A 71,817-nucleotide genomic window follows, 5' to 3' on the forward strand; every position below is an offset into this window, starting at 1 on the left:
AGACTATAGATATTTGTGTATTTATAGAAAATGTAAGCAAAGGATCGAAGATGCACCGAAAGAATTTTTCAATTAGTTCACGATAGAAATATCACGTTAGAAGTCGAAAAGACCGAGAAAGTATTTTCATCGGTTCGATAATAAGAGAGCTTGAAAAGATTTGCAGAAACGTTAAAAATCCAATATTCTTCAAATTGCACGGCATAAGTTCCGAGAATATAGCATACTGTACACGCTCTCCTCTCTATAAAACCAGAATTTATAAAACCATAACCTTCAACAAGCAAAGGCGGTATTAATTATTACGACGTGTATAACGGCCGTTTCGAGGAGTACTGTACAGATCCAAAAATACGGTCTTTGAAAGCGCGCGAGACCACACGACACGCGTCGTTCTAGGCGCAGAAATAAACTTTACGACTACTCGCAAAATCTGTTTCTCCGCGACGTAGGGATATAAAAGAAAAAGAACAAAAGGAACGACGTCTTAGACGAATGACAGAAGTGAAAGAAACTTTTATTATCCGAAAGATTTACGTTTGCTGTATGTTCGTTTCGATCCCATCACTACCTGCACGATGCCCATTATTCCGGCAGCTATTAACCGCTGCACACGGTTCGCTTGTAAATTGGATGATAGTAGCAAACCCACTACGGGACATCGTTTCTCTCTCGCAATCCTCCGTGCGAGTGCACTTTCGGCCACAAGCACAGCGTGGAATGCAGTCGACAAAAAACGAAATAAACATTGTTCGATCTTGATCTTATTAGTCGATGAATATCATCTGTCTTTGAGTAAATAATACGTAAGTAAATAATAAATGTGAGCAACAATTCCCTCAATGATCGATAGAGGATTAGTAAGAATCATCAGGTACATCAGAATCTATCACTCGATAGTTTTATTTTCGTTTGTCAATTCTCGTTAAATAGAAAGACGCGTATAATTTTAATTTCCAATTAAAAAATCCACTTCCCTTCTTTAAAGAATAAAAAAAGAGATGGTCCAAACCGCGACTGTAATTTTTATCGTTCCGTGTCAACAAGACTGTATTACAGTTGTATTACATCGCTTGTATTACATCGCTAAGTTTTGTTCTGCTACAAACGCTTGTTACGCTGTATGTTGTTAATTTTTTTCATGAAATTCATTCGTAGCCGCGACCTGATCGAAGAGTGAATTTCTGACGCCTATCCTAAGAAAATTTTAAAAGTAACACAAACATTCTGTTCTTTGTGAAACGCCAGCACGATATCTGACTGAACGGAAGGGAAACAAAATGATTTCTGCGTGATACTTACGAAAGAACGGTAAGATTGTTCCTGGCATCGGCGCTATTTACTTAAACGTCAAACTACAAACGCGTGTAGTTTAGACAAGGAGGTAGCCATTCAAGACATCTCAACTGAGCCAGAGAGCAGAGAAAACACCTCGGATCCCCTGATATCGAGTTTCGGGAAAGCTGCACATTGTATCCATCTTTTGATCTTTGCCCTCGATCCTCGTTGAAATGTCGCACTACGAAACGTCAGAATGTGGCCTGCTAACATGCGAAAGTGGCCTCAGGACGTGCGAACCTGTTCTCCGAACGTTGCCCGCCAATGCGACCTCCGAACGCGCGTATCTAGTGTGCGAACATGATCTGTGAACATGGCCTACGAACCGGGTCCGCCGACGTGGCCTGCGAGCGTGCGAATGTGACTTGCGAACGTGCCAACATGCATACCTAATCTGCGAACATGGCCTGCGAACATGGCCTGCGAACCTGATCCGCGAACGTGGTCTACCTGCGTGCGAGTACGACCTGCGAACGTTGCCAGTGAATTTTTATCTTTGTTCTCGATCGTCATTGGAATGTCGCGTTCTGCTAAGTATCTGCGAATGGAGTGCATACATGGCGAATCTCGAAACGCGCCCGATCGTTTAATTTTTCATCCAGAATCTCTTGCTTTCATAAAGAATTCGTCCTCGGATCATTTCATTGATTAATTCGAACGTACAGATTTTTGGTCGCGAAATTGACAAGTCAAATTTTGTATTAGCCTCGTACACACGCATTGTACATACATGGGCGATGATGTATTAATTTTGTTTAAATGTAATGATTATTTGTAAGTCGTAAGTGGTGTTCTATTATTCGAATGGAGATAAGGAGAGTATGAATCAATGCTAGAGTGTCTCAACCCTTGAGATTAATGGGATATGTCTGAAGGCAATTTTCGTAAGGAACGCTGAGAGCGAAATTTGTCGTTCAATTTTATTATCCGTGTAAATGATTAGCGTGCAACTGCCCGAAAGAGCTTGGATTGTCACTAAACTGTGGATTTGTGTGCAAATGAATATTTTTATGAACGTAGTTTCCAAAATGGAAAAAATAGAAAATTGAAAATCACGACTTAACAAATGGTTCTCACAAGTTCGATTATAAACTCCCAAATATCGCAGAGTAATTTTCTTTACAAATTCACCAGTGTGTTTGCAAAGGTTAATTGCATTCTTTTTAAATGCAATTCAACGTTTATTCGATATTTATTTGTAAATATGGAGCGTGTATTTATTAAATGCAAATGAAACCTGCCTTTTAGCGAAAAGTGATAACTATTCGTATTTATATTTCGATGTCGTAATACCGTAATGCGTCTCGAGGTAAAATTATGTTATGTCTTAAAAAGTTTGAGTATTTTGCTTACTTCAGCAAGAGAATAAGTACGTAGGATGATCCGCATTGTTGCGATATTCCAGTTGCGTTTTTACGACAAAATATTTCAAACAAGAGCTCAATTTATAATGTAAACGTGAAAGCGTTACGATGCAAATAAATGAAATATGTTTTCGAAATTTCAACTATGGTAATTCATTTTTCATTCGAAATTAATAAATTTTGTCTCAGAAGTTTCGTTATTGAACTATCAAAAACAGCCTAAACATTGTGGCGATCTACAAATAAATTACTGTAAATTGTATAAATAAATTTTTGCTTCCAGTTAATTAGTCGAGGAATCTAAAAGCTTCTAAAGTATTAACATTTGTGAATAATAAACGAAAATGAATAATACGATGGATAAATGAATAATAAACGATAATATAAAGAGAATGTATGTTGATAATAATTCAATAATAATATACGAATAATAAATACTGATAACAATAAATAATAATGGATGATAATAAATCAATAATGAACGCTCTTATCCGTAGGAACGCGTTACTTCAATTGCAATCATCCAAAACTCGAATGGCGTCATAATTAATACGTAATAATAATTCCATCTACCCATTCTTGACCTCAATAACATTTTTAGTGACGATAAAATGATAAACCGAACGCAAAATCCAACTATCCAATTAAAACAAACCCGATTGCAAAGTCGGTCTGGCGACACGTTCAAGCTGATAACTTTCTCGTTAAAAGTACGAAGGATCGTGGTTAATATATGGAGTAACCGAAAGACCGGCGAATCGACGATCTCGCGTTCTCGATCCGAGGAAACAGCTGTTTTGCTATTTGTTGGAATTTAGTCGAAACGGTATCATTGGTAGACATGTGTCAGATTCGAGTGGCGTTATTCACGACGATGTTGCTGGCAATAGTCGAGATCTCGATAGCCAACACGATAAGCCGACAGTCCTTACAGTGTAAAAACGTCGCCAGGGATGCGATTATGAATAGCTGCAAGGGAGAAAGGATAAAACGATCCATGGAGAATGTCCAGCTAATACTTCGTTATCTACGTAATGGTAATGTTCCACGCGGTTGTTTATATTTATATCGGTAGGAATTTTTTAATTTTCTATCAATACAAATCTTTGAATGTTCAATTTTAAATATCGAAATTTGAGTATTTAAAGCGAGTTGAAAATTATTTCTTTTCTCATGCAACAATGTATAGTGTATATGTATTTTCTTCGTAATACTTTACCAGATCAGGAATGTAAAAGATTAATGAAGCGAAAATCGATTTCCTTTACAGAGAATGTGGAAGTTTCACGGCGTCCAGAAGATCTGCTCGGCTTCAGCTTAAGCTCCGACGAATTGGAAGAACTTCTGGACGAAATCGGCTACAGAATGCCCAGAAGTTCGAAGGATCGGAGCAGGCAGATCTTCCAAAGCGTTGCCATGAAATGCTGCCCGAATCCGAAATTATGCTACGATAATCCAGGAATAATTCCTTGCATGGGATATTAATGACAACCTTGCAGTTCATTATTTAACTTTTTTAGAGTTTAGTAATGAATCGCGAGATTATCATTGATATGCCATGCGAGAAACTTTAGTAATTTTAATAATTTTAGTACGAAAGAAAGTTTAGTCATTTTTGAACAGAAAATCTGAATGACGACTGTTATACGATCGATCGTACTTAAATTTTCAGCTGTGCGTTGAGAATCTTTGAGAAAATAAAGTACTTATTCGCTAAGAATAGTTGTGCTTTGTCTAAAGATTTTGCTCACTTTGTTCGAGTCAATATAAATTGTATTTAATTGGAATTTTATATTCGCATAACAGAGCAAGGTAGAATTTTGAAGAACGAATGGTTAACCGAGATAATTGCCGGCTTAATACAATTTCTTATCATTACGTCATTAAAAAACGTAAGAAATTCGAACATATATGTATATAAGTAATCGTACACTTCTTGATCACGTATTACAGTGTTTAACTCTGTAGGAATTTGGACAAATTGATCGACCTTTATCGTCGATTTATCTTTTCACAAATTTCTCAATCTCGCTGTCAGCGTCGAACTTCTTAAAAGGTAAACCGATTTATTTCCACAAGTTTATTCATTGCGAGAAAATGGTGTAAATACGGCGAAACTGCATCTATCTGAAGGTAAACCGTAAAATCGTAGCCAATAGGAAGAATCGATTATTATTATAGAAACTATCATCTGAACTACTAGTCTTTCTATAGATGCAATCAAATAAAATTGCAAGAAAAGCTGGACGAAAGTAACGTTTACGACATTCCCTCTCCTCTACATTTCAATTTACAGAGTTAATTGAAATTGCTTCAGGGGCATTAAATTATATGCATAGACCGTAAAACGACGAACGAAATACCAATTACCAGAGGAAACTGAATCGCTCGAAACGGGACAATAGCTCGTTCAACTATAGAAAATGATTCGGGCGATCGAAACAACAAAGGAGACGCCGACAGCGTGACGAACGCGAAGCTCTTTGTGGCAATAATGAGTGATATTCCCGACGATCGGGCTGAAACTCCGTGAAACTACGCCAATAAGAGATAAAAAAGGACGGTGCCGATTATGGCGGAGAGATGGTCAGAACGAGTTAAACGCGTGTCTGACCCCCTTCGTGCGTGCAACGCCCGGTGCAATAGAAGTTAATCGAAAAAAGTAGGTAAGACAGAGACGAGAAGCAATTGAGGATCGGCTCCGGCGTCACGTCGAGACGCTTGCAATTAGCCGGCGCGCGCGCGATCTAGCCGCCAATTTCGTCTGACGCCATAAAACCGCTTCATCGAGCTGGAATCTCGAAAAATTAACAGCGACCACCAATGGGAATTTCTCTAATCGTGTCTAACGAGATCGATTGCTTTTCGCTGATTAATGGTTTATATTAGATTGTTCCAAAACATTCTTTCGTTTTATAAGCAAATAATAGATGCATTTTTGCATGCGTTTTATCCATTTTTTGTTATGCACCTATTATTTCCTTATAAAACGAAAGAAACTTTTGAGACAACCTAATATCTACGCTGACTCGCAGAAATATTATGTAAATTGTCAACATTTGCCATAGAAAATTTGTATGGCTACATGTAAATGTATTATATAAGATATTTTATTGGTACCTGAAACGATGTGTGACATATGATACAGAATAACGTAACAATATAATATAAAATTATGTAATATTTAGAGTATTATGAAGTTTCATTAATGTAATGATTTCATTGAATATTGATGTTTATTGATGTAATGAATAATTGAAAAAAGTTTGCTTCATATTACACAATTTGCTGTTACGGATGTGTACTTTTAATCCGTATTGAAGATATTAGCCTGTTTCTATATAGATCATAATCCGATTACGATTGGAATTCGCCCGAGTATTTGTTTTTATTCTTTCGATAACGAAACCAGGTACTCTTATTACAATAAGGTTTGATTGATTTTTCTAAACCTATTAGAAGCTTTTGTACTTATAATTCTTTCAATTTGATGCTTTTTCTTAATCTCTTCAACATCACAAAAATAATATTCGCAGCAAAATGCAAAGAAAACATAAAACGAAACTGGTTTCACATATGTTAAATGGAAAATTTTTAAAGATATATGTCATCCTCAATAAAATTCTACATGGATGTTTATTATTCAAAGAGAAAAATACGCCTGTCAATCATAGAGATCTGATCACGTATACATATATGGTAATGTGTCATATGGTCATCTTGTTTATCAATGAAAAATGCTGTAATTATTCGAAACGCAACATAATTATTTTTTAATATTCTATATAAGTGATAACGCGATTATGCAATAGCCCCGAGCGATTCTATTTGCAACAAAATGACTCGAATACCATGAAGCAACATAATATCCATTTTTCTTACAAGAATTAGATCGCTAAATTATTGTTTCATTTTTATTCTCTTTAATAGTGGAATTGTTTAAAGTATTTTTATCGCGTGTAATACTTCGTTGGTGAAGTTCGCGAACGGGTTATTCGCTTATTTGAACGCAGTTGCAATCTATTTAGTTCAGTTTGTTTTCTAGGTCAGTAGTGCTCCACTTGAGGCAGTTCGCTAATCGAGATGGTTTATCTTTGAAGGAAATAAATTAATAATATTTAGTAACAATGTATCTCGTTCGATTAATAGGTTAAACGCTTTATTTAGTAAGTATACGCTTTACTTCTTATTTTTTTCTTCTGTACTTTCATTTCGGAATTATTTGTGGGAACAATTTTAATTGTACATTTTTTTTACGAATCTTTGCGTGAAGAGTAAACAAAAACAAGATGCAAGTGAATACCTGCTTATTAACAGAATTGTAATTTAATCAGGTAGTTCGATTAATTATGCAAGTTAAGAAATTTTCAAAAAACATTTAAATGTTTGTAATTTGTAATACATTTATTATTGGATATTTAAATTTATTATTAGATCTTTAGCAAAATTTCGACTCGTACGAATTTAAAACACACATTTTTAAATGTGCCTTGACAATATTAATAATTAAATTAACATACACTTTACTTTCATATTCATCTAAAACAATCGTCTCATTAAAATTAATTACAATTGAGAAAATGACGTGTTTAAATATTTTCTGTGATCAGTGACATTTAATAATTTTTTAAGAAGTACTAACAATTCAATATTACGTAAGTATAAACATTCTTTACCGTGTGATTTACATACAGATTTTATAGAAACATTTCTTCGTACATTTGCGTTAAAGCATGATCGTTCGTTGTTTTAAACTCGAAGTATTATAGAATTAAAGAAGAAAGAATGACAGTAAATCTTATATTTGCACAAAAACAAGATATAAAGAATATTTTAGGAAAGAAATAAAATGACGAATTCAAAAATATGTGATCTACGTGGAAAGCGTAGACCGTGGCGCTATCTATTCCTAATCCGAATAGTCCCCTTGTGCAGGGGTTTGACACGTATGCTGTTTTCGTTGTTTCGAGATTCGTATAAATGTCAGTTGACCAATTGAAAGATATTGTTGCTTTTTGTTACCGCACGATTTTCTTTTGATCAGGTATGTCAAGCTCAATAAACGCAATCTATAGTATCGTCTTCAATATGGCAAAGTAGAGGTATAGTGGAGGGCAACCTAACCTCACTTTCAACGTATTTTTCGAATAATATATCACACGATCATTTTGATTATTCAGTCGCAAATTATACACAGATTTCTTAATTTGCAGGTCGTAGAAGAAAAAGTTTTCCGACATAGTGTAAAGTAACCGCAAAAATGAGTACTATTGTCGAACAACCTTGCTATACTTTGATAAACGTTCCAACCGATACCGAACCATTAAACGAACTGCAGTTAAAACAAGATTTGGAGAAAGGCGATGTTCAGACAAAGATCGATGCTCTTAAGAAAACCATTCACATGATTTTGAATGGAGAACGCTTGCCTGGACTTTTGATGACTATCATTAGATTTGTATTACCATTACAGGATCATACCATAAAGAAACTGCTTTTGATATTCTGGGAAATTGTACCCAAAACTTCTCCCGATGGAAAATTGCTTCAGGAGATGATTTTAGTTTGCGATGCTTATAGAAAGGATTTGCAGCATCCTAATGAGTTTGTTAGAGGATCGACTTTAAGGTATAAATATATCGATCGCTTTACTTTAGTTGTTGAAATGCTAGACTAATTTAAAAATATGCTTGTATATTTCAGATTCTTGTGCAAATTGAAGGAACCAGAACTTTTGGAGCCTCTGATGCCTGCGATAATTGCGTGTTTAGAGCATAGACACTCTTACGTTAGACGTAATGCAGTCCTGGCTATTTTTACTATTTACAGAAACTTTGAATTTCTTATACCAGATGCTCCAGAATTAATAGCAAAATATTTAGAGGGAGAACAGGATATGTCTTGTAGGAGAAATGCATTCCTAATGTTGTTACATGCTGATCAGAGCAGAGCATTGGCTTATTTAGCAGCTTGTTTGGATCAAGTGCCCAGCTTTGGCGACATATTGCAGTTAGTTATTGTAGAATTAATTTACAAGGTGCATATATTTTAAACAAGCTCCTACTGGTAGTAAAGAATCGAATACCAAATATTAATAAACGTATATTTTTATAGGTTTGTCTTGCAAATCCGTCAGAGAGAGCTCGTTTTATCAGATGCATCTATAGTTTGTTGAATTCACCCAGTGCTGCTGTACGTTATGAAGCAGCTGGTACTTTGGTTACACTCTCCAGTGCTCCTACAGCGATCAAAGCTGCAGCTTCGTGCTACATCGAATTAGTTGTTAAAGAAAGCGATAATAATGTTAAATTGATTGTCTTGGATCGTTTGATTGCAATGAAGGATAGTCCTGTTTACGAGAGGGTCCTTCAAGATTTGGTGATGGATGTACTCAGGGTTCTAGGTAAATTTCTGAAGACGAATAAAACTAGTAACTCAAAATATAAAAAATTGCTTAAGGCTTTAATTCATATTTTAGGTTCTCCAGCATTGGAAGTTAGAACAAAAACATTAGCTCTAGCGATGGATTTGGTAACAACCCGCACAGTCGAGGAAATGGTACAATTACTGAAGAAAGAAGTGCTTAGAACAGCTGGCGGAGAACACGAAGACGCTGGTCGATATCGACAATTACTCGTTAGAACACTACATGCTTGCTCTATCAAATTTTCGGACGTGGCGGCTACAGTAATTCCAGTATTAACGGATTTCTTGTCTGAGAATAACGAGGCTGCTGCTACTGACGTGCTTGTGTTTGTTCGCGAAGCTATTCAGCGATTTGAAAATCTCAGACCACTTATTGTAGAGAAACTGCTTGAGGTATGTATTAAAGAAGTAAAAATTAACAAATTTGTATTCGTTTTCATATCTCAACAAATCAATTTTTAATCTTGCATTTTATGTATAGGTATTTCCACATATACGATCGGTAAGGGTACACAGAGCAGCGTTGTGGATTCTTGGTGAATATGCAACGTCGAAAGAAGACATAGAAGCTGTACTGAGTCGTATACGGGCTGCTTTAGGAGAATTACCATTATTGGAAGCGGAGAATAAACGTCAGTCTGGTGAGAAATCAACAGAAGATGGAAGCGCACAAGTTACACCAGCACAATTGGTCACGTCAGATGGCACATATGCTAGTCAGAGTGCATTTAGTGCGGCGTCCTCACGTAATTATTTATTACCTTTTACCTAACTACTTTAATATGTCGTTGTTTTTTTTACTAGAAAATGATTAAAATATTGATTTTCTTCAACAAAAAAGAAAACATAGTATTTATAACATTTATTTTTCTAATATTACAGGAAAGAAAGAAGAAAAACGCCCAGCATTAGTTCAATACATGATGGAAGGCGACTTCTTCATAGGCGCGTCTTTAGCTACTACCTTAGCTAAATTAGCGCTTCGTTATAAGAGTCTTGAAATAGATGTGCAAAAGAGCAATCGTATACAGGCTGAAGCGATGTTCGTGATGTCCAGCGTAATGCAGTTGGGTCGTTCGGGTCTCCCTGCTAAGGCAATAACGCACGATGATGCAGAACGTTTGTCCTTATGCTTGAGATCATTGGCTTCCCCGACGGCACTTGTGCAGAAAGTTTTCACAGAGGGATGTCGTGAAGCTCTTGGTAGAATGCTGACAGCGAAAGCTGAAGAAGATTCACAGAATCAAAAGGTTTTTTTTCAAATCTATCTAATATATTCTTCCTTAATTCTTATATAGTCTTGGTCTCAGTACTTGTGCAAATAGTACATTCTTTTGTTCACACAGGCAAAGGAGAAGCCAAGTAGCGTTGTTCAAGTAGACGACGCGATACAATTCTTACAGTTGAGCCGTGGTTCGGACTTGGCAGGTGGAGCTGGTGATGTATTCGAACAAAGTTTGAGTGCTGCTGTCGCTGGAAGACCCGGTGCTAGTGGAGATGCGCCAACTCCCAGTGCTTTGAGCAAGGTTACCCAATTAACTGGCTTCTCAGACCCTGTTTATGCAGAAGCTCTTGTTCATGTTAATCAATACGACATTGTACTCGATGTATTAATCGTTAATCAGACAGAAGATACTCTGCAGAATTGTACGTTAGAGCTTGCTACGATGGGTGACTTGAAACTCGTAGAGAGACCACAGCCTATTGTGCTTGCTCCTCGAGACTTTGCAAGCATTAAGGCAAATGTGAAAGTGGCATCCACAGAAAATGGAATAATATTTGGAAATATAGGTAATTAATAAAGATTCGTGCTGCTACTTTGTTTATCAAAGACATATAAGAACGCGAATTCATCGATTTTCAGTCTACGACGTGTCTGGCGCGGGATCTGATAGGAGCGTAGTGGTGTTGAATGACATACATATCGATATCATGGATTATATAGTGCCAGCAACGTGTACCGACTTGGAATTCAGACAAATGTGGGCAGAATTCGAATGGGAGAACAAGGTGTCTGTAAATACGACGTTATCAGACTTGAGGGAGTATCTCGCTCACTTACTAAAATCTACAAATATGCGCTGTCTCACTCCAGAAAAGGTACTGTACTTTAAATTTAATTTTTTTTTTTTTATAAATATGTATATATACATTTTTTTCGTGAAACTTTAATCAACTTTAAAAATAGTGAAAAAAATTGTAGCAAGATTCTTAAAAAAAGGAAACATTTGCATTGTCATTAACGGTGGCAAGCAAAACCTTAAATGTCAAATTTCTAAAAATAGGGGAACAAATATATTTTCAGGCCCTTTCTGGACAGTGTGGTTTCATGGCAGCGAACATGTACGCGAAATCGATATTCGGTGAGGATGCACTGGCGAATATGTCCATCGAGAAGCCACTGAATAAACCAGATGCCCCAGTGGTCGGTCATATCCGTATTAGAGCGAAAAGTCAAGGCATGGCGCTGTCGTTAGGCGACAAAATTAGCTCTACGCAGAAAGGTCCACAAAGCAAAGTGGTGCAAGCCGCTTAGAGAGTATAGTTACTTGACCTATGGTGTATCCTCAGTATTTAAGTTATTTCTAAGGTGAAAAAAAAACGCGTAGCCAATCGAGTTTATTCAAATGAAAGAACACGTAAAATGCCGTCAAAATGGCAGTAGCCATTTGCCTTCGTCAATTCCATGATTCAAAGTTTCTTCGAACGTCACGATGTTGAGGTATATTTTATACGATTAGTGCATTAACTTACGCGTTGTTTTAGTTTTGTTTCCTCGTGTCCAGCGCCATTGAACCACAACACCGATTGTACCCGTAAGCGAAGAAATATATACATATACGATACTTCAGCTGTACAAGCTTGTATTTTATTCCGTTAAATTGACATTTCTAATACATACACATATTTTTTAAGAAATAAAAAATGAATACTTTACACCGTCCTTTCGATGCTGATTTATTATCTCCTCTACGTATGTCGTAAAAATGTATAGTATACAATTTGTCTTTTTAAAATATTGGATTTAACAGTTTACTTTAAAGAATATAAAATGAAATTCAGTTCATATGCCTAAATGAAATTTCATAAGCTATGTTTCTTTTATATTATTTATTCAGTGTTTCACAGCCAGCCACCTCTTCGAGGCGACCTATTATTCGATACTCGTGGTGATCGAGACGTTATGTCCACTAACTTTTCTTTATCTTCTGGCATGTTTAAATTCTTTTTCGGACTCAGCGTAGGTTTCAATCGTGACTTTATCGTTTTGCCATCCGTATGGGCAGATAACGTCGATTCTGTGTCAGTGTTAGGTTTCTTCATGGCCCTCGCTGGTGAACCGTATGAAGACTGGGGATTGTTCATTGCGTGGATGGGGAGTGCTGATGATGTTTCTGTAAACACACGTATTATTAAAAGAAGAAGTTCATTTCTTCAAACGGGATCGTAACTACTAAATTAAAAAAAAATAGAGAAATTAATTTCACAAGTCGCAATAGAAATAGCTTACAGAATTTTTATAAAATTTTCTACTCAAGTACGCACAAAGTTTAATGGAAAAGAAACATGGAGACATAGAATAAAAATATATCCATTTTTTATTTTCATTTACGAACATTATAGATATTTGACTGAATTTCTTTTTATACAGAGGATCAACGAAAATATTTATTTATATTGATTTATTATTATTATTTATTTGAATGAGAAAACAGTTCCCTTGTATTGAAAACATTTATAAGAGCTTTGTGAAAGCAAGTAGTATTGATTAATTCTGCTATGAATGTAGAAATAAAACAGCGCTCTTTAAATAAAAATAACAAAGTTCTTACCAGTCGATTGTTGGTAGGCCGTGGTCGAAGAGTTCGCGGACTTCCTTTTGACGACTCGCGGTGGCGTACGAAGCGATACTGGTGGTGCAATCTTAGCGGGCTTCTCATCGACATAGTCCATTGACATCACGGGCTTCGTCTATAAAGGAAAGCAACAACCCATTACGTGATTCCCCTTAGACGGGATCCAAACATACGCGCGTGCAAGGTACGAACAAATTACAATCTTTGAATTAAGAAACTTGTGTCTTATAATTAATTATATAGCATTTTATAAGTATTTAATTTTTTCATGATATATTAAGAAAAAATTAAGATTTATTAACAACAATCGAAGATTTTTAAAGAACTTCTTCCTTTGAATAATGAATTTGCTATTGGGAAACAATATTTTCCGGAATTTTCATAGGTTTTAGTTCGAGTTTCGATAAAAAGAATTACGGAGATCTTGAATTTGGAGAACTACTACGAATTTTCACAAAATCTTTTTTTTTTGGCTTTATATTCAAAGATTGAGGTTTAATATTTTGCAAGAAAATTTACTATGTTAATTAAATTCCGTGAAATCCAAAATTTTCCATTGGAGGATTAACAGGATTTTGCTCAAAATCGTTTTTGATTCTGATACTCAAATATAAAGAATTATGCTTCATTGAACTTCAGGCTACTAATCTATGAAAGTTTAATTAACTATAATCGACAATTTAGATTATAAATAAATATAGAAACGGATAATAGATATATCGACATAAATAAATATGTAAGTATGTAAATTTTTATTTATCTAAAGTGTTAATACACAAAGTGGTACTTACTTTAACAACAGCTTCATTATGGTTTGCCGTGAGAGTAAAAATCGGAGGTTCGGTCAATGTTTCATGCGGTTTCTCCTCAGTTTCGACTATATCCTGAAGAACATGAAGAATCGTCGAAGCTGTGCTTTCAGGTAGCTCTACAGGCGGCACAGGTGGCAGGGGGCTCTTATTGTTTAATCTCTGTGCTTCTTCCATGGCTGCTTTCAAATGCAATTGATTTTGAAGAGACGCTTTGCTGTTACTTTTACCAATTTGAGAGCTTTTTATCGCGCTGTCCACGACCTGCAATATTTCGTTGATTGTCTCTTCGTTCACAACGAATCAAATGTTAATTTCATTACGTAAGTTCAAACACGATTTTCACCTGGCTCCAACGATGATTAGCAGATTTTAATACGGCTAATTTGGCAATCCTTTTCCATCTGGCGATGTTATCTTCGTCTTCATCCGGTTGCTGAAGAGAATCTGCCTGTTCTTCGGACTCCGTACCCGAGACAGGAACTGCTACCTGGAAGTCCTTCATCAGCTGGCGTTCCCAGACCCTCATCTTTTTGCCTAGAATGGCTGATTGTTCACAGAAGTGACGAGAGTTAGTTAGTTGTAATAATTAATCGAAAAGTTGAACGAGTCATTGAAGTTTTCGGTAAAGATTTTAATCGATCGTAGGAAAAGTACTTTACTTATTTCAATTCTTTTATTCTTATAAATATTCCATATTCATTCGTATTGTTTATAGATATATTCTTATTTTGTATCCTATATTTTTTATTTTTGTTCTAGAATTTCCTTATTTCCTCATTTGTCGTTTTTTTTTGCCAATACTATATTTATTATTCAGCAATTTATCAAACATCAACATTTATCAACATTAAAATTTCTTTTCTCTTAAAATCCTGGAAATCGCTTACTTCTTTCTTTAGTATCAGCCCCAGCGATATCCATGCCGTTCCTCTGTAAGATATCCAGCAATTCGCATCTCCAAGATGACAAATCTGATTTTAATTCGTGAACATCGTCCTCGGTAACAGGATCCATTTCGTGTTCAGAATGCGAGTTCACTACGTATCGCCATATCAGAGCTCTCATCACGGCTGCGTACCTGATCAGAGCAAACAAGAACGTGGTAAAATTCATAAAACGCCATGGTAGATATGGTAACTCTTAGCATACTAAGAACTCTTTCATCCAGGAGGATTATTAAAAGACTATAGCCTCATATTTAATATCTAACGAGGAACAATATCTTCTAGAACGTAGTATTTCGCTATTTTTCTAAATCTTGATAAATTATTCTCTTTCAATTTCGCCGAAAGCAAAACTTTATGTCGATTGTCAGAAACTGAAATATCAACTGAAATTGAACTATGAATTTTTCAAATAACCCACTGTATAGCTTGTAAGTCTTAGTATTATTATCAATTTGTATTATGCGATGAATTATTGTTAAAGCTCGATTATTACTTAGACTCGTGTGTCCGCTTGCGATCGCTCGTTTCTCTTTCGAATTTCTTCTTCTGCAGGCCGCACAGTCTGAAGAGTAATTTCGGTGGCGGAAGAATATTGAACGGAGGCGGAAGCGTGTCGCCATCCTCGAAGTAGCTCATCCATAGCTTCGTCCGCGCGAACTTCCACTCCTTGTCAGCGCGTTCCTGTTTACATGGGATTTTACGAATCGAAATTCTCTCGTTCTTTCATGTTATGAAAAGTGATTTACCTCGATGACAGCGTAGCTGTTGCTCATCATGGCGATGAGAAGATTCAGCAGAACGATCACGTTGATCACAGAATATGAACCAAACATCAACAGGCCCCAGAATCGAGTGTAAGTCTTGATTCCTCAAAACAGAAATCGACATAACGAAACCAAGAGCTTTTTTTAATGCATATTAATCAAAATTGAGAAATATTATTTTACGAATTTATGATTTATTAAAAAAAGAAAACGATAAGATAGATTTATGGCATAAAAGTTGGATGATTCTCTCGGTTTACCTGCGAGTTCGAAGCTTTCTATGCCAATTCCTCCGAAACTAGCCCAGAATAAACTCTGGCACGATTCGAACAGATTGCTGAATCTATCGAAGAATATTATAAAAAGGGTAATTGTTGGATTGAATTGAGAAATCGGAGAAAATAATTTTTAATAAATGATTGTTGATTACGATGCACGAATACTAGCCTTCTCCATCTTAAACAGGACTCGCTGGTAGGATCCCAAGATGGGTCCGCGATGTTATCGTAGCATTTCCGTCTCTCCAATTCCGTGAAGTACCAAAGCAGTTGGTTTAGGCCACAAGCAAAGGCGAAAAGTACCAACGTGTAGATGAAGAAGAACTTTACGATGTCTATCACCATTCTACCTAAGGATATCTGGAAGAAAACGTATTTTCCAACGATGATACTGTAGATCAAGAACGATGGAGCTCTTTACAAAAAATCAGAATTGGAAACAAAAAGAGAACTCTATTGAGATTTTCGTTCGATCGTAGAAGTTTGTAATTTTGTCATTTTAGAAAATTTTCAGAATTTTTCCTTAACATTTTATTCATTTTACGTACCAATCCTTTTATTCGTCTTTCTTTCAAATATTTCTGTTTCCTCTATCTATTTTATATATTTCCTTCTTAGCATTGTTTTTTCCAATTTTTAATCGATCTTTTTAATTAAAAAGGTTCACGATATCGGGAATAACAAGTACCTGAAGAGGCCCCAAATGAGGATTGATACTGAACAAATGAATCAGTTTCAAAGCGCTGAAGATGTTGGCGGCTGCGAACAAACCCTCCGCTATTAGCTGAGGATCGAAATCGCTCCATGTTTCTCTCGGGACCAAAGCTGCCATAGGGTTCTGATTAATCTCCGCTCTTTGTTGAAGGTACGCGGCAGTTCTAAGAACCACAGTTGCGATGTAGAGAAAGTTTTTGGTGAAGTCGATGAAATTCCACATGTCTCGTAAATATGCCTTCAAGCCATCCACATAGGCCTTGAAATTTGTAGCGTATTAATTTGTTGTTATTCGATTCTACGACATAATGTGTTAAATCTACTATTCCAAAGTAAACTCGGTTTTATGCATGTACATTAGTTTCATACGAGATCTTCGTATTCCTTTCTTTAGGATTTTACAACTATTTCTACATCTCTTAACGAAGCTTGGCAGTATTTGACAATTCCTAACACGAACGAATTCTTTGCATTTTCGAGCTTATAATTCTATAGAATTCCACGGAATTAAAAACTAAGATGGTTAATAAAGTGTAGCTGTGGCATAATTTCCTCTGGACAGAGATTTTTCAAAGATTCCAAGATCATCTCCAATTTGTTAAACAACGTACATTCGATACATTTTATCATCGATAGAATGTATTATACTTCTTTGATGCAGTATATATTTTTTTTATATGAACTCGAAGGCCTATAGTGTAGTGTGATAAACGAAATAGAGAAAAAAGTAGAAAGTACCTCTCTCATTTCTTGCCAAATAAATCCAAGAACATAGAGAACAACTACACCCTCTAGAAACGAAGGGGCTGCGCCCCTTTGTCTCGCTAGTTCCATCTCGATATCCCTTTTTGCCTTCTCGCTGCCGAATATCTTTACTATTTCCACTTCTGCGCGTTGCGACACCAGCATCAAAATAACTAAACAACGATTATTCATCGTCTAACTCGATCGTTTCATTCCAACAATTATTAATATCATCGAGACTTACATAGAAAGAACACGTACGAGGCAGCGTGAACGAGAAATTTGACGAATGGCTTTCGCATCATTTGACCAGTTTTCGAATTTGGCGCTAGTAAGTACATTATAGAGTAGAATGGAAACATGAGGGCAGTTTTTGCAAGAACGCCGCACTTTTGCCACGTGGTCATACGCCGAAAGCCAGGTAGACCGTCGTACCTTCGATCGACGAATAAGAAGAAGATAATTTAATTTAGAATTAATATTCTGCTCACACTCTTATGCAATTATTAAGATAATTTAATAGTTAACTACTCTCGTAAAAATATTTAATAGATAGTCTGTCGTGTTATTTAATAATTAGCTATTAATATTGTAAATTATTTTAGCGTACAGAATGCATATGATACGTAAAAATATGTAAAATACTCAAAATATAGTATGTGCTGTAATATTTAGTGATCGAAATAAGTCTTTGGTTAGATTCTGCTTCTTTATGGGACCAATAATATAAATTTGTATAAACATCCACAGTCTATCCATTGTATACAGTTAGTTATTTTAACGAACCACTGACTATTCTACAATTTGTGCCATAAGGAAACGAAAAATCTGTTAAGTAACTGATTTTTAGGAAACTGAACTTTGCCCTAACTCTAAAGCTTAATTCAGTGACCTTCTCGAGGAACAAGTATCTTTATTATCTTTACTATTCCAAGATTCTTTTGCTCTAGTTGAAAAATTCTAATTAAAATAAAGCTGTAACGTTAAGAGAGATCTCCGAATATCCCTCTTAGTACGATCTCGTCATCTTAATGTCCTCTCCCTTCTCTGCTTCTTCTTTAATTTCCACCTCGCAAAATGATTTTTATGAATCGTGTTTTAATATCAGAAATCGGTTTTAATATCAGTAAAACGTAACAAGAAGGTCTGATAGTTACAGTGTAATTGAGTTCATTGTTAATGTAATATACGAAATAAAGTTTGCAAACAGCCAGTGGCAATTTTACGCGGATAATTCAGGAGCAGAAAATCGAGGGAACTTCGTAACGAACTCACCAGATCGCCGCCAACAGTTGCTGCACGTGGGAATGAGCGACGAAAGTTTTCTGCTTATATTGTATGGCCAATTCTAATCTAGCCAGCTGCTTCCTGGTGACCAAGTTCTCCTCATCCTCAGGATCATAGTTGAGGATCGTGTGCAATTCCGTGGTAGTTCGCACTTGTTGCAGCAGATCAACGGCGAATCTAATTGAAATGAAATCGACGAAAGCTTTCAAGGATATTTCCAGATCTCCAAGGTTTACATATTAGAAAGGACAATTTGTAATTTCAAGAGAAATAGCCATATTTTTTACATTTACTTTTTTATAACTGCAACAGTTCTATATTGCGTTATTTTTTAAAATATAGCTTTACGTCTTTGAAGAATATACGATGCAACGTGTTTGCTAACGCGTTGTAGAAAATTAAAAATTTAAATTTATTCACGCGACAAAATGAGATATCGATGGACAAGGTAATAACTAAATGAAAGAGAATGAAATTTACCTCTCCACCTGTCGTCGAAGCTTCAGATATTCGCCCCTACTTTCCGGTTCGGCAATCGTCAGTTCGCGAAGTTCCCAGCTTAATTGAAAAGCTGTTAGCAATGGATCTGGCGAGCTGAGCGCTATTAAGCTTGGACTTGCCAATGCTTTGTACTCGGAAATCCTCGTGGACGAAAGTCTCAGTGGGTCGCCTGGCATAAAAACGAATGATAATGTCAGGGTAATATACCTGTTTTAAATCAGATTCGAGTTTCTAGATTTATATAACTTTGACATTTTTATAATAGCATTTCGAAAATTGTTAAGTAATCCTTTTACTTTCTTCTTTTTGAACCCTTAATTGCTACACTGCAATGGAAATACGTTCGTAACAATGGAACTTAACTTGATCGAAGATTATCTATACGCTTGACGTCATACGCTACTCGAGAACGAATTATGACAATGTTTATGACGGCTAAATTCGTTTAGAGAAACCTTTGGAAAAATTTATTCTTTTTCTCGTTCGGAGAAGTTGCACGAAAACATGAAAAATAAATCGCGTGACCAATGGAAAGAAATCGGCAATCAACAATTAGACGAAGAGTTTAATTGTAACAACTGTAGCGTTGTTTAACGATGGCTTATATTTCAACTTACGGTACTTTTATCGAAATCTTCTTTTTTTGATAGAAAAAAGACGTAGAAGTCTTTAAAGAAAGACGAACCTTTATTATTATTTATTTGGGAATTTATTTTATAGGATTTCTCGAGTGTTTTACCTGTGGTCGATCGCAGACAATCGGCACATCCACATTTAATGTCGTGTGGCATGGGCAAAGTGGCACCGCGATCCAGCAGCAACTTCAAAATCTCGTAGTTGTTCCGCTGCGCGGCCAAAATCAGAGGCGTGATTTCTGGCGGATATCTCGCGGATGCTGGATCGATCTTCTGCCAACTATGGATCACATCTTTCGTCGCTACAAATGCAGATCGCATGGATATTTTATAAGAAACGTCAGGTTCGATCGTTTGCTATTTTCTCAATTGTCCACGTGTTTCGTCGAATTAAAAGAGTCGATAGCAGGATGGAACATCGATCACTCACAGTTTTCCTCGGCCAATAAATTAGCAGTCAGCAATTCTTCGTGCTCTAGCAGCAACTCTACAGCTTCCACAAATTCTTGATCGATCGCTCGGAGAAGAGCATCCTTCGTCTCCACGCCCATTACCACCAACAATTCAACCATTTCCAAATTCTCTGAATCAATGGACAATGACAAAGCGCCGCGTCCCAAACTATCCACGCAATTTATGTCCAGTGACTTGCCCTAAGATTTAAATACGTTGTACTCTTTTCACGAAATAGAAGTCGATTAAGAAAAAGCATCGATTGGAACAAAGACTCACGTTCACACTACCCTTATTGGCAAATTGAATGAATCTTTTGACGTTAACTAGATCGCCCCGTTCCACTGCTAATAGATATTTCTTTTCTTCGATGTTCAAAGGCCTTGGAAGATGAACTACGTAGCTTTCCATCTCGTTTGGAGGAGCTTCTACCTCTTTCTCTGTCCTCTCGAAGCCCATTTTCGACTACGGCTTTAAAGACAATTTTCGAAGTTCTATAAGACGAAGAAAATCTTTTATAACACGAGTCTTCAAGCGACAAATATTTTTTACATCCGCTATTGTTGTATTTTAATTAATAGGGGAATTAGATCTTAGGGAAAAGAAGAGATTTATGATATTCGACTTCTTTTACCCCCAATCGCAACGCACGAATAATGCGAGCTATCTAAGAACCGAATTTCCACCGATTTTCCAATGCACACCAATCTCCACTAACACGTTTTCGTCGAACCAAAACTCTGGAAACAGCTACAACTCTATCCTTTAATTTATTCACCTCCAATCTTGCGACGATTCCACTTCAAATCCACGAACCTTCGCCCCTTGTTCTTTGTTAAAAAATCTCTCGATTAGGTTTTCCAATTTCTGCACCACACTGTCACAAAGTAGTACGAAATTTTCCACGAAATTTCTTTGTACGGAGAATCAACAACGCTCAACGATTGAAAGAATCATCGATGTATTCAAAAAGAGTCAGATTCGTGAAGAAAGTTTTGTGAGCGAACGACACTGGCGACAGTCGATTTCGCTTATATAGGGGATGATGGAAATCGAATTACGAGTATTAACCGAGACCCTGTTTATTTGCCTAGTCGCTTAAGGCGGTGTACACACGCGGACTAATTTGCTTATCGATATCTCGTTAGCCACACGATGGCTTGTCAGAGGGTGCTCTCGAACAGTGTCATCTCTGACAGTTATGCTGTGTTTATGGACAGACTTTTGCATATAAAATAATAATAATTATAGTTACTAAATAATTAATAAGCAATAATTAACGAATAATTAGTAATACCGTATGCAATAATAACTGCAACAATTATTATTTTATATGAAAGATTCACAGGAAAAGGGGAAATGATAAGTTTTTACATTTCTCGATAAAAGAAAATTTATTTTTCCATATATTGGGTATATTCCACATATATTCCACAGAACATGCGAGATCCGCTTCTTGAGCTAAAAACAATGAAAAATGTTCGTATAAACACGCTCTGGCTGTCTTTGTCTATGAGGTACAAAAATTTTGTAAATGGAACAACACCTATTGAAAATGTTGGGATATCAAGGTTCAGCATAGAACAAGCTTTGCAACACATTCGGCAAACACCAGGAACCATTCAGAGTGTAACTGGATCCATGACAGGACGTCTATAGGCTTGGAAATGGAAGGTGGTCGTTTTGAGCATCTTCTGCGAAAGTAATTAGGTAACATGAAATCAGAAGAGAAAATTCGCTACGTCTTATAAACGAAGACAGATAGGACATATGTTTTTAGATGTACAATCAGCTCTGGATGTGGACCCCACGTATTTCATTACATTCTGTGTAATGTCGCAACTTCATATTTTCTCATAGATATCGTATCAAAGTAAAACGTTTTATTCTTTATTTTATTCTGCATCGTCTTCAATTTTTACTTAGAATTCTAAGTAATATATGGTACATAAATCTGTAAGAAAATGTGATAAAGGAAAAAGGAACAGAGGAATCTTAGAAGACTTCATATAAAATGTTGGAAATTTATTAAAAAATTCTCGAGATAAATATGCGATGGATATATTTTTTTATTTCCATGCCTTGTGTGGCTTAGATATTAAGGGATGAAGTATAAAGCATCGTTAGAGTTATACGATCGGATTACTATCCAAAAAAAATGTAATTCTTTAGACGCGTTTTAGCGTCCTCCGTCGTTGTAGTCCTGCAACACGATCATCCTTGATATTCTTTTCACAGGATCTTTTTACGCGGATTGTTTGCTCGAATAGCCCCTAAAAGTTACGATACCCTTAACTCGCGAATCTTTCGAATCGATTTGTCCACCGCCGAGCATCTACTGCTCGATGAAACTTAGCACGCGATGAAAGAGAAATTGCAATATTTCAATGAAAGTATTTCTCGATGATCGACGAAATAAATAAATACGTCTCTATACGTATAATATTTACTTGACAAAAGCGATTTGAACGTCAGATTTTCTAGGAACTTCAAATGGTCAAAATTCTCCTTCCTTTCCTTTCGTTCTCAAAGTCTTCTTAAGTTCAGTTTCTTCAATCGCACCCATAAAGATATACATTTGTGTGCAAATTCATAGTCTATCGATTAATTAATACGCGTCTTACGATATCCTCGCCAGACGTCATCCAAATCTTCGCGACATCTTGGAAGAAAGTAGCTCAAAGCAGCGACGAAACACTCAAACGGCATTAAAGGCCGATTATCCGCGCAACCTGGCTAGTTACAAATTGCGAAATTCATTAAACTGCACTATTAAAGAGTTTCCTCTTATGGCTTAGCAGGTCGCCAGATATCAGAGGAACGAGGGATGAAAAAGAGCCAGCCAGCTCTTTTTAGCTCGGTTTGCGCTGCGGCTTCATCCACTTTTCCCCTCGTTCCAGTCGATGTTTGCTCGATGGCTAGCGTCCACGAGGGTGTTCAACGATCGTAGATCCAACGCAGATTATCCATCGGCTTCCGTTTATATGCTTCTTTCCACTTCGATCTCGTTGTTTCGAAGAACTTTCTATTGACTATCGAAGAGCTGTTCCGTTACGGATAGTTGAATATCAACGGGTATTTCGTCGAGAATATTCATTTTTGTTTCACGAGGTGATTTCTTGGGAATTTTCTACCGTAGTTGTCTTTTAGTTCTTGTCGTTACTTCGCGTTGCGGTATTAGTTTTCTCATGTTTTTCTCATTATTTTCTCATGTCTTTTCGTGTTTTCAAAACTAATATTTACCGTTGTTTGACGAGGTAATTCTTTTAGAATATTTCGGTGGAATATTTTACAATTGTAGTTGTTATTTAAGGTGAAATTATTACACAGTTATTAGTCTTTTAGTTATTATCTCTTTTAGACTTTTGACTCGAAGTACTTCGAAATTATGTTATAACGTTCAAGATCTTGTTTTATTTTACGATTTTCTCGTAGTGTTCGGAATTTAATTTTCCATCGGGTTCTTTTTATTCTGAAAAAATAGAGAAGCGATAACAAAGATATTTTTGAACTGCGCGTCCCTTGACTATCTCCTTTAATTTTGTACGTAGTATACTTCGAGATTTCTGTCACATTTGACATTTGACGTCAGAGCTATCTAGCTTATCCGCGTTTTGTAGCTTTTCAGAATATTAGTTTCAACCTGAAATTTCGCCCTTAATATTAGTTATTATTAGCAGAATATTAGTTTCGCCCTTCAATCTTAATTTCAATTTCTTATCGTAATTTGTAGCGTTTTATTTACAGTGGCAGATTTGGCAATGAAACGTAACGTGTTAAGCAACTATTATTCTTAGGTTGTTCAGTTTAAAAAGAAGCTTGCAACTGAAGTTGTAAAGTTATTCGAGGATTGTTGAACGCAAGGAAAATAAATGGACCAGCGGTGCTGACTCAAGAAAACTATGAAATGTCAACAGCTTGGGAACTCGTTTCTCAGGTGCAAAAATAACACGCTAGTACGAGAAGAGAAAGACTTAGAGTTTATGGCGTTCCGTGAAAACACTCTGGTAATACTTTATACACGTGCTACGTTGCGTTAACTAAAAGAACGTCATTTCTTATTTACGTCAATTGACAATGATCGTACAAATCATAAGACATCGTTTTCTTCCACTCGTGAAAAGCTTTTTTTTTATCATTTCGTAATTTAATTTTGTTTAATCACGTCAATAACACACTTTTCTTTTTAAACACCATGCTACATGACGTATAAATGATTACTGTATTGATTCATATCAATGGTGATATCGATAATTTTTATTCAAAAATATCGACAAACATTTTTAAGACAAAAACAGATATATGTGTAAAATGATAATACGAAAAAGTTTTATGGTTTGTTCGTGAAAAAATCCTAAAGAGATCTAAGAAGTCCTTGATCATTTTTTCTTAAACTCTTGTACCTCTTTTCAGATATTATTCATTCGTTCCTTCGTTTTCAGGATGCATTCGAGCTTTCAAGTTCGAACTTTTCGCGTGACTTTGCGGAGGTTTTAGTTCCTTGCCCGCGTGTATTTACGTCCGTTCCATTTTTCTGAAACTCGAAGCGTGACTACTATACTTTGGCTGCTAACGAAATTCATAACTTCGTTACGTCGTGACCTATAACACGAGATATATAAAAACAAGAATACAATATAGTAAAATACGATATGCACGCACAGATAAAAATAACAAAATTCAGAAACATTTAAATTCCAATACTCCAGCAAAGTATTAAACAACCCGTGTTGTCTTATCGATAGACTCAGGATATTTCTGCGTTTATGACAAAAAAGCACAGAGTATTCGCTTTAATATTTGCTGCGTGACACACATCTTTGTCATTGTTTAATTGCATCGTTTCGTTTGATCACGTGGCCACAATAATTTTTGTATAAAATTCGTAAAATAGAAATTATTATACAAAGCCGATATAAAAACGAGTTTGCATAAAAGTTCGCAATCTACGTATCGATCGTGTCAAAGAATAGAAAACGATAGGAAAGACAGTGTACGAAAAAATAAATAAACGCGTGGATCCTTTCGAATATCGCAAAGAAACTCTCCGATCTTCTTTCAACAACTATCTATAAGGGAAAGCGTTTGGGATTGTTAAAAGAATATCCATGTCGATGAACCTTCTGAATAGACACGGCGGATAAACGATCGCGTTTAACAAGCAATCGATGTCAAGCGATGGGAAATGTATCGTCGAGCGAATCGAGTGAAAGCATCTTTTTTCATCGTTCATTCGGAAACGAACTTTCTTCGTGTCGGAAAAACGCGATCATCGGACACAGAGCGGGAAGGAAAATAACGCGAGAGAGGAACTACGCCTCGAATAAATCTGTCGATCGAGTCCAAGCGATCTTCAGTGTTTGCTTTCGTTCCCATCGTTAGATAACGAGACTTCTCTTGCGTCATTAATTTACATATTTGCTTTTAAAGTTTACGATTCTTCTTTACTTTTTGTATATTTCTATACACGATGGCAATACGTTGTGAGATATTACATTTTGCAAGATTCATTCTAGTTTTGGTAATTGGTTCGATTCTGATTGGTAATTCGTTTGGTGATGAGAAGATCGAGAATGATCCTGTGAACTTCCGGCACGTGAAGGATCTCGAGGTAGCTGCTAGTGAACACGAAGGCAAGTAATAGTTTTCGAGAAGTCTGTTCGTAGTTGCTTCGATATTTGAATCGTTATTTTGTTTAGAAAATGGTAAATACGTTTATATACATACTTTTCGAAGTAGCTGGCTTAATTACTTTTTTAAGGTACGTTAAATCATCGTCTGAGAGAGATTCGCTGGTCAAAGTAAACGAATTTATTCACAATAGGCATTTATTAATTTGCAAAAGCAACTTTCTTAAGGTAAATAAAAGCAAATTGAATCTTAATCTCAAGATACGATTCAAAACTAATATTCCTCGATTTACAAAACTATTAAATTAATAATAAAAATTCGTGGCTAATGCTTCAAGCGTTCGAGAGATCAAAGGAATCATTCTTTGTAATTGTCACCTTTGTTTTATTCATTTCTCGATGCAAGAAACGGTAGACTTAATTAATACCGAAATAGAACGCCTTCAGTTACTCGGTAAACCTTAATAACTCCAATTAACACCATCCTTTCATGGAGTTCGAGAATTTCTTGAGAAATTTTCGGCAAAGGGTGAAAAGCTTTATTCGGTAATTAATTCAAACAGGTGGAGAAAGGCAAGAGGAAAAGGGCGGCGGCACCAAATACGAGGAAGATCATCATACCGTTGACGACGAGAAGGGTGACAAGGTACAGCACCATTGTTCGAACGAATTTCTCGTGCAAAATTGTTCAACAGTTTCTACGAAATGCACGTTCGTAAAAATTCTTACCAACGTGTTTCATTAAAAGAAGGATGAAAGAAAAAAGTAGAAAACACGATGTTTTGGATTGTTTTTGCGTTAAATAAATTGCAGATATTTATGCAAATTCATATCTTCATAAATGCAGATAAATAAAGTGTGTATTTTATTTTTTAAGTTTGATAATACGCGCTTTACTTTCGATATTTCAAATATTTTTGCATTTGTACATTTTTTTTCCAGATTTTTGCATATTTACACTTGTCAAAAACGCATAAATGTCCGCAGTGTAATAACGAGATGAGAATATTCCTTTTACATTTATCGAACGATTTCGTAGAAGCTTTCGCAGTTTTTATACAAATCGTTTTTGATGAATTAATTTTATCGCTCGCTGAAAAAGCCAGAGGAAATAAATTAACACACGAACAATGCATTTAAAATAGAAAATGATAAAAGAATGCTCGTTGAAATGGTTTAACGTTACGATAAAGGTCATAAAGATGCAGTAACAAGATCCATTATTTCTTCGATATCTTTTCTCAAGAATGATTATTAATACATAAAAAAAATACTTTATTGCGAATTATAAAAGAATACTCGTAAAATGCTTCGATACTACAGGGAAGACTTCCAATAACAACTCTCAATATTAATATCTTCGATAAACGATTGAATTTTATAATTCAATATCAATTATATCACAATATCAACTTCTCGTTCATTTACGCGTTAATGTTAATCAAAAAATCCATACACTTGCGAACAATAGTGTAAATACATTATTTTTCAATCTCCTCAAATTTCTCTCCAAATTTCTCAAATACGCCCAATATCATCGTAATTTCATCATAAACTCGGCAAACCGTAATATTTCGGCGTTAATTGATAATCTGGCTGCAATATCACAGCTGTAACAAATTTCCTTGGGAGCATGCAACACTCCTCTTCTCCTGCAGCCGTACTCGTCATCGTCGACGTCCAAGACTCTCTTCCCTTTTTATCGCCCGTAATATTAGTGTCCACCCGGTGTTCTTAAGGGATTATTTATTATACGGTCGTCGTTGCGCGAACGACATCTTTGCAGAGACCGAACGACGCTTCTTTCTTCACCGGGAAATTCTTCGTAACGACGAGACGGTATTTTCGCCCCTTTGTCCGGTACACGCACCCTTCGATATTGCTTCTCTCGCTCGTTTCATGGGCCGCTGACCACGAGGCAATTAATTCGTCAACGGACTCGTTACTCGTCCAAAAAAATCTTTTCAATATGGCCATTCGGAGAAAATTCTTTGACTTCTTCCAAACCAGTCTCTTTTATGAATTATAACGTCGGTGTTTTCCGATTCTTTTCTGTGATATTTATAGCGGCGAGTAGACCGTGGATTTTTATGAAAATTCGTATCTTTTAAGAGTACGATCGACCGAGTAGATCCTTGGTAGAATACAGTTGTCTTATATTTTATAGGAAGTACTTTGGATATTTTGTATAGTTTTTCCATATTACGTGCATTCCATGCAATTTTGCGTTTTCAAATCTCCTATGAACGCATGGAAATCCGCAGTTTGTAGCAATTTCTGTAGCTGTATGGCATTTTGCCCGTATTTGTTGTACGATCGTATTTTTATAACGCGAATGCCTGTTTCATCGATCACGAATGCTTGAAAACAGGGTTACAAGGTCTTCCATGAGTTCGACAAGGGTGAGAAGGGCCACCATGACAACGAGGGCCACAAGCGAAAGTACGACGAGAAAAAGGGGAAAGAGGAAAAGGAACACGAGGAGACGGATCATTACGACGAGAGTCACCATGGCGAAGAAGGCGAGAAAACTGCGAAATTCGACGAGGAGGGCAAACACCAAAAAGGCTACAGCACCAAAGGAGAGCACAGTATTTCTAAGAAGGTTTTTATTTCAAAAATAACAAATTACGTACTTCAATCTCCGTTTAATTAATCCGACGAATTTTCGATGGAAATTCCTCTACGATTTTCCAGTAAACTTTTCAAGTAAGAAACTATACATAGGGTGGATAAAAGTTTCTGAGGTCGCTACGTGGATATCTTAAGAAAAATGTAATTCTCTAAACACAAAGAGTTTTATTAAGAAATTATGATACGAGACGAGTGTTGTAGGACGAGTATGAGAAGAAGCACGATTTTTACGACGAGTATCATGAGGATGGGGAACACGAGAAACATGGAGGGTACCACCACGAACACGAAGGCAAGAAGGGTGGACACGAGAAGAAAGGACATACGGACTCTGCTCGTCGCGAGGTTTGTTAAAATGATAATTTCTTGTGCAACTTTTCACACGTAGAAATTAATTGGTTCCTTTCCTGAAAAATTTATCATTTATTTATTTGATTTGTTCGTGGATCAGTTTTAATTTGTCCAAATGGTAAGAAATTGTTACATGATTTCTAAACGTTCAAACGTTTCTAAACTTGTCAAATTTGATATTAATTGATATATCTATCAGCATCGGCATGGTAAAAAGAAGAATCACGAGGAGGGTCATCATCATCGTAAACAGAAGGGTCGCAAGCTCGCTGAAGGCCACGATAGTCATCATCAACACGATAAGAAATATGGAAAGAAGGGAGGACACGAATCAGGGAAGAAATGGTTCGCCAGCAGCGGTCATTAAATTCTCAAGAGATAAAGTATGTTTTCTAAATACGAATTTATGCTTCGAAAGATTAACTCTTCAGCTAGTCATGACAGCGAGTATCCGCGTTTTAAAACGACTCAAAGATTCGTTAAAAAATATTTGAATGATTAATGTATGACAATTTAGAAAATTCTTAATCCGTAGTATGGAATTTAGAAGAAACAGAATTGAAGATTATGGTACGTTATACATACATTATACATCCTTAGACGTAGAAATCGTTATAGATAATTATTCGGTAAAATATTAAATGATCTTCGAACAAATTAGTGAAATTGAAAAATCAGTAGCGCAACAAAATATTCATCGTTAAAAATCGATCAAATTAAAGATCACAGCGTATAAAAGATACGCATAGAAATCATAATAAAGTCGCAATTTGTACGTATGAAATATTAAGTAGCTTTAGCCCTTAATCCGAACCGAAGTTTATCGATTCACTGTGCATTTTCGCCGTGATGAAATTTTCAAGGGAACCAACATGTCATCGTTCTCGGAACTCTAATGCAAATGCATAAGAACATTCGGAGGAAGTAGTCGAACGTAGAAACAGAATGCAGGCGCGTAAATAGCGAGGCAGGTGTGTGGAATCGTGTATATTCGTCGACTGTTCGAGGTGACAGCAGTAACGAGTGCAAGTTCTGTAGAAAGCAAGGGAATGAAGACTGTGCTGTTTATGAACGAGATCTTTATTCGAAAAATTACAAAACTTTATCGCCTATGCAAATGTCAGTTAATCTCTTTTTAGTAAAGTTCGTTAAATATATACGAACTTTTTTATTAAAAAAATTCGGCTGTCAAAGCAAAGGTTGAATTTTGCCCACTGAATTTTACCGGATTTAATTAAATTCCATTGGATGTTTATAAAATTTCATTAAATTTTAGAAGAACAGTTAGAAAAATATACCAAAAACGTAGCTTCTTTATTGCTCTAGCTTATTACATAAATATTTACAAACTTGTAGCAAAAATGAACAATTCCTTTTTGAAGAAATCTATTTTCGTACTTATGACGAGAGTCTAAACATTTCAAATCAAATTATATATCGTTATACAGTAACAAACATGGCTAAATTATGGCTAAATTACGAAAATTAATGTAAATTGGTATTTTTATAAATGCAACTAAAAAAAGTAGAATCTATGCAAAGATATGTTTTACATACCGAGTATTATACCTTGGATATGTTATATATTTTCCCATATTTATGATATACGCTTTTAAATTTTTTACAAGTGCATAAAAATTATTATTATAATTGTTAAGTCATTTTTTATCGAACCTTGACTCCTTTGTCTGTCTTTGTTTACCGATACGTTTCTTTGGATATATTTAATACGTGATATATGACATTGAATATGAATATTTTGAATGATAATACATGGAACCTGCTACAGAAATCCGCATCACTTTTTGTACATGAAATTGTACGACAAGCAAGGGATGAGGAAGTAATTTTTGTAAATCCTTTATGAGCTTTAATGGGATACGCTTGAAACCAGATAATAATAATTCTGGATTATCCATGTTGATAGTATGGTGCAAAATATATCTCTCTGCGCACTCCAACGTTTTGCGATATTTCGATCGTCCAGTTGGATATTTATACATATTTAGCAGTTTTATCTCAAAGAATTCTTAGAGTTCGTTATTCCAACTAGAAGGCTATGTTGCAGTCACATTTCGAAAATTGAGTTGTGAAATTAGAATTACCGAGATTATTGTCGAGGGGAATTCTCGTATAATATATTTGCAAGGAAATGAGATGCAAGGGGATTAAGGGGAATATTCTACTTTTCAATGTCATTATGTTCATTTTTGTAAATTAAATTTCATATTTCGTCGCCTGAAAACTGGCATTCTTTCCTCAGAGAATTATGAATCTACATCGCAAAGTTGCAAGGATCGTAAAAGAGTTTTTCGACCAAGATCGATCCAAGATCGATCAGTTATATATAGCGAAACATCTGGACGCGAGTAGAACAAGTCAGAAAGTCGCGTTGGCCGATCAAGCGAGAATTCGTTCTCTCCCGATCTCTCGCGACGATTATTCCGGCGTGAAAAGTGAAAATCTTGGCGTGAAATTGGCCACGGTCCGCTAAAGCGCTTCATTGTCGCGCTGTTGAACGAATACGACCGTAGTATCGACTCGAGATACCGCGATTGTTCTCGCGACAGGAAGCCAGACGCGTCCGCTTATCAAACTCTTTCGTGAGATACAACGTTGATTCACGAATTCAGCAATTAATCAGTGTGCCCGAAAATGATTTTCTGTTTCATTTCAGGCAATCCTTATCGTATTTTTCTCATAAATTAATTTCTTCTAACGCCGTGAAAATTAACGATCCAGCTGTTTATTTGTCAAATTGGTAACAAAACGAAAAGTAGAAGAAAGTTGATGAAATTACACAAGATAAGCATCGATCAAGCGTTTAACCACTTTTGGCACGCGAATGTCTCGATAATATTAAGAAGCTGCAACAAAAATATGAGATATGAGGGATATGTCGGTAAATATTATTTTTTTTTCTTTTTTTGTATATCACAATATATTAGCGTAATTATAATGGAATTAATCGTAACGAATTTGGACAGAATGGCGACGAAATTTAATAATACGATAAATACGAAATAAAAACATTGGTACTGTGTGGCCTTCACGTTCCGTAACTCTGTTAAAACTTGTTAATAAAGCACTTAAAGATTTTTTGTCGCATAAGAAAATTTCTACCTATAAAACAGCAATGTAATATTACCCCGACAGACGAATGGACGTTTTTCGAAGTTGTAAAATCTCTGTTTATTTTAGAAATTGGTAAAAACGTTCAAACCTCTTGGATAATTTTTTCTAAGTATTTTGACAACTCTGTTTGCGCACTGCTTGAATATAACGAAGTAAAGTTGTCGTTAATTCACGCGAGTAAAGCGCCAGAGAAATAACGTGGAAATGCGAAGGGAAAAGGGTCGTTCAAAGTCAGACAGAGCGCGTGACCTGTTAAAATGACTTCCTCTGCCATTTTTCATCAATTTATTACTGAAACGTTATAGGAGCGCTATAAAAGTACTATTTATCATTTTCGATTCGCTCATTCACTTACAAAATTTCAGTGATAACACGCACTTTCTTCTTTTTCTTCGAAAAAATATCGTTCCAACCGATCCGATTATGATTGAAACTAAATTGCACTTTCTCTCCACTCTTTTTCATAGTTTTCTCTTCGTATTGCGACGTTGTTTCTCAGCCACGGCTGATAAAAACAGAAAAATTCCGCGATGCCGTTCCTTAAATACCACGCTGCAAGGACAAGAAGATGGTCGGATCGAATGGTAATTTCAAGACGGACTCGAAGCGATAGCGTTGAACGAGGCCAGTCGTTTTCCACGAATCGAATAAATTCCCCAAGATGAGCCGAAGATTGCCCCTCTGGACAGTTAACGAACACAGTTTTGCGAGCGTACGGGCGGCGCTCGTGGGAGGAACAACGTCAGAAGCTCCGACGCAGCCCTTCGTCGATCTTCGTCTTGCCACTACCTTTTCTTTTTTCCTGTCTTTCTATTTTTCTGCCCCCGCGAAGCGTGTCTTCGCAACCCTGAAACACTTTCATCGGAGAATGAAAGCAGATGGAACGGGAAACGGCTGTTTCGCTACGAAACTAAAGCGTGACCGTGTCACGCACGAAAATGAAAGTCTAAAGTGCATTTCCAAGTGCGTCTGGATGGACGTCAAGGGCGGCTTTTCGAGAGGGTGTGGAATACGATGGAAGTTCTAGAGAGTTTGGTAAATAGAACATACTTGGAGATGTACATATACTGAAGAGAAATATGTTGGACGTATGGTGGGTGTAACTTCGTATAAAATGTTTGAGGTTCTCTTTTCTCTTCTTTTCCTATTCTACTTACTGCTTGCTCGTTCGATATTGTGCGATAAAAATGATATTATCGTGTAATTATTATTCTCGTCTTTTTTACGTCGTTATTAATTAACATGTAATTATTATGATATAAATATTTATTTCTGTAATATGGTAATATAACGAAGAACCAACTGCAATTGTTTCGACATTTCTTTACACGACATCTAGTAAACTGATTCTCTAACTGTTAAAAAAAAATCGGGCCTGTTGATCGAATTTTAGAAAAGTTACTCTGTCTTGAAGAGTGTTGGCTTACGCGAACATTGCTGTACATATAGTTATATTGCGCATAACGTTTGTCAATTTGTCTAACTATTACACAGTAAATCGATAAAAATTTTGATTTTCGGTTTCGTAAGCAATTTTGCTTGCATATTGATTATTGACATGAAAATTTGACGTAATCGAAGCGAAGTATGATTTTAATTATAGGAACGAGCACACGCAGAAAGGTAATTCGTCGCGTAATTTGAATTAATAAATAATTTGTTTCGGATAATTGTTACGGACGATTGGAAGTGATAACTCGATTGAAATGAATCGCGTGATCGGTAATCGCATCGCTCAACTCGTCGACGACGGTTGTGCATAATTAATCTCGATACGTATACATTTACGCAGCGCAAATCATAACGATATCGTGTATATAATACGTTGGCAGAGTTTTAACGAAACCGTGCGGCACGACGAACATAAATTCGTCACAGGTGATTGCAAAGTAGCGATCGATTTACCGCAACAGCGATGGTTACTTCATTAATCGTTACAAAATGCCTAGCTTCTATTGAAAGACGAGGCTGCAAGATTTTTCTTGCGATCTGGAAGAAAGTTTCAGAAAAATATTCGATGTAACTGTTTCATACACGTTATTAAGCGTTTGAATATAATATTTGTATCGCGTATGTACGTGTAATTATAATGTAAAAACGATACTCCGTTTCTAAGTCATAAAAAACCAGAAGACCATAAACAGTTTCTTTCTCTGTTTTAAGCTACACGTAACAGAAATGCCGTACGATAACTGTTCCATGTCTCTGGAACAAAACGTTGAACAAAAATCACGTGTAATAATCCTGCAACGAAATGTCGTGACAAGCGAAAAAAGTATTTCATCGGATTCTCGTACACAGTGCAATTAAACCACTTTCACGAACCGCCAGCTGCAAGCAACAAAACTAAAAATACGATTTTCCCTGTATTTTCACTGGCAAACGAGAACCAGGAGCATGTCACGTTACGATTATTCCGGTAATTAACAGTTGGCGAGGATTTTACTTGTTTTAATTGAGCAAAATCCAACTAGCGAACGACCAACTAAAAATAAAAAAAAGAATAAAGGAAGTTTCCAAAAGAAAAATTATTACTGGGAATACGATGAATTTTAGATAAAAACGCTGAAAAAGGGAGAACGAGGGCAAAGATTTGTGCAATATCGTCGAATAAGAGATGGAGACTTTGAGATGTTTAGCACGATTCGGCCGAGCGACCATCTTGTGCAACTTTATAAACGGAGAAAGGAGGAAGCTGAAAGATTCGATCGACAAAGAGTCAGGTTTGCTGGCTCGATCGGGTAAATCGACACTTCTAATCGGTGTGAAATTGTCATATCATTCGCGAATGGTTTTCTGTGGTGAGAAATCACCCGATATAATTGCCTGGACCAGGTAGAATTGCAGCTCAGTTTACGTTCTGTGGCCAACGAGACATGGGAGCCCGCGTGTTATCGGCAGTCGTTCTGCTGCTTTTGCTGTTTTGCCTGGTAAAGTTCACCGATATCATAAATAATAGTTTAAAAACTCGAACTCTATTCCCAAAATAGTTAAATGATCAAAAATAGTCGACAATTTTTCTAGGCTGTTAAATATACGTATAGTTTGTGTTTTTAATTGGGGTGAATCTTAGAATCGATGGATAATTAACATTTTAAACGACAAAAGTGAAATATAAATTGTACAAAACGGTTGTGTAGTATAAATTAGAAACAAAGAAAATTATTTTACGTCAATTTCAGTACGACGATTACTTATTTTGAAGGCTCCTGGGGGTTTTTGGTGAGTTTGAAGCATATACGTCAGTGTAGGTGAAATTGAGCGAGGATGCGAATTCAATTTAAAATTGTTTGGAGAAGTTTTAAGCAATGAACGTTTTTCGAAACATCGTAGTATAAACTCGAGCGAATAAATGCATACGATTTATCTGTTAGAGCCTCGTTAAAGCTTTCGAAGGTATAATTTTAATTTATTTGAATGTATTTGAATTTTCACGTTTTTTACGTTTATCCATCTTACGAACTTTTCTGTATACTGTACATACGTATATTCTTTAGTATATCCTAATTATTATAACAGAGAACGAACGCATGATGCGTGGAAATGTAGAGAAACTGACGAGTTGCAAGTTAGAACGCGTAATTTTAATTGGACCTTTTTTCCTTTATTCCTGCATGGGATTGCAATTCGTTATAGAAACTGAGCGACGCATAAATACGACTACGCGTAAACTAATAAATACACTTTATCTGTGCATTACAATAATTAATATCGCAACATTGCGATTGATAAAATTGATAAAATATAAATTCAGATAGCCACTCGTTCACGCTTTGTAGAAATTTTCGTTCGAAAAAGTTGTCAAACTTTCTAGATGAAAAAGCGAGAAAAATATTCACTTTCTCGTGCAACGGTATTACATCCATATATTTTATTCGTTACGTAACGAGCAACTGTCTCGTAAGATTATACTAAAAAGTTTCACACAAAGAAGTAGCATCATGCTTCAACCGTAACCAGACACAATCGATTTTCTCGGTTGCAAATCCTTTCAATTACGAAATGTGTCTTTCACAGGGCACAAGATCGTCGATACTAAATGCGAACATCACCAGAATAAGGAGAGTAGTCCCTTTGAACCCAAGACAAACGGCACTTTTCGATGTTCATAATGCTACAAAAATCAACGACGAGATTTTATCGTTAGCAGAGAGCCAAAATGTGATTCCCGAGAAAAATAGCGTTAAAGGCAGGTTGGATGAACGAGTGGATCGATCGAGAATAGCGTTGGTAAACGCTGGTGATGTAAAAGGCTTGGAAAATTTAAAGCATGTTCTGTCTGTCGTTGAATACGAACCGCAGAAAATTAGTAAGATAGGGAAAAGGAAAATTGTGGACTCTTATAACATCAACCCCGGTAAGTAAACTGAAAAGTAAATTTAAACGAATTGTAATACAAGATATTACTTTCGTATCCTTACTTTTTTAAAAGAGTTTTATGTTTGTAATCGGTGGTAATTATATTAAAAAATTATGTATGCGTCTGCGCATGCAAATACACTTATCTAAGTAGAAACATTTTCATTGAAACTTCAAATTCTCAATAAAAGGAATAACTTCGAACGAGGACGCTAGGCGAAAAATATATAACAAGTTTACTTTTATTTATTTTATATATTTTATATTGAAATTATAAATTTTACTTGAAAGAATAAATTTTTATTTATATCGAAAAATTCGCTTGTTGATTCATTCGACAAATTGGAAAAGTCAAAAGATAGAAAATCTTTCTTCCATTGAAAGATTCGTTCAACTTTCTTTAACCTTAAATGTCATTTCCGAAAAGCAAACTATTTATTTTTCAGATACCATAGTTGCCAGCCGCGAAAGCGCGAGTCCAGCAACTCTGGACGTTACGAACACATACTACGAAGTACCACGAACCGACCATCCCAAGAAACTCGTAACAATACCGCAATACTATTCCAAACCCGACCAAGGCAGCCAGAAACCGCTTAAGATCGATTCAAAATCAAAATCTCGAGACCCAGAGCACATATACCGAGTCACAGTCTCGAAAGCAATCAAAGGAAAGTATTCTAGAACTCGTTCCCCGCAAACTCTTCGATCAACTACACCAAAGGACGAAACGAACGTCGAAAATGTACCTAACCAAAAGATCGCTACTCCTTTGTACAACCCTCATACGTTGGCCGCTGCACCACAGAAAAAGTACTACACAGACTCCGTAATTACTACAACACCTTCCGGCAACGATTCTTATCCGGCAAAAGTTAGTAGACGGAAGAAAAGTCGCAAACGAATGACGAGTAAACCTGCACAACAAGTAGAATCATCCAGCTTCACTGAAAATACCGAAAATTATCCTAAAGAATTCCTGAAGGCTCAAGGATCGGCAACGAACAAAAATAAGAATAAATCGAGGAGATTAAGTTTGCAAGCCAAGTTACCCAAGTATGATATTGCACCAAGACCATTTTCCATAAACAGATACTCTAAAGAAAGCCAGGAAGACAATTTGGAGAAAATAAATGGCAAAGGAATAGCCTCTGACGAGATCCGAAACATCGACGATAGAAATATTCATCGAAATACTGCGAAGATAGATAGTGGCCACTCGAGTGGTTACAGAAATTCTTTGCCTGGATTAAATAAGAAATCGCACGAAAGGAAAGATAGTAAAAGCAGTTCGACGATCCGAGTGAACGTGAAAGATGGTTCTCTGTCTACTGACCTTCGAAAATCTTTGAAATCTGATGCCAATAGAGTCGGTGTTCCTTACAAGGATTCTCAGATCTCCGAAGAAAATGGTTCTTTCGAAGATAAAAGTTCTACCGATCATTCTAAATCCGATAGGCATAGTCATAAGAATTCCCAAATCTTAGCGAGAAATGACTTGTTGGAAGACGAGGCCTCTGTCGATCATCACGAATCTTCTAAATCTGATGCCTCCAAACAGAAACATAAAAATTCTGAAAGCAAATATTCCGACAGAGATGGTTCTTTCGAAGATGAAAGTTCTACCGATCATTCTAAATCTGATACTGATAGACACGGTCCTTATAAGAATTCCCAAATCTTTGAGAGAGATGACTCGTTGGAAGACGAGGCCTCTGTTGACCATCACGAGTCTTCTAAATCTGATGCTTCCAGACACACGCATAAAAATTCTGAAAGAAAATATTCCGACGGAACTGGTTCTTTCGAAGATGAAAGCTCTACCGAACGTCGACAATTTTCTAGACCCGGTGCTGCCAGACTCGGACATTATAAAAGTCCTCGAAGAAAGTTCTCTGAAAAAGATGGTTCATCCGAAGATGGAAGTTCGACCAATGAACCGACAAATGGTAATAATCGATACACCAGTGGGTCGGAACTAGGTAAATCTTCCGAAGAGTCATCAGTGATCTCATCGAACTCGAATTCTTATCAAAACATCAAAAGTCCAGCAGTTACTGTTCATTCGGTAAATCCCATAGTCTCCACTCTATCACCTTACACAGCATCCAAATTACATTCAAATAACTACGTTTACTATCCGGCATCGTTGCCCACTCTGGCACCGGTAAACCAACCTGAGCAAAATGACGCAAAGACGCAAGAAAACGATGAGAAGGATAGTAGAGAAGCTTCTGATGGTGTGGCGGAAGCTACGAATATCGCAAACGACGAAAGCGGGAATTTGAAAAAGGGCGGGAAATATGAAATACAGAGAAAGTCAGACGAAGACGAGTATATTCGTGATAGTGAACGTGTATCTAAAGATGTAAAAGATGGTTGGACGAAGGACGAAGACAGTTATGGTCAATATGCGCAGAAGTATGACGACAGAGTGGAGGAAGATGTTGCAACCGACGGCTCGCATAATAACGAGAGTCATCAGAGTGCAAAAGAGGGTGCAGCGAGTGGCGACGCAGGTGGAAAGGGTGGTGAAGGGAAATTTGAGAAGGGTGGAGCCACGGAACGCAAGCAAGAGCATCGTGAGAGCGATGATGAAAAAGGGGAGAAGGTAGGACATCAATGCGATTGGATGGGCTATTAATTGCTTTAACTCGTAATTAGTAATTAGCGTTTTACAGTCACTGGTAAATTTCGAAAGTTCACGTTGGATGGAGATTAGGAGGGAAAACGTGATTAGTCTTACGTACATTTTAATGAATTTTTTTATATCAATGGCTGAATTTTTCTAACTATTTTGATTATAAAGAACAATTATACCTACGCTTTAGACGACATAAAATTACGAGTTATAAAAGTTCTGAATCGTCGAAATTAAAAAAAATTATTACACAGAATTTTCATAATTAACGATGCGCATAGCGAATCGTTCATACTATTGCATTTCCAACTAATTCGATTACGTGTAACAAAATTCTGCGAATTCCGTTATATCCTTCGTAATAAAAATTATTAATGCCTGCGAGTTCTCAGGAACGAGGATTGTTTAAAATTCCGAACAATATTTTCACACCTATCCGTATATTATCTCCTACCGTATCCGTATATTACGTTCTCATATTTTTTTTTTTTGCTTTTTCTGTGACAATTTTACGATAAAATTTTCCCAACTTTTTCAGATTCTCGGTAATCAAATTCGCAGCGACAAAAACCAATAGCGCTTCGTAGTTCTCAAAGATAGGAATATCGAAGAACTCCGAAAAAAATTAATTAAACGGTTTCTACATCGTTAAAGCTATCACTGATACGGAAGTTAATCGTCGTGTGTCTAATTTGTTTTTCGTAGGGTTACAAAAGCTGGCACGAGGAGGAGAAAGCTGATAAGGGTCATCACGACAAGGAACGGCACAGCAATTATTTCGACGAGAAGGATGGCGAAAAGAAAGATCATAAAGAGGAGGGTGAATACCACCAGGAACACGATGAGGGCGAGAAAGGTGAAAAAAAGGCGGCATTCGACGAAAATGGGAAACATCAGAAGGGTTACAATACCAAGGGACAACACTTCGTGCACAAAAAGGTAAGTTTCATATGGGGTGAACTGATCTGTTTTGATTAAATTGAAGAAACTATTTTTTGCCTTTATTTACTTTTATCTAAATAGAATTAAAGGATCGATCAATAGTGAAAAAAGCAGAAACTACGTTTCTGCCTTTATTGTTTCTTGCCCAAATAGAATTTTCTAATTATTTGTCATAAATAATTTTAGGATTTATGTTTAATTTAATATTCTATTTTGATTTGAAGATTTTGCTAAATAAGCTTTGGCGATTTAGTGTTTATATTGAAAAAATATTTTTACTAGCATTTTCTATTATTGATCGATCCTTTATTTATTTTATAGACAATTCCCAAATACACGTTGTTGGAATTCTTCAATTTCTGTTTTCACGTTACCTTATTTCCTTTCATTTTACAATTTCCTTTTTTATCTTACAATTTCTATTTCAGGATGAGTTCGAGAAACGCACCGAGTTCTTCGACGAGTTCCACGAGGACGGTGACACGGAAAACGACGGCGAACATTATCACGAGCACAAAATGTCCAAAGGCGGTCACTACAAAGAGGGTCGTCATAATAAGGACGACCACGAAGAAATGCATGGGAAGAAAGGCAAATACGAGAAAGGTGGTCATTACGATGATGACAAAGGTCATAAGGTTGAAGACGGCAAGGATAGCCACTACGAACATGAAAATATGTATGGGAAGAAGAAAAATCATCATGATGGAAAAAAATGGACGTATAAGAAGGGCGATGGCGGAAATGGGGCTGATAAAAAGGGACAATGAGTCGATTTTCTTTAACAGCTCCAGATATTTTTGTTATTTCTTGTTGATAATTCGTTGTTTGTATAGAAATCAAATACACACATGCGTTTTTAAAAAATACTACAGGAGAATTTTAACGAAACGACACATCAAAAAGAAATGTTTTCATGTTGCAGATCTACGTTGTCTTTAGCCAGACTAGCTAAAATTTTGGTTATACAAAGAAAAAATTCCTTGCGATTTTTTATAATTTTGAACTCTACACCCAAAGTTAAAACTTTCGTACAATTAATATATTTGTATGTATGATATAATATACGGTGTATATATACACTGCTCGCGGAAAAAATTGCGATACTCGTGCAATGTCGTACTTGATTCGACGAGCAACTAATAGCGTAACCATCTGGAATACCCAAAAAGAACTCCAGTGGCTCGATAACAACCTGTTACCGACAAAACGAGCGAAAAGATAATTTAGATAAATCGATGAACTAGTCGATTGCTTGTTACTAATTACTATGAAACAATTATTAATTACGAGCTTAAAACATCCCTCTAAATTTCCAATTTAATCATTGCACCTATTCTACGACGTTTGTAAGTAGCATTAAGATTTAAATATTTTTACTAAATTGCATCGTACGAAGTATCCAATGTTCAACAAGTTATACCTCACCAAATTAAAGAAAAGAAGAAACGAAAGATTCCTCCGTTCTCCTAGTTGTAGAACAACATATAAAATGGTACTTACAAAAAGGTAAAAATATTTCTCGAGACAAATCAAGATTTAGAGTCAGATTTAGAATCAAATTAACACTTACGGTGAAGAAAATTGGAAATTTCGTACGTTGCAACCTAATACACGTGCAAATTGTTATACTCGTTGTTTTTATTACGCGATACTTATATGGAGATTGTTAAACTTATAATAAATCAATTAAGTCAAACTTGTAACGAAGTACTCGAACGATAGAACTTTGATATTTAGCTACCATGGCGAGACTACGAGCTCGAGGCTCAATTTCATTCACTTTAGCTGCACAGACGTGAAATTCATTTGCTCGGTTCGAGCCAGTTGCTCTTGTCACCGCCACTTCCTCTATGAGAAGAAATGCCTGGTGTCTATAAAAAAATGGCCGGTTGCGTGAAACTACAAGAAGAAACGGTGTCATTCGAAACGTAGAGAGGAAAGAAACCTTGTTGGACGAAGCTTGTTGCACGGTTCTCTGAAATTGCTCGGCAAAGATGTTCCGTGGGAGGAAACGTTCCTTCTAACTGTAGATTCTCGACAGTCTGACAGGCCAGGAAACGTGGGAGTATTCCGTGCAAAGTTCCTCACTTCGCGGCAGGCTTCTAGAAGGAAATTTGGAAAGTTGAAATTTCGCTGCGTGATTTACAGGATGAATCGTTAGCAAGTGTTAAGTTCGTGTTGTGGCACGAACGATTATTATTATCTTCGAATCGTAAGGGAGAAATATCATAATTCGGAGAATATTATCAATTAACTAATACATCAATTGACAAGTGTTGATGAGTATTAAAATATATCAATACATACTGGATAAGTGTTGGCCTTTCGTGTCCAATTTGAACATAAGGAGCACCGTTATCATTAGTTTGAGAATATTTGTGGATTTTTGGGAAAATTCAAAAATTCCAAAATTCTACAGGATGCATAAAATGTGAAAAAATAGGTACATAATGTACACAATACATAAAACATTCACAGTAAGATGAACTTCTTTAATTATGAAAGAAATAAGATTGCGTAAACACGTAAGCAGCCTGATCGTAATAGATCGATCGTTATGTTCAAAGATCATATTCCAAATGAGCTAAAGTTGGAAAATATAACACAAAATGTGCGGTCACAAAGTAGCTTGAAGAAGTTGCACGAAATATTAAAGTAAAGCATTTTAGCGAAACATTGAAAAGAAGGGCAAGAAACTGCAAGAGATTATTAAAAATGGTCTATGATAAAAAAACTAGGCTCATCGTAAATGGATATCAAGCAAGATAAGAGACGTTGAGGTTAACAATAAAAGGGCCGAAGGCAAGCGCTTCGTTATTTCAAAGAAACGAACAGAATATCTGTCGACTAAAATATTCTACGTGTAGAATGATAGATCGTGACGAAACTTTGGAGAAAAATTGGAAAAGTGCCTCGGTCGTGTCGATTAGCGATCGATCAAAGTTTCTCATGCGTTTTTTCAAATTGAAATGTGCAGAAACGTATAGAATACGTATAATATACAAGAATATATGAAATATTCGAAGTAAAGTATTATTCATAATGGTTGAAGCAGGTTGAACAAGGATGTTCGTTTATGTTCTATTTCTTTAATGATGTACATACAAATTTAAATTCGCGTTTATGCTTACGGCTGGCCACTTATTACAAAAGTTTTCAATATTTCTTCTCGATAATTCAATTATTCGTAGTTTAAAAATATCCACATTTAATATTCATTTAATCATATATATATTCGATATATAGCTCCGTAAATCATAGATTATCTTCGAATCGGTGTTAAAAATTCGAAAGTACAAGAAAATAATTTCTTCCGCCACATCGAGCTACTTTACCATCTTTCTAAAGGACAAAACGAGCCGTCTTAAAATCCCCTCATCACCACTCTCCCTTGAATCTGTCCTCTATCGACCCACCGGGTTATTAGTCGTCGCAGACCAAGATCGCGCGAACGATTCCAGCTGACATAGTCGCGGATGTCAGCGACAGGTGATTTACAATCTCTGATTCCGATATCGCGCTCCATCTTCGAATAAGATAAAAGACTAGCAGGCTGTGCTCGAAAGTAACTCACGCCAACGCCAGGTCGTTGCTAATAGCGCGGATATTCGCTGGTCATTAAATAGGAGGTCTCACGCGACACGTCCGCGGATGAGCCTCGTGTGAAGAAACACCGGTTATTCCACGGTACCATCGAGCAATCGTCACGTATCGCAACGTGAACGATGCTTCGACGCGTGCCTTCCGATTAACAATAGGTAATAAAAATGATACCGTTATCGACCAATCTCTTTTGTATATTATGAGATAACTTGGATCGATGTCGCGCGATTTCTGGCCCGTTCTCACGGGGCGGGTTAACGCGAAAGCGAAATTAATACTGCGTGACGCACAATATTTTGAAGTTTGTTTCGTTAGGATGGCGAATGTATCGTTTCGGTACTTGATATAACAGAGGCTTAAACGATATGGTTATTTCACACGATTGTAGGAAAATCTGTAGAGTCACAGTGGTGGGTATCTTGCATTTTGGTATCGCGGTATTTTCCTAATTTGCTATTTAAGACGATCACAGAGAAATTTTTGATACTGTTATCGGATATTTTCTATTTTTCTATTTTTCTATCTAGTTGTTTCACTGTTATGCCATTTCGCTATTTCGTTATTTTCCCATTTTTCTATTGATCTGTTTCGTTAGTTTACTAGCTCGCTATTTTCCCATTTTCTTCTCTATCTACTTCGCTATCTTCATATATTGCCATTTCCCGACGTTTCTATTTTCGTATCTTTCTATTTTCCGAAAATTATGGACGATCGATAAAGATATCGGAGAATACAAGTTGTACGTCAAACGTGAATTAGAATTTTTTCAAACTGTACACCGGACGATCGTTGTATCTATTTAATAGATTTTATTTTGTCTATATCTTCTCATCGCGCACAACTGTCAGTCGGTATTTGACTAGTTGAAATCCGTGACGCGGGCGAAAGTAAAAATTCCTATCGATCGATGTTTGTCCAATAGCCAGCGATAAGATTCAGAAGTATCTATGCATATTTGACTATGTTATCGTTAATAGCGTGAAAATTACAGCAGGGATTTCAATAAGGGAGTGGAAAATTAAAATATATCAGCAGTGTTTTACTTTTTTTATTTATATTTTCGTATCGCGCTATCGAACGCTGGGATTGAAGATTAAATATAGGGACACGAACAATCAAATTGTATCTTTCCCTCGTAGTTATTAATCATTTGCATTAAATCGACCAAAAGTTCTTGGATTTTTCATCGAATAAAAACTAATTCTTCGAAATTTATTATGCTTCCCTATATTTTATAGTTTCAAGAATTTTCCTGCGATCTACTTCTGAACCTTAAATACCACATTTTATAAACTACCCTAATCGAGTCAAAGAACAAAATCTTTAAAATTTTTATTCAGCGATCTTACATGTATTATCAATTTTTGAGAATTTCCTATCGTTCTTCGATTACAATCACGCTAATTTCTCCATAACCAATCTCGCGATTCTAAATGTTCCATTAACAATAGCATTCCATAAACTGTTCTCCCAAAAACAAATGAGATTTCCTTCCCAGACGAAGAAACACAAATGAGAAGAGAAATAATCGAACGAAAGACATCTTTACTCGACGATTCTTCGTTTTTCCAACGAGTTTCTCAACTTTGCCTCCTAATGAGACGAATACATCGGCTCCTACATTTTGCGCGCTCCTTTAATAACTCGTACGCCTACTCGTCGGTCTGGCAAAAGTCCATTGACGTATTGTCATGTAAAAGACGTGTCCACCGTCTCTCTTTCCGTTTTCTTCTTTCTTCGAATCGATTTACACTCAGGCTGAAAAGTTTGCAGCGTATTATGTGATCGATAATATCGCCAACTTTTGCTTTTCAATATTCTCCGTATTAAATACCGAAGGGTTTAAGTGGAATATCAATGGGAATTTAGATATTTTACGATACAAAAGCCAACATAATGCACAAATTATGTGGTGAGGATATTGACAAGTGACGGGGATATTGATAATAGTATTGACTGTGAATGTTTGAAATTTAATATTTTAATCGGTATTTACATTGTGATTTGAGGTCTTCGAAATTTATGTCAGTAGCGAGATACCGCAGGTTAATGGATGGAACACGATGCATATTCGTATCTAGTGTTTTTAAGAAAAATTCTATTTTTGCGAGCCATTGAAACGCGTTCTAGTTTATTTCAACGTAATTGAAATAAATAATTTCAACGCTCCGAGCAATATTTTTCATTTGCATATGTTTTGCAGCGATAGATTCACATGTACTTCAAATACAGTTGATGCACATAGCACAACACGCAGTGACGTTTCCAAGGCGAATTTGACGGTTTAATATATTGTTCGGTGCGGACCCCCTTAAGATTTCAGAAGAAATAATTAACAGGTTGATCGTCGATGACGCTTCGTAGGCGTCACGGCTAGTTGCCCCCGAAGACGGATGAGGCCACGTTCGCGTCAAGCACAAGTAGTTTTCAAATGGCGTTGAGAGGTCGACGAGTTTTAAAAAGCAATATTTCAGTCACAATGGAAGTTATTTCGGGCCGGCAGTTAGCGTGTTAAATAAATAAATATTTTATTTAAAATATTGAAATATTTTTATCTCTCTCTCAAAAAAAAAAAAAGAAAAAATAAGGATGAAAAGATATTTTTCGTCCAGAAAAGCACAAGGTTGCAGCAAACTTTTGAGCGAAAGTGTACATGGAAACGAAAACTTTATGGAAAGAAAAAAAAAAAAAGAATATTTGGAAAATGCTGGACTGCCTCTCTGTTGTTGGCTGCAAGAGGGGATTTCCTAAATCCTGTGATGGCAGATCGATCGAATAAATTGAATAAATTGAACGTTCATATTGAATCGAATGGAACAAATGGAATTGTTTATTTTTCATCGGATAGCCGCTTACACGTGTCGATGAAATTCGATTCATCGCGGTTGTGTGATGTCTCAATCAACGTCAGACATTTTATTCGACGAATTAAACGCTCGTTGTCACGCGACTATAACGTCCGCTACAGTGCTACGTTATACCGTAAAGTATAATTGCGATACAAAGGATTTCGTTGCGTCGGTGTTAATTAATGTTTTAACGCGTTGCCTAATTGCGATCGACTGTCCAACGTGACTAACGACCAGGTACAAAGTTTCAAAAAGTGTCGAAACAGATGGCTCATGTTCATTATGTCAATTTCGTGTATCCAGTTGCAGTTTTAATCGCAAGCCTATTATTTCTTTCCTAGAACGTCTGGATTTTCTTTTCGAATATGACGAGTTGTAGGGGTGTTCGTTAAAAGTAAAATAAGGCTGTTTCTTATTGTTACAGAAAAAGTTAATGAAAAGTTAATTGTATATATCATAACCAAAATTAAAGTGTTGGTTCATTGTCATTTAAAAAAAAAAAGAAAAAGTTACAAATTTGTTTGATCTTCCTCGTAGACGTCGCGCAAACCTAGTCGCATCTGGAAAATAAAAGTCGACCGATGTCAACTTTGAACTGACAAGCGAGTAACTGTAATGATCGCTCGTCTTATGCATAGCAATCTTACGGTGCATTAATGCATCGCAAGAAGTATATCCCACGCTGTGAAGAACTTTTTCCATAAGCTGTCGCCTGCACGAACTATGATCTTCGAATAAAATCAGAAATTTTTCCAAGCGCCATCGTATTCAGAAGGTAAAAGAAAATGAGATGAAAATTTTTGTAATTTATGCACTTTATTTTTCCTGCAAATTTTCATTCATTGCGCTTGCAGCTTTCGTAACGTTTACGATTCTCTGACTTTTCCAATTATCGTTCGTATTTCACAAATTTTGTTTTCTATGAGGTTGCATCTAACTCTGGTTTAAATGGTTGCATTCCAGTTGCGAAGAACGCTTAACGAAGTTCTCATCGTTAATTAGAATTATATTGTGGCTCAGGAAACGTTAGAATTCCTCCGAGTAAGATTGCAAACTATTAAGCCTTTACTTTTAATTAAGCCGATTACTAAAGGGGATTTTGTTGATCCATGCCATCCAAACTTTCGGAAATTTTTCGAAATATTTTCTAGTTTCTAGAAAACGTAACTTCCATGATTTTACTTTTAATAAGAGAAACAAATAAGCTGTAACTTCATAAACGTATACGTAATGTTTCTACTGTCATTTTTGCTCAAAAGGAACTTTCTTCGTTGAATCCCAAAGAACTTGATTAGATCTAACTTGTTATTCGATCAAATAACTCTGTAAGAACGTTGGGAAGATAGCATAAAACGAATAATAAAATTACCGAATCGGATAATCTTTGTGATTGTCGTGCGGGCTAGAGAAAAGTTTGCCGTCAGCGGCGACCGAAGTTAAATACGCGAAACGTGGTGAAATGTTTGCAGACAGTTCCGCCGGAAGCTCGCCGCTTTCAGACAAGTACATTAGCGCATAAAAATATTCGAACACTCGTGGAAACCTCTCGCGAATATGTTACTTGCGTTAGATGAAACATTAAAAAATTTCGTTAGTACCATCGTAGATACTCGACTGTCACGATTATACTGATAAAGTTCGAAACAAATCCCAAGATATATATAATTACGGGATTATTTGGTGTAAATGAACATTTCGCCAAGATCTCACAAGTATTTAAACAGTCGAATTTCCATTATGTTGATGTGGACCACAATACTCAATGGGACCATTTGTAACATTTATCACACGATGGAGATGCACGCTGAAAATGTTAATTTTCAAATTCTCGCACGATGAAAATACTAATTTTCTGCCGAATATATGTTTGCGGTAAATATCTTGTAATCTATATGCATTTTTAAATTTCAGATTTTACCAACATAGATATAAAAGTCACGCGTCTCTTTGCAACGTTGATGTTTCAAAATGTTTTATATAACGCGTACCATATATGCATAAAAGTTTCCTGTGGTAAATATTCAAATACCTTCGCGAGACACTGTGTGCTACGAGATTTCTCTGAGATCGTGAACTGACAGAAAAGTCGTAAATGCCTGGCCACGAGCCAACGTCGAAAGAAAAATCACGTGCATTTGCATGCTTTTTGAGACCAAAAAGGCGAGTTCGCGAACCCGCGCATCATGTAATTTATCCTTTTTTCTATCGGGTGTATTGCTGGTCGAAAATATTTTCATTTTGATGGATGAATCGTTGAACGTTCGTAATATGAAAAAATTTTTTAATCGAGGAGTAACACCGATTTCAAACTCAATTCTCTCGAAAACAACATTTAAATAGAACAAGTTCTATCTTTTTCTATTTTTTCACTTGTTTTTCAACGTAGAGTACCTTCCTGACCAATTGTAACACGCGTCCTGTGTTACACTGTATAAAAAAGAAAAAAGGAATATTATGAAAGAAAACTCGGCGAATTTTCGAATTGGATTTTTTGACAAACGAAGCTTTGAATAGGAATTGTTTAGTCCGTTATGGGGATAGTTTATTCTATTTTCATGTATCTTTTCATGTAGAATAAACTGTCCATTTGTGGCATATGTCCTATGTTACGTTCCGTAAAAAAGAGAAGAAAAATGTCATGGGAGAAAATTCGAAAATTTTCAGATTGGATTTTTCGAAAAAGCGGAGCTTCGAATGGGAATAGTTTATTTTACATTTTTCAACTTATTTCTGCGCGTAGAATAACTTCCTCGCCAAGCGCACCACACGTTTTGTAAAGGAGAAAAACGGAATTTCATAAAACGAAGTAAATGGATCTCCAGCTTCCGGTGAATATTATCACACGATAATGACGACACGTGCATCCGTTTCATCATTCAGGATTCTAGTGAATCTCACGTGGTTTTTGGCATTTTCTGTCAGCTTGATGTTTTGTTGCGAGCCTTTCACCGGATAACTGTTCCGCGAATACGACCTGTGTATCCGGCTACGCGACTCCTACGATATTAAGAAAATGATCCGCGTTAAGTTTCCGGTTTCCTGAACAATATTTCAGATACGTGTATCAGGTATACGGAATTATATTGAAAGGATAAAGGTGAAATTCAATGTGAAATGAATCATTCGACGAACGAATTCTGGAAATGATTGCGGAAAGGATGATCTGAATACTTGATAACTCGATCGCCAGATAGTTTAGTCCATTTACAAAAATTTACCATAAACAGTAGACAGGCGACGATCTGGATCAGTTCAAATTGTATTCTTACTTATAATTACACTTCTGTATTAAAATATATTTTCTACCTTACAATTTATCCACGAGTTTCTCTGTTTATACATCAAATAACCTCAACAATTTTTACACGTGCTTACTGTCCACTTTTCGGACATCCATTTTCACTGATTCAACTGTGTGTAGTTTCAAGCTATTTACATTTAATATTCATTTAATGCGATATTTCCAGACTCCGGTTGAGAACTGTAAATCAAGCGTACGCAAAATTTCGGATACCCTGACTAATCTAATCTCAGGCGATTATCCTATCCCTCTAGCAATTCCTGATTTCAAGTATGTATACTTCGTAACTGGATTCTTGACGCAACACTAAAACCGTCCCAATAAAGTGAGAAGCAAATATCCATTCCCCGTGGGCCGGTATCGTTTAGTCGAAACCATCCTACAATTGTGTTTTCACAACCAGCCAATTAAGCTGGACAAATCGCGGATCAAATAACGCTACGTTTTTAGTTTGGCCGATACCTGAAATATGCGCGTTGACGTATGTCGATTTTCCATGAAAGGAACCCTGTCATCGTTCGTGTAATCCGACGAAAAAACCAATAAACTCGTCGTCGTTCTTTTGTCGACTCTCTTTTTTGCCGGCATCGGCGTCAAAGGGAAGTGATCGACTCGGATATCCAATATTTGATGATTCCAAGAATTTGACGAAAATAAAAACATTTGGGTAAAATTAGTCATTTGTTCGCAACATCCTCCATATGGATAGTTTCTGTTTATTTACTAATTTTAATTTCATCTTATTCGTCTTAAGAATTCTAGCGATTCGAAGAAAACGAAGGGGTTTGGATAAAGACCTTTATTGTTATCGCTATGCTGATGTTAACATCTACGATCATTCGTTAAATGAAAATTGTTGCTGATGAAGAGGATCGTTGATTATTTGTTAATTTTAAGTCTTCACTGGAATATGAATATTCATCGACTTTAAGAATTCTAAATATTCGTGGAGGATAAAGGTATTTGAACGAAGATATTACAGCCAATTTATTCTAGTCTGGAATAAAGATAGTTTCTGTTAATTTATTAGTGTTAATGTTGAAACTTTATTCATTCTGGTATTAAGCAGGATATAAATGTTTGATAGTTTCAAGAATCGTAGAGATTCGCGAAAGACGAAGGTATTTAAAAAAAGATAATTTTTCTTGAAATTTATCGTAGTCTTAAAAACGATGTATATGGAGATTTCGTACAATATGAATATGAATAATTATCGATGTTTGATAATAAATGGATTATCACGATCTAATATAATAAATTTAGAATTATTTGTATGTATAGTATTGGATGAAATTATTTTAACATCGAAAAAAATGTTTGAACTTTCTATCCGCTTTCTTTTTCCTCTAAATAAATCATAAATAAAACACATCGTTCCAAAATAACTTAAGCCATTAAGTACCAACGTTGCGTTAATGCAACATTTCATTTGCAATTTTTGTTTCCATCAATTTACGTTATAGAACTCTGTTTTTTTAAAACATTGCAGTTATAAAAGAGAATTCTAAGATTCTGTTAATTCTTTCTTTTTCTTTTTCGTTACCATTCCTGTCATGTAGATGTATCTAGATATTACGATGATATTAACATGGACAATATTAAAACAAAATTTGCGTACGCGGCAATTTTATCTATGACAGCTTTCAAGAACTATGATATATAAAACAGTTCAATTTCAGTTTGGCTCAATCGAGCCAAATTTCCATCACGTAGGTCGAAAGCAGCTGAATTTACGTGAACCTCGCAAAGGTTGAGTGGACGAACCTGTTGCCTGTGCGAGCAACCAGAAAATAGGAAAACACTCGTTAAATAAAAAAGTATTGCTATGCGCCTGATAGAGTGGGCGTCTGATGGAAGAACGAAAAGTTAAAAAAGGATATCCTATATTTGAATTTCCTAACGTCATGGACGCTTGGAGGAAAATCAAAATTCCTTGGAACGCGAGATGCAAACGAGAATCTTCCTTCTTTCTTAGTTTTAGAAAATCTTGCACAAGAGTCCTCCATTCTGTCGCGAATGATTTTAGACAATTGAAATTCCTTGGAATACAAGTTGCAAAGTCATCTCTTTTGCGCTAAATTAACTTTTCTTCGACGGTAACAAGCAATTCGAACTGGTCGTCGAATAATTACCAAACCATAAAATAGCATAAAAATGCACAGAACTGCAGCATTTCTTGAAACGCAATTTCAAATTCACAAGAAAAGGTCATTTCATTCTTAGAAAAGTAGAGAAATCGCAAAATACGACTATACGGAAGGGTAAATTCACAGATTAGGTTACGTTCACGTGCAAAACTTTGGCTTTTAACGATCCTAAGTTCACGAACTTCTCCATTTCAGCCGTCATGCGTACATGGTTGAAACATCAGCATTTAATATTCATTTAAAACATCATTAAAATCCTGCATAACCGTAATAAAGAAAGAACAAACAGAAAGATAAAATCGGATTATTCCGGCGTATTTTGCCACACTCTCTTACTTCGAAGATTCCAAAATGTATTTTAACAAAATGCCTATTCTTAATTCTCCTCTTGCATATAGATAGTTCTATTAAAATTCCATATAAAACAACAATTTCCAAAAGCGTGTTTAACCACAAGGAAAAGAAGAAGAGATAAAATAAGTACGATAAATAAAAAAACAAAATAAAAGAAACGAAATAGAAGCGAATTATTCATACGCGTTTTACCACGCCGAATATCGCAGACAACTCACGACAACAAAAAATACTACGTTTCACCATAAATCAACCATCTCACAAAACTTTTTAAATTCGTTTGACCAGAGAAACCTATTCTCCACCCTTTCTCCGTCCAAATTTATTTATTCACTTGAAACGACATTTCCAAAGTTCTGCTTAACAGAGCAACAAAGAACAACGAGACAATAAATTAAATATAAGAAATAAAATAGAACCGAGTTGTTCGCACGTATTTTATCAAACCGACTTCGAAGGCAGCTCGCGACGAAGAGAATTGAATGCCGATCGCGAGAAGCGCGCGTATGCGCACACGGTGTGTGCGAAAAAGACGACTATACCAGGATCAGGGTTGGACAGAGAGAGATGGAGATCGAGAAGAGCAGAGGGGTAGTCGACACGCGCGGCCCACGGCACACAGGCGGCTTACACGCGTATAAAGGGTGGCGTCGCGATGCCCTGATCGGCATATCTCGTGTAGACAGCAAACTCGCGGCGCTCGGCATCGTATACTCAACCTCGAACACCTTATCTACGATTGTGAACCACGTGAAACGGAAACGGAGCTACAGTTTCGACTCCCAAGGGAACATCCACCTCGATACATCGTCTACTTCGCTTCTATAGCAACAGGTGAGCTGATCGTTTCTTCGATATCGCGGCTACCGGTGTATTTTTCTTACTATTTTTCTATTTCGTTCGGTGGAAAGATTGTTTGGAGAATTCCTACGACGTATCAGCTGTGAATAGTTATAGCGGTTGAACTTTGTAAGAAAACATTGGTGTTGGGATTTCTTTTTGAAAATAACTCGTACGAGCTACGAACAGGAATATAAATATACAGGTTTGATTTTGTGACAGAAAATCGATAGGATTCTTTATGAATCGATATAATTAATAGGAATCGAAGTTTACGAGACAAGTTGGTGTTATTTCCTGAGAATTCATATAAGCTGTGCGTTAGTATATAATTGTAGGAGTTGAATTTTTCGAGAAAAAGGTGAGAAGATTGAAAAAGTTCATTCATATAAATATAGTGTTCGAATTTTATGGGAGAGAATTGGAGAGATTGGCGATGGGGATGGCTTTGGCTATGATGCGATGAGACAATTTTAAAAAATTAGAATTTCGTCCTATGGGTTTGGGTTGAAAATCTAAATACAAATGTGCATATAACGCAATATGACAATTGAGAAATAGGAAGTATAGTTTCTATTAATAGTATTTTATTTCACCCGTAAGATGATTTTGAAGTTGTATATTAAATTTTGCTTCTTAACGCTTGATAATGACTATTTGAAGATTTATAGGGGGTGTAGTGAGGTGATTAGGTGGAAAACTGTGATAAGTGATACAATTTTCGTGTGAAGATCTTGATACAATGATATTTAAGGTATTCGATGCTTTCGATCTACCTTTCGAAAAATAGAAATTGTCAATTCTGAAACGTTTAGAATTTTGTTTTTAGATTTAGGGATGATTTGACAAAAATTACGAACTGTAGTTTCTATTGGTTTGGTTTGTATTTTAGTGTCGTATTTGAAATACATTTCAAACACAGAATGCAATTTTTAGATTTCTAGGATAGAATTTCGTTTCGTACATCCGAAGGAAAATGTGAGCTTTGTGAAAAATAATTACCGAGAAATAGAGATCAAGTACAGATCCAACGATGTCAATGTTAAGATAATATTTAACACGACGTGGAAAAAGTCCTTTGTGAAACGATTTAGACGAACAAAAAGGAAAAAACCACAAAAAGGAAGAATATTTCCCGCTACGAATAGAAATAACGCGAATGTAAAGGAATAGAAGGAAATTTGAATCTTCGTCCAGTTTCATCGATCAAATTTTCGTGAAACGTGACGTTCTATTTATCTTCGAATCTATAAGTTTGTTGCGCCAAAAATCGACGAATTCTCTCTTGAAAAAACTCGAGCGTAATTGGATTCCATGGGATGGATACTTCCATACCGTTCCACACAATTAGGATCCCCATGTAATAAAGCGAGCGCGATGTTATAAAAGGGATATTCCTTGCTTAACGCGACGTTGTTCCAGCCGAATACTAACGTTGAGATATTGGACCTGTCTAACGCAATTGCAATTGAAGCGTCCTTACAACGTTTTTGAGACGTCCATTCAATTTGGTTAATGCAGACGCCTACTCCGCGAACGAAATCTCTTGAGAAATTTGACGATTCGTAATTTGCAAGACTACGGCGCAAAGCGGAAACTCTAATCGTTTTAAACGCAGTACAGCGCAAGAAGTGAAAGTCTCTCCCTTTTGATATTTGTAATTTCGTGTGGCATTCGCTAGAATTATCTTACTATGCCAATAGCGTGGCGAATTTATAGAAAATTTATAGAGAATTGTTCAAGAACCATCAGATTTCCAATCTCTGGATAACTCGAGATATTTTATTCGAAAATTTTTGAAATTTACTACTGAAATTGTTGGTGATTTTATTTATTTACGATAGAGTAGAGCGAAGGCTTAAAGTGAAATATTGAAAATTGGAAAGCGGAATATTATAAAAATTGAAAGTCGAGATGATCGAAGTTTGAACGAATGATTTAGATTAGATTTAGTTGATTTAGATTAAATTTAGATTCTACATTTTATACGATAAATGCCATTCGTGGTTTGTATCGCGAAGGACATAGATGGATACGGAAATTTAAAATACCTAGCTGTTAGTCACATCTGACTTCACAAATTAAGGGGTGAAGACCGTAACATCAATCAGCCAGAGGCAGAAAAGGAGAGAAGAGGCGATTTTTTATTCATGAGACCAACAAAACGCTCACCTGTTGCTCGAAAGAGGAAACTATGTTTTAAGCACGTTCTTGAAATACTAATGAAAGCAGCGTTAGGCAGGAATTCGATAGATTGTTTATAACATTAAATTCAACTTTTCGATAATTCCTCAGTGTATTAAATTTTAATTTCTATAATGTTTACGATATTTCATTTCCCTCTTTGAACGTTCATACTTTCTTATTGAGCGAATTTTTCGTAAAATTAATTAAATTCAAATATCTAATCATCTCTTAATATATTAAGTTATAGTTCTCGATATAATTAGCGATTAAACTTTGATGGTCTCCTAAAGAAACGCGAACGAGTTTATAACGCTGACATTAAAGATATTAAATTATATCGTATCGCTATATTTTCGCTCTCTTAATCGTCACATATCTTGGAAGCAGCGTGTAGATAAAAGTCGAGTCAATTTTTACTATCCGCACCATTGGGAAAAAAGTCGTTGGAAGAAGAAAAGAAACACGAAGGAAAGTAGACAGAGAAATTAGAACTGTGGAAAAAGTTAGAAAAGATGAGGACGGAGTGCTGGAATGAGAAGCAGTGCCCGACTCGAAATGTCTCCGGTCATAGTAAACGTGACAGACAGTCCGGAAGAATTCTAAAAGTACAGTTGTAAAAAGAGACGACAGAAAAGTTTTGCGAGAACGTACCCATCGGTGACAAATCGCATGGTACAAAAGTAACGTTAGCAGTTTGCTCTTTTCGACGAAGAAATCAAAATGACAACTCGTTGTGCTTTTTATGAAAGAAACGAGTACACTCGGCGAAAACAATTAACCACTGTTTCAAAAAAAAAAAAATTATAAATTGTAATTTTAATCTTTCTTTTCTTTTCTCGTGAGATTGACGGCAACTGGTTCTTTTTCTCATCGCTTGTAACTGAATCAATTATAGCTGTATGAAGTATAGATGGTTTGATTTAACGTAGGATACTTCAAAAAAGATTATTCTTTTAATGGAAAACCTTATTATTCCGTGTGCCAAGATTCGTCAAATTACTAAATTACGATGGGGCGCGAAACTTCTGCGAAGGAATTTCTTATTAACACTAGCACTTGAAGAATTTCAATCTCCGTAGAATCCTTTCTTCAATTTACATGCGTATTCTAATAAGTATCGCATTTTCGGCCATCTAATAATTTCATTTTTGTTACTAGCTTCATAATCAGCGGATTACTTTTTATCGGACATGATCATTTTCTGGGACAGGAGTAATTAACGCGTTTTGTTTAAAATTCCACGTATAGTAAAGCAATACTAAATTACGGAGAAATAATAAGTTTACATGATCATAAATAGAATTTACCTACGAAGACATTCAAATGAAATTTTGTTATTTTAGTTGTGTCGCATTACATTCCATACAAATTATATATGTACCTTTTTCTTGTTGATTTCTTAATTTTGACATCACTTGTTGTATAAGAAGTTAATTGTCAGATTCGGAGGTATAAGTCTCCTAAATTAGATGATAAATTTATGAACTTTCGTAAACAGTCAAGGATACATCTAATATTACGACAATCGATATTTTCTCAATGTTCAATGGATTGTAAAAACACGTATTTAATTATTTATGATGCGATAACTATTGCTTACGAAGTTATTAAGATTTATTAAAATCATCGTACACATTGTAACAGTTGGGGTGAAATGTCAAATGTTACTTTTCTATCTGAATAACAAAACACTTTTTTTTCCTAAAAGATATTTCAATCGTCGCTTGAAAATGATTCCTCATTTATTATTTATCGCCAGGGCATTTTCCCGTGTTTGCGTGTTTGCCACGCGAAAACATTGTCTTCAAACATAGCGAACGTTTCTCTACCCCGTATAAAAACAGTTGACCGATCGTTGGGCAGATTGTTCGTCAACTCGAAAACGTTGGTGCTCGCGTTCGTAATTATTTCGCTATTCTTTTGCATCACGCAGATAGAATTCGTTATTTCTAAACTATTTTTAGATGTATTGCAAATATTTATACTTAAAAGAATATATGTATTTTCATTTTATTAATGGTTTATTAATGGAACACGACATCTCTTTGACCTGTCAGTCACGATAAAAGGTAAAAAGAGTTTCAAAATTTTTAATTATGCGAGGAATGATCGATTTGTTTGCGACGTGTCTACGAACAAAAATTTCTCATAGCCCACTTTGTGTTTGTATAACGGATGGCTGACTTGGATAATAAATTTTCGCTATAGCGACAGGCTGTGGAGGCGTCAAGAACGATGCATAATAAAATTGTATGATCCACGATGCACGAATGTTAACTAATGATCGATGCAGCCGCAAAAGACAAACGACGATACAACAAAAAAGTATCTCTTCTTTCGTGACACCCGTTAGTAACGTGTAACGACGTTAAATTCGAGCTTTGTGCCAATGTGAACAAGCATTGATGAGAGTTTGAATAAAAACGTAATAAGAAACAAGATCACCCTACTTTTTTCCAGCCAATGCCGAAGTAACTTGATTAATTGCTCAGGGAAAATAGCGAGTTTAAAAATGAGTTATTCGTTAATGAGAAGAGTCATGGACTACTGTTGATTATTCTAATTACATAAACAATCGCTTGATCTTGCTTCAATTAGTTGCGACAAATGTAAATAAAATTAGCATTCGTTGTCCTGATGGATATGCTATAAAAATAAATATTTTCACGAATGTAAATAAAGAAATGGTATTTAAATATTTAGATTTGTTTTATCTTTTCAATAATGGAAACAATACTCATTTTTACGATTTTTTCATATTGTGTATAGATATTTTGTATATGTTCGCATATTTATTTGTATATTTAGTTACATAAACATGTAGTCTGCCAATGGAGAATCACGTGCGTTAAGAACAGCAAGAGCACGTGTAGAATTTTGACAAAAAATACAGATTTTTTAAATCTTTTTTAAAAGAATAAATTAAAAAAAAAAGTAAAAAAGATACGAATGTCGTTGGGTGTACCTTTCGAAATCAGAGACGAAGAGTTTTTCTTTTAAAACATTATTTGAATAACGAGGATAACGTATATAATGTATTTTCACAAACGTATATAGATAAATAACAATCGTTTAGCTTTTATAATCACAGTACGATTAAATACGAGATTTGTATCGTTCGAATAATTACTACTGAATATACACACCGTATATGGGATTATTCTCGTATACGAAAAAGGAAAACCATTTTATTTCGATGCAATTGAAATATAAATTACCACAGGAATCGGACAAAAGAGGCACATACATTTTTTTGGAACCGTTATCGCACTTCTCGTTCTTCTCGTTTTTCATTCTTAATTACTGTATTCTCGTAGTTGTTACTATGAAATATATCTACTTATTTAATTGATTATTTATTCAAATTAATTAAATCATTTGCACAAATAAATTGATAAGTGACAATTGACCATCGGCATTCCTAAACTGCAATGATATATATAATTATTATTCTTGTACATGAGGTGTCAGAAATAATGAAATTGCTTTAAAATTTTTACGGAGAATTAGATAATTTCCCCGAAACCATCGGGTAGGTTTTTTAAATAAGTTCACAGCGTAATACTTATGGACCTACTAATACTAATACTAATAATATATGGAGGAAGAATTTCATGTTGAAAAGTTAAAGCTTGTGATTAAAAGAATTACCTAACGAATATTGTAGAATTGGAAACTATGATTTCGTTCGAATAACTATTCGAACCGTCGGAAAGTTTTACGGTGATATGTTTTTAACCGCGTTGGGTCATCGAAAGCTGTTAAATTGATTCGGAAATGTCACACGAACGCGTCGCTTCGATTCGAACAATTTTACTGAAAACATACCACTCCTGTTACTAATTAGAAATATATATATATATATGTCATTAAAAATCTACGTATAAATAAATAAAAAATAAATAACGATAAAAACATAGCGTAATATTACATAAGCAAAAATAGTAGATAATTTATTATTCAAAAAATAAAGGAAGGTAGTCAAGAAAATTCTCTCACAGTCAGCGGCAACATTTTTATTATTCCTCCGTTATTTCCAGACACTTATGTTCCCATAAATGGTCCAATTAATATGCACAGGATCTTTCTTTAGTAAATATCCTCTGACAATAAATCGTTACTCCCATCAAACTTTTTAGCTCTAAGTCAATTCGATACGCCCGAAGGATGTACCTCTATTTAAAAAAATGAAACAAAATGAACGAATACATAAATTTCTAAGAATAGACTTCTAAACGTAAAATTTTTACACAAACTCTTTAGGTCTCAAAATACCTTACTATATAGATCTTGAAAATTTCACAAGATCGTTATTTAGAATGTCACTCAAACTTTCACCGTAATTCGTGTTTCAAACAGAATTTAAAACAAAAGGATCGGAAATTCATTAGCAGCGTTCAGCACAAGTATCGACTAACTCTTTGACTAAAGTAAGATTTTTTAATTATCTCGACGACAAGACTAAAACTTCGAGTTCCTCGTAATATCTTCTTTATTATTTACGGGCGTCACTGGTTCAATAAAATTGATATCGAAACTTTCGTTCCATGGAAGCAATCGCCTCTTCTTTCGAGGCCACGGAATAATCGAATGTTCCAATCGGACGCGAAGTTTTCGTGCTGTCCGAGTTGTTAAGATTCTAAGAGAATATTGGTCGAAACTTTGATCGCACGTGATAGAAGTATACAGTGAATGCCTTTTGACTCGCTACAAATTGTGTTACAGATCTAGAAAACGGATTTATTTCGTGATCCTGGCGCGAATCTTATACAAGTCCGTGCAAATTGTTACGATCGATCTGTTGTGGTGTGCGGAGAGTTTATGATACGATCGAAAAACGTTAGAGCGACGGAGAGTTTACCAGAGTCCGATTCTTTCCTTTTATTATTTTCTTCCAGATAATTTACAATTTTTTTGTGAGAACATTCGATGAATTCGGAAATATTGGAACATTTAAGTAGTATAAGTCAACGATCTCAGCTAGTACAGGTCAACGTTAGTACAGGAACGCGTTTGTAGGTTTTGCAATTGTTTAAAAATGTTCTAAACCGTAAGAATATTTACTCGTTTGCTTTTTATTTTCTTCTATCAATAATTTAAATAGTTTTGGAGAATTTTCTACGAGTCGTAATTTATTTAATATTTTTTATTGACTTCGTAAATTACTACGCTGGTATTAAGCAAGATAACACTTTTCTAAATGTAATTACGTGAACTGTCAACGATAAAGAAACATATTCGAAATATTTATATTCCAAGTATCGCATGCATTGATTATTTATAAATATTTATATACTATATCTATCTGTCTATGGTATCAATTACGTATATTTTAACTATTTTGTTCCTATTAAATATGTTTACAAATTTTTAGAAATCAAACATTTTACAAGTGTCTAATTTGTATGTGCAGGATCGCTTTCATCAAAATAATACAATCACGAAGATAAGTTTTCTTTCATCGCGACAATACAACGCTTCAACAAATATTGACGACCGCACATAAACACTTATTACAAACGCTTATTATTATCATAAAATGATCGTAAACCAGAGAATAACAGAACATAAAATAGATCGTGTACAATATAAAATGATCGTATATCGGAAAAACACGTAAAATACTTTATGTCTATGCGTCGATCAATATCAATTGCTACTTGCTACTTCAATTTAGAATTTCTTTATCTCCTAATTTCTGTTATGACATCTTCGTAATACGATCGTTTTCGCGCGTTTCCATGAACATTGTGTCCCAAACGACGAGAAAACGAGAGCAGTGGGTGGAGTAGAAAGGAAAAGCACGGATCAGGCGAGGTTATTAAAACAGCGTTATTAGCGAATCTTTTGTAGCTTACAAGCAACGTGCAGAGCACAGTTATTGCTTATCTCGCGCGTATGAAATCTGAAAGTGGGCTAATCAGCCTGCCACGACGAACCACTAGCTCACGACAACTTTTCAGTTTACTACCAGTCGTTTAATAACAATTCTCTGTTTGGTGCTGCGTGGCTTTCTGCTTTAATATGTGTCGCTCTTTGATAACCTATGTAAATTGCTCTGTTCTCGCGATCGCTTAAGTAGCAAGGATTGCTGTTCATTTCGCGATGAATAATTCGCAGATTTTGAGAATTTACTCGGTGATTTGTCAGTCTAGCCATCTTTCTCTAGATTTTAGTTCAACGCTGTGAACTGATTTTATTACAAATAGAAATGATTAATCGCAACTCGAATCGATTTAGCGATATTTTGTCAATTTATGTATTTTTCAGGTGGCAGATTATAAAATTCAATTGATTATTTTGGAATAAGCAATCGTTATATTTCTCGCGTTGATTTAATCGACGAAACAGAATATTTACAATGATATGTAATAAATTTTTTTAATTATACCTCGTTCTACCGATCATTTCGGAAGAGATAATTCCTGGCTTCTGTTTGTATTTATTCAGCGATCTTTTAGTTCTTTAGAATAGATTAAGTAGAATTGGCTTCGTAACACTGGCTAACTTCCGTAGCTCCGATCCTTGACCCATACTACTTAAACCTTGAGGTATTAGGATTGAGAAAGATTAAATAGAATTTGTTTCATGACATTGAGCAACTTCACTAGCGGCGATCGTTGACCTATATTACTTAAATCTTCCAATATTATCCAATATTATCCCCAACTTTTAAAATTTTGAATTCTCTACGTCCCAAAAAATTTAAATTTAAATGTGTTTAAATTTATCATATTCAAAATTGTACAAAAATTGTTCCTCAGTTTTCCTTTTTCTCTCGTCCAGTAAATCGTATTATCGCATAGGATTACCAGCAATTTATTAATATTCCACGTTCTTATGGCTGATCTCTCTCTATAAATGTACGTTAAACGGAAAGCTTGACCCAATTCAATGACACGATTTATGACCACAAACACGGCTATCTAACAGTTTCGAATGCGAAACCACACTTTACCGCCTCGTCTTGTGTTCGAACTGTGCTACAACTTGGAAATTCTCTGCCATAATGTAGCGGTCCCTTGTATTGTATTTCAATCAGACGCATCAAGAAAGGAAACTAGCGAAAGGCGAAACTACTCGTAGTTTCCCCTTTTTGCAACTTTGACGAAACTTTCAATAGTAATTTCCTTTAAAATAGTATAATCTGGAACTTGGATGAAACTCTGGTTATTAGAAGCGTCCCTCTAATTATTATAATATTTACCTTGTACGTTTCCAAATATTAATACTTATAGAATCTTTGTACTATCTAAATAAAACATTAGAAAAATTATATCAACGATAGGATGTAACTGTTTCGTACTATTGTCCTAAATTTTAGCATTTGTCAAAGTTTCACATGAAATTACATTTTGTAAAAACTATATCGGTGATGATGATGTTATCACTGGAAGTTTTCCGCAATTGCCAACATTACAGAACGCAAAATTTAATGTAAGAAATTTGTTTCCCATTCTCTCAAATATTAATAATACCGTAAAATACAAATAAAAGATTAAAAATTGCTGTATCGAATACAACAATCTGTCTCTTCGACAACAACGATAAAGAACTTTAGATTCAGATACCAGGCATAAATTCGTATTTAGAAAATACAAGATTCTTTTTAGTCGATGCTTAATATCGAAATTTTCAATGTCAAATCGTCCCAATGATTGTCGATTTTCGTCCAAAAACCATGAAATCGCCCCAAGTACGAAGAAGTTTGCCGAAACCTATTTATTTCTAGAAATGAATTAAAATGGTAATTCGTCTCTATAAATTTTAAACATTACAGTATCCCATCGCCGAGATAAAATTGGAAATCTGACATTTCGCCTCGAAGAAAGTAAAAGAACAAAAGTGCGGAAAGAAGCGATATTTGGTCCGTTAACAAGATCGCTATCACTTTCATCGACAACGTCGTCATTGATAATGATCCACCGCTCGTGAAATTCGCCTTTCGATGCAACGTGACATTACGATTTTTATGATTGCTCAGCTTCACGGTTTCATCGTCGTATCGTTCTTTTCCGTATTTCTACTTTCTCTACGTTACTTTCATGACGTGCTTCGCGTAAAATTTACTGACCGTGTCTCGATATCTACGTCAACTTGTTCCAGCTGTCCGTCTTTATTCTTTCTCGTTATCGTGCTGTACAGTGTGCTACATATACAGTGACTCGTGCAATTATGATCAAATAGTTGGAACAATCAAATTTACAAAGAGACACGATGATCGTCTGCCTTTTCTCTCTTCGATGCGCAAGTTGCATCGCATCGATTCCATCAAAATAACGTAGGTGACCTAACTATAGCATTTTTGTTTCTGCGTGCTTCGGCGAAGAATTTAGAAATTAAAAATTCAAACGATTCGACAAAGATACGAGAAACAAGAGATTCAAACAATTTACGAAGTGGAATTTCCAATCGAAAGTTCGAGGAATCGGAAATGTTGTTATAGAAAATTAAAGAAACGGAGATTGTTACGTTGTTTTGGAATTAGTTCGTGGAATTTAGTCGTCTCTGCTGTACCGGAAGCTAGTGCGATGTCGTAAAGGGCAGTGGAATATGGAAGACACGTTAACAAGGTTTAATTTCACGACATGGGGCGCGTTTCCTCTCTCTCTCGAGGGAGAAATATCGAGAAGCGAGGATAATCTCGTTTCCGGGACGAAGTAGCATGTATACGCATGTACCTGTTCACAAGTCTATCGACGAGATCGATGATAATCGCAACAATAACGCGTCTCAAGCTTTTCCTACTCGAGTTCTCGTATATTGTTCATGGACTAGCTACTCCTTCCGTTTATGTAGAAAGATCGTAAAAATTGCTTTTAAAGATTCAGTGGAACAAGAAAATTCTTAAAGGATCTAGCGATAGGTAAAAACGTTAATGGGATCAAGTAGGGTATATTAGGAAAATGTTGATGAAGGAATAAAAACGAAGATGCAGTTTTTATATTGTGATATAATTATATTATAGTGATTTCATCTAAACGAAATGAAATTATATTTCTCCGTAAATGAAACGATAGTTCCTAAATAATAATGACGTTATACGTATCTTCGAAACAGAAAAAGAACCACTACTCGACCATCAAAAAAGACCTACCCTATCACGTCTTGAATTCCCTCAGGAAAGTCCGTTCATTTGGTCAACGAGACCAATTTCATTAAATCGGATGAAGAGGGCGAAGGTAAGTGGGTGTCTATCAACAAGGGTCTATCGGAGGCAACTTAAAATTTCATTAACGAATCGTCGATGGGTTTGCAACGGAGCACGCGTTAATCGCATTTCCGGTTACCAAGTATATCATAGGGGGTGGCTTCCTGTCGCGAACTAAAAAGCGATCCTGCGTCCAGTCTTCCACTGTGCTTTTCCAAAGCATCCGGTTAAACTACGATTGGTGTAATACAGATGAGATCGCTAATGAATAAGCGACGAAGTAAAAAAGAGAACAAAGTAAAGTAAACGAAAGTAAATAAAACAATTATTAATCTCGTAAGTTCCATCTCCGTAATATCACGTTCGATATATTACGTAAAGCGCTTCTTTATCACGCGTTCTCCTGAAAACAGATTTTTCGTAACAGGGCAATGATCAGAGTTACGTTTCTCTTACGTAAGGAAGTTGTATCCGAGAAAGAACTACGTATGCAGAAATTTCTATAAAAAAGCACTATGCGTGAAATATAATAATTTTCTATGAAAAAGAACAGAAGAATATCGCGAAATTATTAAAAATTCGATTGAAATTAAGTTGTTATAACTGAACTGAATTAAAAGCTAGCAAAATAAAAGACGCGAAAATCGCAAGCATCGAACAGCTAACACCGTCATTATCAGAAATAGTTCAAAGAAAGGTATTTTGGATTTAAACGAAACCTTATATTTAATTCTTTTGATTTTTATAGAGACCAAATATTTCTCATTTACTAAAAGTTCGAGTCAACAGTGAATCACTAGAACACAACCACAAATTCGTAACAAAGTTCTGAAAAAGTATGTTAACTATATGGAAATGGTCAATGACCAATAATAGCAACATGTGGCGGAAACGATTAAAATTACAACTTGGCAGCGTGACGTCTCAAACCTCTGACACAGATGTCAATCAGAAACTCACGAATTTGCCAATGGTTTTCGAAACATAGTCGAATCACTGCCGTTTCAGCCCTGCCAACTGTCGTCCATCGGAAACTTTCCCAAGTGACGATTGAATTAAGCTCGTCGTCCAGTCAGACCAGTCAGACACATTCCGTATGACTCCTGCGCTATCGATCCAGCGATGCGTACTTGTTTGCATATGTCTGCATACGTTGATGATGGTCCATTTCATTCGACCAACACGTACGACCGGTATATAGTTGAACACTTACGTTGCACTGTCCGATATTTAATTGCCGGGGAAACGCGGAAATTGGTCCGGAAACGTCACACGACAGCACTCGAGAGAACTTTGGCAATTCGTTTTTGAAATTGACACGATTTCAACCGTCGCGATTTTCTTACGTATCCAGTCGGTGTTTTCATTTCAGTATATTCATTTTTGATTTTTGTTCGTAATTCAAAGAAGCATCTATCGTATTTCGCGGCGATTGGAGCGATGCTTGTACTTTTATTTCTAATTCCTTCAAGGAACATTTTGTCGTCGTTCTTTTTTTGATAAAAAGTTGGAATTTTTGTGATCGACTTTGGCACGATCTTGTTAAGCATATACGGTGTCTGTAAAAAGTACTTGTACGCCATTGTATCTATTATAGTATTTACTTTATTATAGTACTAATTAATTAGCTACAAGTATATCGAATTCCGTATCATTTAGCAGTACGTGAATGTACGTTGCTCTGTATAATGGAAAGCAGTTAGAAGTCTCTTTAGAAGAGAGATTACTATACTAACGATAAGTTACTACGTTATTAGGAGAGAAACCTGTCACGACGAATAACTGTATTATAGCAAGAAGTCGTTTATTTTGTCATACATTATTAGAATAGTTAATTTCAGAATAAGAGACGCAGTAATGAAAAATAAATACCAGTTCGATTTTATGAAAGAAAAAATACGTTCAGAATTACGTACACGAGCCTTTAATGACACAGTCCAATATCTTTTTTCTTCTCTTTCAGACGTAATCGTACCTTTCGATAATTTAATAACGAGAGGAAACTTCTGAACTTTATTTTAAAATGTTTAAAGAAACTCTAATGCCACGGAGTATATAATTACCAAATTTTTTTTAAAGATTAAGACAGTGGCTGTAAAATTGCACTTCTATCACTTTGGAGATTACCACCTAACGACGTCGTAGCTCGTGAACTTAAAACTTGTGAGTAAGCGAGATTTACGAAAGCCTTTTAGGAGTTTCTTCGCGGATTAAAGAAACGCCATAGTAGGAAGGGAAATAATTTTTCAGCAAAGATCATCGGTACAGGTTTCCTCGGGAAGAAACTCCAAAGTATCCAGACACTCGCTTATTTTTGGCATTTTGTGTATTTCGAAATTACGAATAAATCAAACTGCATAATGCGAAGATTTATATTTTTGGATACGACTAGAGAATCGGTACTTAAATAGAGATTCGTTTTACCTATTAAAAGTAATTATTAAAAAAGTTAAAAACATTAAGAATTACGTAAAACAGAAATACTTATCGCTGCACACAGTGTCCAAAGAGAATAGTCAGAACGCGAGAAATATTGTTCGCCTCTAAAGGAGCATTAATGGAAACGCAAATACCTGTCGTAACACAAAACATTGCTTACGGAAAGACTATTAAAAATAGGAAAAAATGAACACATAGCAGATCTCTCAAAGTACACGCAGCAAACACGTGGAACAGGCTGATTCAAAGCAGCTGGATAATCGATACGAAGCACGATACAAGACACGTGATCGATGTCCCCAAACGAATCAGATAAATCACATCTCGGCATACCCATCTTCCCGTTTCCTTTCACGCCCTCTTTTCAACGTTTTTGCCAGTCCAGTAACCCGAAACTCATCACATTCGCGTGGAAAAGCCATAGAAAAGAACTTTGATGAATCGAGACGGAATGATTATTCAAAGCAATTTGCAATTTTATGGGAACTTTCTATTCCTCTTCGTTTTTCTCGCTTCTCTTCCTCTTTACTCTCTCTCTCTCTTTTTTTTTTTTTTTACGTGCTAATGCATCTTCATCCAGCGAAGATCGAAAAGGCAGATTTACGCCGGCGAATTAACTCGGCGGGACGAAAGTCCGGCGAATTGATATTTCTCGTGCAATAAAAATACGAGCGTCGCTGTAATTAAAAACTAAATTCATTGGTTGAGAGAGAGTCGAGGCACCTGTTGCGATGCAATTTTATAGGGTTTCTCGTTTATCAGAGTTTACTCTCGAATTTCTATGAAACTACGTTGATTATACGTACCAAGTTTTCCAGAGAGTTGTATTTCTATTAATTTGTGGAAATTCTGTTCGCGAATATCGAAGTATCGAAGAATTCGGTCTTCGAATTTCTATTAAATCGAGGAAATCGTTGAAAAATTTCTTTGCCGAAATTGTTGGCAAAGTTTCCTTACGTAAATTACGAAGATCTTACCAATTAACTGTACTAATCAAAATAAATGTACCAAATCAAGCGTGTGAATGCTATTTAAATATTAATCGTAGTTATTAATACTTTATCAGGAAAAAACGAAAATCAACGAAAAATACCTTCTCACTACGTATTTATCCTGGGATTTTTCAAAAATAAAATTACCAATTTTATGACAGAATTCCAAGGCAGTGCACGACAATCTTAACAATATTGTAGAATATTGAATCGCGCCTCTTCAATACGAGAGATGCCACTATCGAGCTTAAGCGAATTGGAACTCAGTTAATCCGATAATCATTAGGAATTCGTGGTCGCATTTAGGATGAGCGATTACACGTGTTGTTGTACGATACTGAAACCGCGTATCATTGGTTATCTGTTCAATATTCGATACAGAAGTCCACTGGATATCGGTATCTCTTGGTCATACTTGATTACGACTAATGAAAATGATCAAACGTCAAGAATTTTCACAACAACGATGATTCTATTAAATAAATATAAATTTCTTGATCATCGTTCATCTTTATTTTGACGTTTCGTGGAATGAAAATAAAGAATATTTTATTCTTTTATTTATCATGAAGAATATAAGAATACAACTGCAAATATAACATCATGGTCCATTTCTTTTTCATCGTCATTATTGAAAAAAGCGAATATCTATAGCAAAGACTAAGTCGTTATTTCGACTAAAAACTTTTCTCTAAAACGCAACTGCAACACCGTTGATTCTCATAATTTCGGATCACATTCTCCAATTTTATGGTCACGTAGCAAAATTTGAGAACCTTTCCTGTAAAGAATAGCTTTCTCCGTATTAAGAGAGACGTATCTTTAGTGAAATTTGTCGTTGTTTCGCGCAAAACAATTTTTCTCGAAGAAAGGGTTATTAACACCTCTGTACGTTAGAGCCAGTCGATTCGTGAGATTAGTTCTGAAAATATCGATTCGTACGCCGAGAAGCAAGATTTCTCGCGAAGCTCGTGAAAATTTCAGTGGTACCTACCTAACATTTACCAGGACGTTTCATTTCTGTGAGATACCCGTGGAAATTAAATCGGCCTCGATTTAAAGTGGCAATTCCGAGTGAAACGAAAGGCCAACACCGGGAAACTAGGATACGCGTTCCCGGAGCTCATCTCGTTCAATTTACAGGATTTACAATCGTTCGTGGCTCTCGAAAGAATCGTTGGTAGCGTCGGATTTTTCGGCTGAATCGTGGATCGTAAACCGTGATCGTTTTACCATTTCTCGCGTGTTTGTTGTAAAAAGAGAAAGAGAAAGAGAAAGAGAGGAAGACGAAACGGTCGACGTGAAAAACTGTTTTAGTATCTGCTAGCCTGTATCAATTACCCGGTTAAAATTTGATCAATCGTTAAAATATAATAGAAATTTATTGGAACTTCAGTCGTGTCTTTGGTTCTTAAAAGAACCAAGACAGTTCGGATTTTTTTAGTAGTAAAAATTTAAAAATGTTACTTTGTCAAATTTTAATACTACGAAAGGCACGATTCTTTGGAAATTAAGTAAGTTGAAAATACTTAAAAAATGTATTATTTTATAGATTTTACTTGACGCGGGATTCTGAAATATACGTAGAAGAATAGATCTTTGAAAGTAAAGTATTTTCAAAGTACGTGATACGTGGAGTGGAATAAATATGGTGGAAGCGAAGAACGTAAAGAAATTCGCAAAGGAATATAAATGGAAATGGACTGACAGTGGTCAGAAACGCGAAACGAATATACTGGAAACTATTGTACTGTATAAATATTACGAACCAGTATAGCGCGAAAATATTTGAACTTTCTATTTCTTTAAAAAATACATCTTCTCGTGGAAAGTTAATATACCAATCTATGTAGAAAACAATTTATCCGAGGAATCTTTTTAAAAATTCCCGAATTTCTATAACTTACTGCTTCCGAGCAAAAAAACTTTGAAAGTTTAATTTAAAACAGATACAATAATTCTTCTGCTAGGTATAACAATACATTGGGAAATATATAATTGATTAAATAAATAATGACAACGACGATATCGAATATCTATGAGATCACTTAACTTTTCCGCGGTGAACTCGCTAAGAGTTTCGGTTTTGCATTTTCGATGTAAATCCGCGTTGTGATTATGACGAAAAATTTTCGGATAAAATCGGGTCGGCAACGAAATTTCGGCAACTGGATTCGGACTACGAAGGTGGAAATTCTCAACAGATTAGATACACGGGAAAGCAATTTTCGAGGCAATGTGTCGTGTCACTTGCTATTCATGATTTGTGAATTTTGAAACCCAATTCGAAATTAGGAAACAGATTGCTTTCATTCCGATAAAATATCTCCTGATTCGAATGGTTTTCGATGAAACGATATTTGGGCAACAAATATTCCTATAGTTGGTTGCATACTTTTAAAAAATACATCCTACAGCTTTCGATAAAAAATTCAATCAAGCGAGATTAAATATAAAATAATAAATTGTTGATTAAACTCTATATTTATACATTATATTGTAGAAATCACGGAACAATGATCTTTATGGATTTATTTACTGTGATTTAAATGCGATATAACTAAGACAACTAAATCGATAATTCACAACTCACGAACTAACAGTTGGCAACTCGTAACAACTCGGCAATTAACGATTAACCAACTCGCAACTCGCTCTCAACTCGACTCGACTCAACTGACGACTCGCAACTTACAGCTCACAGCTCACAATTGATTAACCCGCGACTAATCGCAGCTTCCTCGCTACTGCAACTAGTCGCAACTCAGTCGTAAATACGGTTTTGGTATTCCTAGTACTCACATGTGTTCCACAGACGTGGATGACAAGTACACCTTTTGTAATTAACCAATGTCGTAAAGGGCCACGGGTATATGTCCCATAGGAATTTCCCATCTGCTTCGGCCCGTCATCGCTTCTATTGTTTTCTACCTGTAGTTCACCGGTCTTCTCCTTTTCTCCAGGATTCTTCCCCGATACTGCAATATTTAACCGCATTTCTATCTTTTTCAGGACAGAGTTAAACGGAAAGAGAACTTTACAATGAAGATTAGGACAGGTTTGTTAACGTCGAGCATAGCTTTTCTTTATTTGATCGGGATCGTGGAAAGACCAGTTTTGGCGATGGAAGAAGCACCGCCTTATTCCACGAACCTTCATGATTATAATGCTATGTTGAATTCTATGGAATTTGACGACTCCGTGCCTGACAAAAGAGCTTATACTTACGTTTCCGAATATAAGAGGCTACCAGTGTACAACTTTGGTATTGGGAAACGTTGGATAGACACAAGCGATAACAAGGTAGGAACATACCTAAGAAGAAGATTCTTTTACATATTACGAAACAATATATTTTTCTAATCAAACTTTCCCATGTTAGAAGCTTCCTTTCGAAAAGAAAAATATTATAAACGTGCGCAAATTGTACAATAGCCCTTTTTCTCTCGATATAGCCAACCCACCCATTCTTCTAAGATGCGATTCTACGAAATAATTAAATTCAATAATTGCAGAGAGGACGCGACTACTCGTTCGGTCTTGGTAAACGCAGGCAATACAGCTTCGGTCTAGGGAAACGAAACGATAACTCGGACTACCCTGTCAGATTAAACATGGACTATCTCCCCGTGGATAATCTCGCTTATCATTCGCAAGAGAATTTGGACGATCTTTTGGAGGCGAAACGTAGCAGGCCCTATAGTTTTGGATTGGGTAAGAGGGCGGCTCATCCGAACAACGGACAGCCGATAGGACCGAAGAGACCGAACGATTTGATGAGCCAGAGATATCACTTTGGCCTTGGCAAGAGGCTGCCCGAAGACGAGGAGAATTCGTCGCAATAGGACTCTTCGCGAAGGATGTCTTGCTCGACGATCCATTTGAATGGTGTCGCCGACGTTTATGGCAATGTAGCTCTAATTCGATGTCGCAGAGTTTTATTGTCAGACGAAGTATATCGATAACGCAACAATAAAGACGCGTTTGAAAGTTTCAACGTCTCTTACATCTTGTTCAGGCTTTGCGTTTCATTTTTATCATCTACCTATCGAATTCTCTTTCTTTACGTCTGATAATATCGGTGGTGGTTTTTAATTTGATCGATGTTATATGAGTAAAAGTAACCGCAGAGCTGGGTG

At 35.9% G+C, this 71,817-nt stretch overlaps 6 protein-coding genes across 9 annotated transcripts in view; 5 read left to right on the plus strand and 1 right to left on the minus strand.

Annotated features, from left to right (window-relative positions):
* The first annotated feature begins 3,174 nt into the window (after window positions 1-3,174).
* LOC100741823 lies at window positions 3,175-4,420 on the plus strand. The gene is made up of 2 exons (XM_003489951.4): window positions 3,175-3,739; window positions 3,973-4,420. The coding sequence occupies exons 1-2, from the start codon at window positions 3,544-3,546 to the stop codon at window positions 4,185-4,187; spliced, it is 411 nt and encodes a 136-aa protein (XP_003489999.1). The 5' UTR covers window positions 3,175-3,543; the 3' UTR covers window positions 4,188-4,420.
* A 3,173-nt stretch (window positions 4,421-7,593) lies between these two features.
* LOC100747097 (coatomer subunit beta) lies at window positions 7,594-12,071 on the plus strand. Its single transcript, XM_003489909.4, has 10 exons — window positions 7,594-7,746; window positions 7,916-8,330; window positions 8,406-8,739; window positions 8,817-9,105; window positions 9,181-9,521; window positions 9,610-9,874; window positions 10,011-10,378; window positions 10,475-10,919; window positions 10,993-11,228; window positions 11,434-12,071. The coding sequence occupies exons 2-10, from the start codon at window positions 7,963-7,965 to the stop codon at window positions 11,662-11,664; spliced, it is 2,877 nt and encodes a 958-aa protein (XP_003489957.1). The 5' UTR covers window positions 7,594-7,746; window positions 7,916-7,962; the 3' UTR covers window positions 11,665-12,071.
* Window position 12,072: 1 nt separating this feature from the next.
* Window positions 12,073-29,918, minus strand: LOC100741943 (transient-receptor-potential-like protein). Of its 4 annotated transcripts, XM_012386282.3 has the most exons (19): window positions 29,900-29,918; window positions 20,899-20,909; window positions 20,400-20,614; window positions 20,098-20,320; window positions 19,772-19,969; window positions 19,012-19,201; window positions 18,520-18,708; window positions 17,489-17,679; window positions 17,239-17,417; window positions 16,475-16,759; window positions 15,956-16,146; window positions 15,769-15,851; window positions 15,491-15,612; window positions 15,238-15,425; window positions 14,685-14,875; window positions 14,141-14,340; window positions 13,777-14,058; window positions 12,962-13,100; window positions 12,073-12,523 (listed from the first exon to the last, which is right to left on the minus strand). In XM_012386282.3, exons 3-19 carry the CDS (start codon window positions 20,577-20,579, stop codon window positions 12,252-12,254), a joined length of 3,303 nt encoding a protein of 1,100 aa, XP_012241705.1. In that variant the 5' UTR covers window positions 20,580-20,614; window positions 20,899-20,909; window positions 29,900-29,918; the 3' UTR covers window positions 12,073-12,251. The 4 variants fall into 4 exon arrangements, with proteins under 4 accessions (XP_012241705.1, XP_033176877.1, XP_012241702.1 ...); XM_033320986.1 differs by lacking the exons at window positions 20,899-20,909; window positions 29,900-29,918 and adding an exon at window positions 20,945-21,018 and having other exon boundaries at window positions 20,400-20,621; XM_012386279.2 differs by lacking the exon at window positions 29,900-29,918 and having other exon boundaries at window positions 20,755-20,903.
* On the plus strand, window positions 25,591-29,175 carry LOC105680845 (putative eggshell protein). Its single transcript, XM_012386249.3, has 5 exons — window positions 25,591-25,753; window positions 26,314-26,396; window positions 28,122-28,355; window positions 28,586-28,729; window positions 28,935-29,175. The coding sequence occupies exons 1-5, from the start codon at window positions 25,591-25,593 to the stop codon at window positions 29,100-29,102; spliced, it is 792 nt and encodes a 263-aa protein (XP_012241672.1). The 3' UTR covers window positions 29,103-29,175.
* Window positions 29,919-35,872: 5,954 nt separating the features above from the next.
* LOC117151718 lies at window positions 35,873-40,826 on the plus strand. Its single transcript, XM_033320973.1, has 4 exons — window positions 35,873-36,227; window positions 36,676-38,840; window positions 39,576-39,809; window positions 40,241-40,826. Exons 1-4 carry the CDS (start codon window positions 35,873-35,875, stop codon window positions 40,580-40,582), a joined length of 3,096 nt encoding a protein of 1,031 aa, XP_033176864.1. The 3' UTR covers window positions 40,583-40,826.
* An 11,886-nt stretch (window positions 40,827-52,712) lies between these two features.
* The window catches only part of LOC100747211 (allatostatins), a 19,822-nt gene continuing 717 nt past the window's right edge, over window positions 52,713-71,817 (plus strand). The window contains exons 1-3 of the mRNA XM_003489910.4: window positions 52,713-52,903; window positions 70,691-70,981; window positions 71,194-71,817. The exon at window positions 71,194-71,817 is cut by the window's right edge and continues 717 nt beyond it. Of these exons, the coding sequence (XP_003489958.1) occupies window positions 70,721-70,981; window positions 71,194-71,523 (591 nt within the window). The 5' untranslated portion in view covers window positions 52,713-52,903; window positions 70,691-70,720 and the 3' untranslated portion in view covers window positions 71,524-71,817. The remainder of the gene's footprint in view (window positions 52,904-70,690; window positions 70,982-71,193) is intronic.

The sequence above is a fragment of the Bombus impatiens genome, unplaced genomic scaffold (assembly GCF_000188095.3).
Source record: "Bombus impatiens unplaced genomic scaffold, BIMP_2.2 scf_0382, whole genome shotgun sequence".
Taxonomy (NCBI): Eukaryota; Metazoa; Arthropoda; class Insecta; order Hymenoptera; family Apidae; genus Bombus; species Bombus impatiens.

What these genes read in the sequence shown, in the direction of transcription:
- LOC100741823 (XM_003489951.4), top strand. Translation starts at nt 3,544, where the DNA reads ATGTGTCAGATTCGAGTGGCGTTATTCACGACGATGTTGCTGGCAATA. An exon ending in ACTTCGTTATCTACGTAATG is followed by an intron (nt 3,740 to 3,972) that starts GTAATGTTCCAC and finishes TTTCCTTTACAG; the next exon opens with AGAATGTGGAAGTTTCACGG.
- LOC105680845 (XM_012386249.3), top strand. Translation starts at nt 25,591, where the DNA reads ATGGCAATACGTTGTGAGATATTACATTTTGCAAGATTCATTCTAGTT. An exon ending in AGCTGCTAGTGAACACGAAG is followed by an intron (nt 25,754 to 26,313) that starts GCAAGTAATAGT and finishes TAATTCAAACAG; the next exon opens with GTGGAGAAAGGCAAGAGGAA. An exon ending in CGGACTCTGCTCGTCGCGAG is followed by an intron (nt 28,730 to 28,934) that starts GTTTGTTAAAAT and finishes TATATCTATCAG; the next exon opens with CATCGGCATGGTAAAAAGAA.
- LOC100747097 (XM_003489909.4), top strand. Translation starts at nt 7,963, where the DNA reads ATGAGTACTATTGTCGAACAACCTTGCTATACTTTGATAAACGTTCCA. An exon ending in AATAATATTTGGAAATATAG is followed by an intron (nt 10,920 to 10,992) that starts GTAATTAATAAA and finishes ATCGATTTTCAG; the next exon opens with TCTACGACGTGTCTGGCGCG. An exon ending in GCTGTCTCACTCCAGAAAAG is followed by an intron (nt 11,229 to 11,433) that starts GTACTGTACTTT and finishes ATATATTTTCAG; the next exon opens with GCCCTTTCTGGACAGTGTGG.
- LOC100741943 (XM_012386282.3), bottom strand. Translation starts at nt 20,579, where the DNA reads ATGGGCTTCGAGAGGACAGAGAAAGAGGTAGAAGCTCCTCCAAACGAG. An exon ending in CTCGTACGTGTTCTTTCTAT is followed by an intron (nt 17,418 to 17,488) that starts GTAAGTCTCGAT and finishes ATCGTTGTTTAG; the next exon opens with TTATTTTGATGCTGGTGTCG. An exon ending in GGCTGATACTAAAGAAAGAA is followed by an intron (nt 14,341 to 14,684) that starts GTAAGCGATTTC and finishes GTGAACAATCAG; the next exon opens with CCATTCTAGGCAAAAAGATG.
- LOC117151718 (XM_033320973.1), top strand. Translation starts at nt 35,873, where the DNA reads ATGTGTCTTTCACAGGGCACAAGATCGTCGATACTAAATGCGAACATC. An exon ending in ATGATGAAAAAGGGGAGAAG is followed by an intron (nt 38,841 to 39,575) that starts GTAGGACATCAA and finishes TGTTTTTCGTAG; the next exon opens with GGTTACAAAAGCTGGCACGA. An exon ending in AACACTTCGTGCACAAAAAG is followed by an intron (nt 39,810 to 40,240) that starts GTAAGTTTCATA and finishes TTTCTATTTCAG; the next exon opens with GATGAGTTCGAGAAACGCAC.